This window comes from Camellia sinensis, chromosome 15 (assembly GCF_055761805.1).
Source record: "Camellia sinensis isolate YWXY chromosome 15, ASM5576180v1, whole genome shotgun sequence".
NCBI lineage: Eukaryota > Viridiplantae > Streptophyta > Magnoliopsida > Ericales > Theaceae > Camellia > Camellia sinensis.
In genome coordinates this window covers 118510791-118582879 of record NC_138975.1, presented here as the reverse complement: position 1 = coordinate 118582879, position 72089 = coordinate 118510791, and the positions used below count along the sequence as shown (strand labels likewise).

At 34.1% G+C, this 72089-nt stretch overlaps 5 protein-coding genes across 7 annotated transcripts in view; 3 read left to right on the top strand and 2 right to left on the bottom strand.

Moving 5' to 3' along the window:
* LOC114269924 (two-component response regulator-like APRR1) overlaps positions 1–10104 on the top strand; it is a 21577-nt gene extending 11473 nt beyond the window's left edge. Inside the window, exons 2-7 of one of the 2 annotated variants that reach the window (XM_028211293.2) lie at positions 511–617; positions 4903–5064; positions 5164–5297; positions 5456–5650; positions 7215–7311; positions 8498–10098. In XM_028211293.2, coding sequence (XP_028067094.2) covers positions 4995–5064; positions 5164–5297; positions 5456–5650; positions 7215–7311; positions 8498–9480 — 1479 coding nt within the window. In that variant the 5' untranslated portion in view covers positions 511–617; positions 4903–4994 and the 3' untranslated portion in view covers positions 9481–10098. Of the gene's footprint in view, positions 1–510; positions 618–4902; positions 5065–5163; positions 5298–5455; positions 5651–7214; positions 7312–8497 lie in introns of both variants that reach the window. The other variant, XM_028211292.2, reaches the window with a different exon arrangement.
* A 10092-nt stretch (positions 10105–20196) lies between these two features.
* LOC114269923 (protein NEN1) lies at positions 20197–25570 on the bottom strand. The gene is made up of 6 exons (XM_028211291.2): positions 25051–25570; positions 24194–24351; positions 22668–22714; positions 22183–22246; positions 21197–21945; positions 20197–20612 (listed from the first exon to the last, which is right to left on the bottom strand). Exons 1-6 carry the CDS (start codon positions 25328–25330, stop codon positions 20381–20383), a joined length of 1530 nt encoding a protein of 509 aa, XP_028067092.2. The 5' UTR covers positions 25331–25570; the 3' UTR covers positions 20197–20380.
* Positions 25571–47927: 22357 nt separating this feature from the next.
* On the top strand, positions 47928–49615 carry LOC114298003 (Tetratricopeptide repeat (TPR)-like superfamily protein). The gene has a single exon (XM_082908935.1). The coding sequence runs from the start codon at positions 48082–48084 to the stop codon at positions 49510–49512; it is 1431 nt and encodes a 476-aa protein (XP_082765061.1). The 5' UTR covers positions 47928–48081; the 3' UTR covers positions 49513–49615.
* Positions 49616–53545: 3930 nt separating this feature from the next.
* On the top strand, positions 53546–59497 carry LOC114269922 (RING/U-box superfamily protein). Of its 2 annotated transcripts, XM_082910110.1 has the most exons (6): positions 53976–54082; positions 56961–57124; positions 57200–57378; positions 57564–57647; positions 58750–58908; positions 59021–59497. In XM_082910110.1, the coding sequence occupies exons 2-6, from the start codon at positions 57037–57039 to the stop codon at positions 59141–59143; spliced, it is 633 nt and encodes a 210-aa protein (XP_082766236.1). In that variant the 5' UTR covers positions 53976–54082; positions 56961–57036; the 3' UTR covers positions 59144–59497. The 2 variants fall into 2 exon arrangements, with proteins under 2 accessions (XP_028067091.1, XP_082766236.1); XM_028211290.2 differs by lacking the exon at positions 56961–57124 and having other exon boundaries at positions 53546–54082.
* A 2354-nt stretch (positions 59498–61851) lies between these two features.
* LOC114273550 (ribulose-phosphate 3-epimerase, chloroplastic-like) lies at positions 61852–70054 on the bottom strand. Its single transcript, XM_082910109.1, has 10 exons — positions 69632–70054; positions 65810–65924; positions 65280–65420; positions 65075–65188; positions 64695–64773; positions 64199–64308; positions 64062–64118; positions 63060–63129; positions 62841–62952; positions 61852–62096 (listed from the first exon to the last, which is right to left on the bottom strand). The coding sequence occupies exons 1-9, from the start codon at positions 69739–69741 to the stop codon at positions 62903–62905; spliced, it is 846 nt and encodes a 281-aa protein (XP_082766235.1). The 5' UTR covers positions 69742–70054; the 3' UTR covers positions 61852–62096; positions 62841–62902.
* Positions 70055–72089: the final 2035 nt, after the last annotated feature.

Sequence of the window (72089 nt, the reverse complement as noted above, 5' to 3'; positions counted from 1 at the left end):
GTCTTGCTCCACGTGGTTCTGGCTCTGCTCCCACTGCTGCGTTGGTGGACGTTACTCCTGCTTCTGAGCCTCCTAATGTCCCTAATCTACAGCAGTTACAGACTCAGATTGGTCAGCTTCAGGCTCAACTTGGGTCCCTCACTATTGGTTCTCTTGGTCTATCATCCTCTACTGTCACCCTTTCTACAGGTTCTTCTATTGCTTTCCATGTTTGATCTGCTAGTCCTTTATAGATTTTGGATTCTGGATTTTGGGGCTAATGATCATATGACTAGTGAGTTTTCTTTTCTTTCCTCTCCTGAACCCACCACTGCTGCCCAATTTGTGTGTCTTGCTGATGGTTCTTGCTTTTCTGTCCAACATAAGGGTGTTGTGTCTTTATCTCATGATATCACTTTATTTTTTATGTTGCATGTTCCCAAGTTTGCTTATAATCTCTTATCTATTAGTCGTCTTGCCAAAACCTTTAACTGTGCTGTCATTTTCTTACCTTCTGCGTGTCTTTTACAGGACCTGAGTTCGAAGAGAATTTTTGGCAGGGGATATGAGTGCGACGGGCTATACTACTTTGGGAATCCACCGGACCAGCCTTCCTTGACTTTAGCTAGTTTTCAGGTGTCTGTTTTGCCTCCTTCTATATCTTGTGTTTTTTATATTCAAACTTTAGAGTTATGGCACACCCGTATGGGTCATGTTAACTTTTAATATTTATGTCAACTTTACCTTTTATTAAATAAAGCTTACAAGGATTCTAAATTTCATTGTGTTATTTGTGAGTTGTCTAAACATATCCGTATTAGTTATATACCACATATGACAGGGGCCCCTAGTGCTTTTGACCTTATTCATTTTGATGTTTGGAGTCCCTCTCCTATTCCTGCTTTTTCGGGTTATCGTTATTATGTGACTTTTATTGATGATCACACTAGATGCATTTAGGTCTATTTACTTCATTGCAAGTCTGATGTGTTTCCCATCTTCGTTCAGTTTTTGCAAATGGTTAAGACACAATTTTGTACAATTGTTAAGAACATCCGCTCTGATAATGGTGGGGAATACATCTCTAACGAGTTTCATTCCCACCTTAATCGAATGTGTATTCTTCAACAACTTACATGTTCTTGGACCCCTGAACAAAATGGTGTCACTAAACGTAAAAATCATCATATTATGTCTGTTGTATATTGTCTTCTTCGTGGTATGCATGTGCTCAAGTCTTATTAGCACATGGTTGTTCTTACTACTGTCTATCTCATTAATAGGGCTCCTAGTCGTGTGTTACATGGCCTTACCCCATTCCATATTCTTATGTCTAACATTATCCTTTTTCCTCTTTTACCTTGTGGTTTTGAGTGTACATGTTTTGTTCAAGACCGGCATCCCACTCGTAGTAAGTTAGATTACAAGTCTATTCGTTGTGTCTTTTTGGGGTATTCTTCCATGTCTAAAGGATATATATGTTTTGATCCTGTGTCTCGTCACTTTCACCACACACTGGATGTTACTTTTTGTGAGGATCTTCCTTTCTTTAGTCCCAACCCCCTGTTGCAGGTTTCCCCTTCAGATACTCCGAGTGTTCGCTCGATTCCCATTTTGGACGAGGTTGCCCCCCCTCTCTTATCCTTCATCTTTGCCTCCTCCCCCCCCATTGCAGGTATACTCTCGCCGCTCTCGTGCTCAGCCCCCTCCTGCCACCTCTCTGAATCTTGGGTTAGGTAATTCTTGCCCTTTGGATACATCTCCTTCCTTTTCTCGTCGTAATCCTCCTCGGGATCGACATCCCCCTGTACTGATCATCCCATTTCCCAGTATCTCTCATATGACAGGGTTTCAGAAATCATTCTTTCCTTGGCAAGCTTGAGTCCGAATCTATTCCTCGGTCTGTGTCAGAGGCCCTTCAGAATCCAAAATGGGTGGCGGCCATGCAGACTGAAATGACAGCTTTAGAATAGAATCATACTTGAAATTTGATTCCTTTACCTTCTAGCGAGAGTACCGTGGGTTGCAAATGGGTCTTTGCTATTAAGTACCTACCTGATGGCTCCAAGGACTTCACTCAAGTTCCTGGCAAGGATTTTGGTGTTACCTTTGCCCCAGTTGCCAAGCTTACATCTGTTTGTCTACTCATCTCCCTTGCAGCATCTCATTCTTGGCCTTTTTATCAGCTTGATATCAAGGATCCCTTTCTACATGGAGATCTTCTTGAGATGATTTATATGGCCCTTCCTCCTGGTTTTTGAGTTGAAGGGAAGTATTCGGGGAAACTATGTCAACTGCGCAAGCCTTTGTATGGCTTGAAGCAGTCTCCACGAGCTTAATTTGGTCGTTTTAGCTCAGTCATAATCTCCATGGGCTTTGTTCAGTGCTATTCAGACCATACGTGCTTCATCTGTTGTAATTCTGTAGGTCAGTGTATAGTTTTGTTGGTTTATGTGGATGATATCATTCTCACCGGTGATGACTCTATAAGCATTGATCAAGTAAAACGGGATTTGGGACACACCTTTGATATTAAGGATTTGGGAAATCTCAAGCATTTTCTAGGGATTGAGATGGCTTGCTCATGGTAGGGGATTTCCTTATCTCAAAGGAAGTACACTCTTGACTAACTTAAGGATACTGGTATGTTGGGGTGTAAACCTGCTTTTACTTTTATGGATCCCAATGTCAAGTTCACATTAGAGTCTGGCGAATTACTAGAGAACCCAGGTATGTATCAGCATCTTGTTGGGCGTCTCTTCTATCTGACCAATACTAGACCTGACTTGACATTTACTGTTAGTGTGGTTAGCCAATTCATGCATGCACCTCGTACAAAACATTTTGATGCGGTTCATCACATCTTGAGATATTTGAAGACCTCTCCTGGCTTGGGATTGTTCTTCATAGCTGATCCTCAATCTAGACTCTCCTGTTTACTGATGCTGACTATGCAGAATCTAGAATGGATAGGCGTTCTACTTCTGGCTTATGTACTTTTTGTGGTGATCATCTTATATCATGAAAAAGTAAGAAACAAGTAGTTGTTTCTAGGTCTTCTGCAGAAGCTGAGTATAGGGCTATGGCACAAGGCACTTGTGAGATTCTATGGCTACGTTCTATTTTGGCAAAGTTGGGATTTGAGGAGACTGCTTCTGCGTCTTTGTTTTGTGACAACAAGTTTACTATTATGTTGTCTTCTGATTTTGTCCTAAGTGAGCGTACTAAGTATATAGAGGTTGATATACATTTCATTCATAGGTTATGAAGCATGGACACTCCAAAATCAGTGCTGTGTCGGTGTCCGACACGGGGACATGCCAGAGACACGTACGAGACACGCCAGATGGTGTGTCCCTTTAATTTAATAATTTTTTTGTAGGGGACACGACGGGGACACGCATGTCCATATGGGGACACGGCATGGGACACGGTGGGGCTAATTTTTTCTTTTTCTTTTTCTTTTTTTCTTTTGCCTCTCTTAGTTAGTGCTTTTGTGAAGAATATTTGTTGGATGTTGAATGTTTTTCCCTTCTCGTCTTAGTTTTTGTTATCGTATATTATAACTTTTTTGTGAATGGATGATTTATTAATTTGTTTAAATGTAGTGGTTATATTTATTGAATTAATGTTACTATGTTAGTGTTTGTTAATTTTGATTTAGGATGAATGTAATATGAATCTACGTAACACATAAAAATATATATATATAAATAAAACAAAATTCACCATGTCCCCCGCTGTGTCCGCGTCCCCATTTTTTGGAAATTGCTGTGTCCCTTGTCCGTATCCGTGTCCGTCTCCGTGTCTGTGATTCATAGTTCATAGGTAAGCCAAAGCAATTCTTTTCATCCTTTTCACTTGACACACTAAACATAATTGTTTGAACGGACTATCTTAATTCTGCTTGTTTTCTGTTCCTCCTTTCCAAATCCACTCTATATAACAAATATACCTACCTTTGTTTTGCAAAGTAATCTATACTATTATTAAAAGTGAACAACTCACTTGGTGTCCATGAACTTCCTTCTCTCCTTTTGCCAAGTGGCTTTCTCTTCTTGTGCCAAGTGTCAATTTCTCCATCCAAAAGGAAAAAAAATAGTAGTTACAAGAGGGCATAGGACTTGAACCTAGACCACTTTCACCACTTAAACAACATAGAAGATGTGTTTTCAATTCAAAATTAAAATTTATATTTTAAGCACACCCATCAGGTGGGCTCACACCCCTAGTTCTTTTAAAAAGCAGAAAGTAGAGTTACTAATCTGTGTTCATTGGTACTGGACAACGGCAGTGGAACAATTTTGATGTTGTTTCTTAATAATTCCTCCCTTGGGGTTACTATTACAAACATGAATTTTTCTGTTTTTCTTCTTAGAAGCAAGCCTATTTGGCATTAGATAGTCGTGAAATCAGCTTCTTATACAGGCTAGGCTATGAACTAGAACATCATTGTTTTGCCAAGAAACGACTTTTTTTTGGCCCCTGTAACGAAGAGAGCATTAGGGGCGTAGTTTCATTCTGGGGATCTTTTGTTTTCTTTGTATGAAACCACATATTGTAAAGAGTGCCTGCAAGTCTAGAGAAATGAGAAAATACTCAAAGAACTAATGGCTTTGATTTAATAAGCAAACTTTGATAGCTATCTTAATTTTGAATCATTAATGTGGGCAGACTATTAGCGGTCAACCTTTCCTTCAATATTTTTACTTGGTGGGAATTCATCTTGAACTTAAAGCTTTTCATTGTGCGTGTGCATGTTTTTTTATTTATTTATCTGTAGTTTTCCTTTTCTTCAATTAGTTTGATAATTTTAATTCGCGCATATAGAGAACTCCTTTAACTAGTCCACTTATGTGATGTACCTTCATATCCAGTTAATCTACATTTTTATACTGACAATGAGCAATTTTTTCTTTGCAGTAACTTCAGTGAGGTCAGCCAGACAAGTGATTGATGCACTGAATGCTGAGGGCCCTGACATAGATATTATTTTGTCTGAAGTTGACCTTCCTATGGCCAAAGGCTTGAAAATGTTGAAATACATTACGAGGGATGAAGAGTTGCGACGCATTCCTGTGATCAGTAAGTTTAGTTATTAGTATTTTATCTAAAAAGATTAAAATGTTTGTTTTCTTCTGTTGGGTAGATTATAAACTGATATTTTGTTTTTTGTTTGCTAAGTGATGTCGGCACAAGATGAAGTATCTATTGTTGTCAAGTGTTTGAGACTTGGAGCAGCTGACTATCTTGTGAAGCCATTACGCACAAATGAACTGTTAAATTTATGGACTCATATGTGGAGGAGAAGGCGAATGGTATACTAATGTTTTGCTTTTTTCTTTTGTTGTTTGAAAGCACCCCTCTTTGATCCTTGTGGAAATCTTGAATGAGATCTAAGTTATTCTTTGAAAACTAATTTGAAGACGGTATGTAGAAAATGTAAAAAAATTCTTATTTGTTCTTTTGTGGGCAGCTTGGATTGGCAGAGAAAAACATAATGAACTATGACTTTGATCTGGTGGCATCAGACCCTAGTGATGGTAATACGAACAGCACTAATCTGTTTTCGGATGACACAGATGAGAAGTCCTGGAAGAGTGCAAATCCTGAGATGTGCACATCAAGTCATCAGGAAGATGAGGTCAATGCTATACAGAGGCAAATCTTGGTAATTAAAATATCACTAAGAAAACCCTTCATATTGGTGATGCTAGATTGTGCTGAAAGACATGGTTACTACATGTACTCCTGAATAGTTTTATGAAAAGTTGCCCCTTTTGATATCTGAAACATGATTGTGAACTTTGTGTGTCACTTTGACTAGCATTATCCAACTTTTTACATGTTGCTGATGAAGGTGATAAAAAATGCAAGAAAGGCTGCAATTAAGAGTTCACTTCTATTGTGTATAAAATTAGGGTGTTTTATGTGGCACTGAGGGATGAATCTTTAAAGGTACATTAGTGCATGAGAAGTTTAAAAATCTTCTTTCATTGGCGACTTGAAAGTTTAAATTAATAGATTTATTGGAAATAGATTATACATATTGATAAATGTGGTTTTTTATATGATTTGTAATTTAGAATTTTAAATGTCTACCCTAACAAAAATTCCTGGAGCCGCCAGTGTATGAAGGCATATGAACTGATATTCAAGGTGCAAATTTAGAGGCTTTGAATTGTAACTTAAAACTGGAGGCCTACAATATGAACTGATATTCAAGGTGCAAATTTAGAGGCTTTGAATTGTAACTTAAAACTGGAGGCCTACAAGATATGCATGTAATGCATTATGATTAACATTTACAGAATATAAGGTTATTTTAGGTGATCCACAGTTTCTTTGTGTCATTGTATCTGTTTTATTTTATTTTTGTTTGGATAGTGTTTTTTGGGAGGGAGGGAGGGAAGGTTTTAAGTTCTGTGATTCTGAAATTTTGGCTAGACTACATCCAGTTCATGGCACATTGGTTGTTGTATATCTTACTTCCAAGCTCCAACTGTTAGATTCTTTTGTATATACTTACTAAAAACAAATGGCCAATTAGTACACATTAATGGGTTTTTGAGAGGATAAAGATTGGATACATACCTAACCTTTGGCATAAATGCACAAATTGGCTGTCCTTAGGTTTTAAAAAGTTGTGTATTTCAATATACACTATTTTTCTTGCCATGAAACTCTGAAACATGATTTCAAAACCACCGCAATAACTCGTGGTCTGGATAAACTAGGTGACTATGGAAGGCAAGTAACTGTTAGGTTAAGATTAACTAGGATTCTTAATTGTTTAATAAAAGGACTCAAATTGTGTCGATAAAAAAACAAAAAATATATATGCAAAATACGACTTGAATTGTGATTCTCTTTAATACTTTATACGATGACTATTGCTGCAGCTCATATTAATTTGTTCACAATTAGTCTGTCAATTTGTACACTCAACTTTGTTTAGTTTTTCTTTGTTGTCCCCTGGGCAACAGCTTTTAATCATTGTTATCTGCTGCATACTATACATAACCACCATTAAAGGATTCACTCAAAAAGTTTAACTAATATGTTAAATATTTAACTAATCCATTAGATGCTATGATGCTTCCATTGGTGAAATGATTTAAGGCTAGTGGTTATTCTGTCAAAGTTGCATTTAATCAATTAATGCTTTGCTTTGTGATAAGCACTGTCCAACTCCAAACTAACATTTGTTGTTCATGTGCATTTGTTCTTTTCAGTCTAATGTTTACACTGCTACTGCTCCTGTAGAACCTCCACTTGTGGATTCTCCGGATCATCAGCCTGATGTGCCTGGAATTAGTGACCGTCGAACAGGTGAGCATTTCTTATGGTTTTTTATTAGCTGCTTTACATGTGATATGTTGGATATCAAATGGAAATGAAGTTTTGTTGAACTTTTTGGCGAATTTGGTTTTTTTGATATCTTTTTGCGTAGTTTAACTTGGTTGACTGCATATTTGAATTGGTTTCTGTCACAGTTTTGTAAGTTACATGTTAATACATTTTGTGTCAGAGGCTCCATTTTCTGTAGTTACTCCGCTAGTGGAGATGGATTTGGGCCTTAAGATGCAAAGGAAGCAAAATGAAGTGGTTTTTCATTTTCATATTTTAAATAGGAAGCACATTTTTTTGGGAATGTAACGGTTCAAATTTCCTCGTGGAAAAGGAATATTGAATTCTTTTATTTATTTTTATGAGCACCTACACTAGGTATTTTTGGGCTCTCAATCCTTCAATTGGCATATTGAGGGGCTAATCCTCATCCAAATCCTTGATTCCATATGGTTTAGGTGTGAAGATCTGAGGAACTCCAATGACTATCTTGTCTATTCAGCTCCATGTTTTTAGAAAATTTGTAGAATGTAATGATACTGGTAGTTGAACTTTATCAGGTTATTAGTGGATAAGGAAAATCTTTCTCCTCATTAGTATTTGGTGGGTTTTATACTTGATCCTCTACTTACACGTTGACAAAGATTCAAGCCTTGCAATATGTTGATGAAGGTGCAATATCTTCACATATATGCTCTTGAACACACACATATGTATGCTCGAAGATGTATACATAGAAACTGTGCACACCTTAATGCAATTTAAAGTAGACAATATTTTTGCCTGTGGTCATTCTTATGTTCTTGTTTTTCTTTGGTTCTAGGAGGAGCCTTTAGAGTCTTGTGCTATGTTATATATTTTCCATCAATAATAATGGTGTTTCTTGTTGCTTCATCAAACTTAGTGGTACTGTATTTTATGTTGGTTCTGAATGATTCTGAAGTCGTGGATTGTCAAATTTGCAGAGTGTTCAGCGTCTTTACATTCTTTGCACGTTCTATATGTTCTTTTTATAGAAAGCTGATGATGCCCTGCAACTCACCCCTCTTATTATATGATGTTCTAGCCATCTGCTGCTACTTAACACATTTGATGTCACATTATATTTGGTAGCCTTTTCACCCTTCTCACTTGCAGCCCAATTAAAAAAACTATTGCAATGTTTCAGGACAATGTTCATCATTTCCGAAGAAGAGTGAACTAAGGATAGGCGAGTCTTCAGCATTCTTCACTTATGTCAAATCAAGCATACCCAAAAGCAATCTCCAAGAATTTGCTTCTGTTGATGAGAATGCTCCTCTAGACTTGACGATCGAAAACAAACTTAATGCATGGGGTGGAAAAGTGACCGTTGATACCCAAAATCATGACAACGACATCCAAATTCACGAAAACAGAGAGGCACAGGAAAATTACTTGCAAGGAGATGACTTTCCAAGCAGTAGCAGTATCCGTGAGTCTCTTTCTATGGAGAGGACTTCTACTCCCTCTGTACTAACAGAATTTTCACAAGAAAGGAACTCAAATATAGAAGAGTTCTCTCAAATGCATATGAATCCAAGAAATGAGTCTCTCCCTGATGTCTCCAGTTTTCATGCACGTACTGCTTATCCGTATTATATTTCCGGAGTAATGAATCAAATTATGATGCCATCGACACAAATGTATCAAACGAATGTGCACGATTTGCCCAACCATGCTACTTCAGCTATATTGCCTCAGTATGGACATATTCCACAGTGTCATCACGTTCCAGGTATGCCATCATTTCCGTACTACCCAGTTAGCATTTGCGTACAACCAGGTCAAATGCCTACAGCACTGCCATGGACATCATATGGAAGTTCTTCAGTCACTGAAAGAAAATTAGGTAAAGTTGATAGAAGAGAGGCAGCTTTAATCAAGTTTAGGCAGAAGAGGAAAGAACGATGTTTTGACAAAAAGATTAGGTACGCCAACCGAAAACAGCTCGCTGAAAGGAGGCCTCGCGTTCGGGGACAGTTTGTGAGGAAGATGAATGGTATAGATGTGGTTTTCAATGGGCAGCCTACTTCGGTTGATTTTGATGAGGACTATGAAGAGGAGGACGAGGCAGACGACAATGCAGCTGGGGATTCTTCTGATGATGATGCTTCAATGTGCCAAGCATGAACTACTATTCAATGAGGAATGACACCCTTCATTTATTATTCCCCTGTGCATTAAAAATAATCCACATTCTGCTATCCTGCTCAGCAATTTGGGGTTTGGTAATTTTGATCGAAGGGCATTGATCATTTTGAGCTTTCAATCAACTAGTGTTACCCTGTTTCCAATAGGAGCTGGCCACTTGATGTGATTATGTGGGGTTTACTTCATTCAAATGATCAAGTTACAACCGACAAGGCACAATCCAGTGGAACTATTCAATCAAGATTCCAATCTGCAGGATGTGGATTCCAGGAGTGGGAATCTCTGTATTTTGAAATCTTTGAAAATCTAAGGAGTTTGATGGTTTTGACCATTTAATCCTTTGGAAATTTGTTGAACTCTGTCTAAGTTGTTCTCATAGAAGGAAGGCAATTGAATTTGCGGTTTCAAAATAAAAAATAAGGCAATGAAGCTGAAACTTGCATTTATGTTCGAAAAAATTTATGTACTTCTTCAGTCAGAAATCTGACCACATGCGATTTACTTATGGGTAAACTATGAATAAGTCTTAATATTTGTACTTAATTTCCATCAAGTTCTCTTGAAAACATGTCCTAATAAAATTGTCGCTAAAAATAATATTTTGTGATGATTTGTTGCATATATCGCTAAAAATTGATCATTAGTGACTTTTTTGTCATGATTTTTATAAATTGTCACTAAAACTTACAATTAGTGACGTTTTCCTGTGATGAATTTTTCAAATCGTCGCTGAAAGTTGAAAATTAAAGACTTTTTGTGATAATTTTTTTAAACTGACGTTAAAACTTATAATTAGTGACATTTTTTATTATAATTTTTAAATTGATGTTGAAAATTAACAATTAATGATTTTTTTTAATAGTGTTTGATTAAAAATGTCATTAATTCTCACAAAATCTATTAGACAATAAGTCTACTTATTAAAATCTATACGTTAGTCTCTCGTACTTATTTGCAACTATTTCTAGAAAATTGAATGAAATTGTGAGTCTATCCAAGTTCTTGGGAAAACTCTAATGAAAGTGTGAACAGCTAGCTGCTGGCAAGTATGCGTGTTTGCATTTGCTATGAGTGGGTGCCAAGTGGATTCGTAGTCTTTAGAGCATCTCCAACTGGTCTCCATTTTATGAAGACCTTTTTACTCTCTATTCAAGTATTACTCCGTAATGGATTTTTATTTTGGAGACTTCAATTTGAGTCTCCACATTTGGAGACCCACAAGAGTATCTAAAATTTTAGACTTTCTTACCTTCTATTCATGTTCGTTTTCATGATGACCCAGATTGCTGGTGAATTCGGTGAAGTCTCCTCTTCGTCTGCATTTGTCAATTTGATTTCCAGCCCCTAAAAGTTTGCCATCAACTATAATATCTACCAAGAATAACATCATCATCATCGTGCATTGTTTTCCTAAGTTGAGTACAAGATAACTAGCCAAGTTGTTAATGTCAAGTACTTTACGTTGTGTTTGGTTGAAAGATTTAAGAAGAGATTTGGAAAAGAAAAATAAAAAGATAGATAAAATGTAAATAAAATATACTTATATGTCATCTAGTTTTATATATCTTTTCTCATATTTTCAAATCTCCCAATCAAACATAGCGTTAATATTCTCATTCAAATGCATCTGGAGAGAGAAGACTAAAAGTTGGACGACACCTCAACATTACAAACATTTGGAAAAGCTTGTAAAAAGTCTAAGGTTTTTTAAATATGTCAAAGTTAAAATTTTTTAAATCCACAAGTCCAAATCCAAGAGTCAATATGAACACTTTTAAAAGTGAGTTGTATCCGTATTACATTTATATCAGATATCTATACTTATCGAATTTGATGTTAGTTTTCTGAAGTATTAACTATGTTTTGAATGCTCAAACCAAACTATTATAAAATTATAATTATAATCTCTATTTAGTTTTGAATTTTTAATAATAGTTTTTGAATTTTTTGCTTTTTATTTTATTTTTAGATGCACTTTAAAGTAAAATAATTGTGGAGAAATAAAAAATAAAAAATAAAAAAAATTAATAAATACAATAGAAATACGTCATGTATTGAGTTTTATTTTTATTTTTATTTTTTATTATTTTTTATACTTAGTGAATTTAACTAATTGGTTTGTTGTTTTTACTCTTCATAATTTTAACTTCATCATGCTCATGTAGATTTTAAATGATTCTCAGTACTTTTCTTCTTTACTTGGATACATCATCCATTCATTTAAATCTTGTTAAAATTGAGTCCATAAGCCTGTTCTATTTTAAGAAATAGATAAAAGTTAGTTTTTTAGTTTTTTTTTTTTTAAAATGTGCATAAAAGTAGAGAGGTGATGTCACTCAAAAAGTTAAATTTTTTTTTTTTTTTATTTAAAAAAACTGACTTTTAACAGTGTTGCCAAAATATATTTCAACAATGAATTTGATCTAAACTATGAACGCATCCCCATCCCCCATCCTAAGAAATTTTGACATGCCTTTTTTTGTTTTTGGTACTAGTTTTTACTGTTATTTATGCGAATGGATCAATTCTGACTAATAATGACAAACTCTTAAGCAGCAATTGAAGCTTTTAGATTGAGCTGGGAAGCGAAGAAAGAAAATAAAAACACAACAAAGAAGGTTCCGCCAATAGATCATGCCAGGGGAGATGCATGGTACAATGACTGTCGATTGATGAACGTATCGATGTTGTTTTTTGAACAGCTCGGGAATAACTATGATCTTACTATTGACTTGCTACATGCGACTTTCGAAAGGTTTATTTGGTTGAGGTTTATCCATTTTTGCTTCTAATCACATATGGATTATATATTTGTTCTTTTTTTATTTGATAAATATGTATTTGTTCATTTTTAATTACTGATATGATTATATGTTGAATTAAAGATAAGATATTATATCACCAGATTCACCCTTCATGCAACTGTTTTAACGAAGTGTCTCATTTGTTGCTGTAAACAAAGTATAACGCAGCGCAATAAAAATTATGGTCATACCTTACAAACAGAGTCTGAATTAAAGTATCTCGTGGGTAAATCACGTACTTTCTGAATCTGGTCTGAATTAAAGTATCTCGTGGGTAAATCACGTACTTTCTGAATCTGGTCAATCAACCTAGCAGTGGGGTGATATTACAATAGTGAATATCACCCACACAAACCACAGTGCAAATGACTTTGATCGTTATTTTTGGGAGAGAGTCAGTATATGGGAAAAACTCAAACATACGTTATCAGATATATAATCTATTTATCTCATTTAACCATATTTGTTATATGAGATAATATCTGATATCTATATCATCTATCCATATCAGGATATGATAAATATATATCTTGAGTGGCTATCCAAATAGGTTTGAATTCAAATTCAAAACCCATTTGGATAAGGTTCAAAAAGCTGAAAAGGGTCATGCCACATGGGCACCCAATTTATAACATCTCCCACTCGCACATGAGTTGGCATGACACTGCCACATCTCTATCTCAATCTCCCCAAAAAAGAACAATCTCATACTAGCCAATGCACCGTGCGACTGCTGAGAACACCTGCATGTGGGAGCTCTATACTAGAAATTCAAAATGAGCCAGCATAGAGACATCAACCCAAAAAGAACAGAAATAGTGTCTCATATACCCCAGACCCATTTAATTACACCGGTCCAAAAAACATCTCTAATCCCTCAAAAGAGCATGTTTGGCCCTCTCAATTCTTGCAATATATTCACACTCAATTCGCCTTTCATACAGAGCGATGTGAGTTGCCGGCAGTGAATATACAACAGTGGTGTAATACTAGATGATCTTCCCTTTGCACTTATGCCATTTAGTTTAGGATTGACCGCTTTCCCAGTGATGTCCCTTAAGGCCGAATCATGCATGACCGCAGGCAACATACCAAAGTATCAAAACATCAATTCCTTACCTTATGACATAGTCAAAAGTCACAAAATGGTACATAAATGAAAGTCATATCAATAATGACACGTAAGACTCACACGGTGAGGAAACAGGGATCTATTCTCTCACCTCATTACTCGGTCGCCAAGCACATATAGTATGAATACATGCTACGGTGGAGTAACTCTTCCATAAAGAGTGACGTCATACTCGATACACCGTACAGATATTAGTCTAGTCGCTTTTTAGCGCCTAACCCGAATTCTCTATTTGCTCGCCTTCCAGGTGCCAAATGGGATCTCGTATCTAGCTAATCATAACAGGCACAACATGGAAAGTGAGTACTAACATCCATGTTTGGTCCTTAACATGACCTCATCTTGGTTATAACCAAGGCGACATATAAAGTGGATGGTTTAAGCCTCTCTTGGCTCCAAATAAAAATAAACCACTAGTCTCATCCTTGCTCGCTCCCAAGCGCCAAGGGCGATTGCTCGTGTGAGTGAGCTAATCTTGCTTGCTGACATCATCATCTGCTAATCATTATGACACTAACCATAATAGTGTCAACATCCTATCATCTCATAACAAATAAGTGATCAATTTCTTAAGAAAACAACCATAGTCTGTGCAATTCTAGATTTCAAGCATAACCCTTATCAGCACCTCTTGCGATAAGCATATACAACAAAATCTACAATTTGCGCCTCATATGAAGTGGTTCAAGATCACTACCTCTTGCGCAATTACCTCTCTAAAGATATTTTGGTGACTAATTTGCGTTCATTTTGGATGCACCCAACTAGCGCATATGCGCCCAACTAGCACATTGAATCTTACAAGAAGCAAATTAATATACTACTAGTAAAGCATTTTATCCACAATCTAATGAGCATGGTCAATATCTAAATAACTCAGTTGACCATTTACCAAAGATAACACTTATCATGCCAAATATGCCCACATAGCGTACTTCAGGCTCCCACAACAAAAAAGATCAAGGAATATAGGTCAACTGTTTCTCCCAAAGACAATCCGAGGATTCACTCAATAGCTAAGGCTCTGGCTTTTACCGATAGGTAAGTCAATGGATTTGCAATTTTGCATCTAGAATCATTCAAGGATATTCTCTATGTAAGTCATCGAAGACAAACCGAGAATTTTCCTAAAAACAATCCCTAAGGATCGTACATCCGAGCATATAAATTACATCACCTATGTCTATCATATTTAAAATAGAGAACTGCTTGCCTTAGGTGACGACAACCTTATAAATTCCTGGCTCATAATGACTAAGTAAGGAAAAACTTCTTTTTGGACCATTGATCATGCCTCAGTGGTCTTCATCGATCATCGTTGGCCTATCATGGCTTTGACGAAATCTAAGAACCACTATTTGGATAACTGTTTTGGGCTGTAAACGATTTATTGGAACTAGCAACCTTTTTGCACTTCTAACTTTTCACCATAAAAGTAGAAGGTAAATCCTTACAGATCTACTTATCCAATTCTCTAACGAGAAAGTTGGGTCACAATGTCCACAAATCAATGTTCCGAACTTATGTCAATCATAGCCTAAGTCAAAATAACCTCACTCCCCAAGAGGAAGTCTTCTCATGGTCTACACTTTCCTCAATGGTGCGACTTTTCGGTATCTAGCGAGCCTTATGCCTCAACAATGACTATCCAAATTACGCATAACTTTAGAACAATTTCGCGTCATAATGGAAAGTCAGCCAAACTATAGAAATGTTTAATTCTTAAAGACTTTGTCTTAAACTGCGCAACATTAATCCACTTTCAAAAAAACAGGAGACTAGAGCCTTTGGCATTATCCTAGGCTCTTTATCATCTTGCGGAGCAATCATGAATGTTTCCCTCTCAATCACCCAGTGATGACATGGAAAATTTTCACATTCGCTACCACGCAACTTAAGAATGTAGAGTATTCTTCTCTAATGGAGTAATCCATTAGTAGGCACATCGCTCCCACTGACCTAAGATATTGGAAATTTCTTTCCATTCTCAACTAGGCTACATAAAGTGCTATGCTTAGAATTCTCTATCTTATAGAGTTCCAAAACGCTATTTACGTCACCTTTACTAAGAAAACTTTATGTGACTTAGTTACACTACCACAAAGCTACTTACCTATATGCATATGACCCGGAGAGTTTGCATGACCTCATACAATAATGCGCCACACGACCCTTTGTGTTTATAAGACAGCACACAATAATGCGCTATAGAACCCTAGGTCTTAACTTCGCAATCTTATGAGAAGTAGAATAAAGATAAGCTGTTTAACGGTTACAGATCGCCCATTGATGGCTCTCTGCTAACCTATTACTCAAAATGAAGTGTAAAATCTGACATAGAGGGCACTTAGTTAGGGATATAGGCAACAAACTAGCGCAATTCCCAATTGGGAAACATCTTGCGCCATTATCCTCTTAACATTAACAATACTTAATTCCTTATCTCTACTACACCATTGTGTTATTAAGTATTAGGAATAATCAAATTTTCTAAGCATCCATCTCTCTTCACAGAGCTTTCTAAAAATAACTCAAATAGATACTCGCCACCTTGGTCAAAACTAAAAGCACAAAAGCTCTTATCTAATTGATCTCGACCTCATATGTGCAATGTCAAAAAAAACTCAAAACTTTTGACTTATGGGAGATCAAATAGTCTTGACTCAGATGCGTATCGTAATCTATAAATGTGTCAAGATTGAGGCTTAGCTATCATACCCTCATACATTCTAGTTACAAATATCATAGTGGACTAAATGCGCCAATACAAATGACCTTCTATGGCTTTCCTACTTACTTGTGCGCAACCATTGTGAACAAAGTTACACATTCACATGAGAGCAGGATGTCATAAGCGAGTGGGCCAGAGAAGGCCTACTCAAATCATCGTGTCATCATCTCATTTAATGTGATTAAGTATAATTAAGCCACCGGTTTATGACCAATGTCATAAACTAATTCCAATCATCTTAATGTGTGAGTTCTCAAAGACAAGTTTAAAAGGTTTAGGCCCAACTAGGTAATGACTCACGACTAATTCATATTCACTAGATCATAAAAGGATGTCATGGAGATATCAAGTGCGCCTAAGTCGCAAATTTAACTAGTAAGTGTTAATCCCCTGCACCTTCAAGTCAATTTTATTCTCCATACACTTTACTGCATCTAGTTGAAAGATGACGATACTCTTCTTGCCATCTCTATTTCTCACTTCATAGTTACTTGCAATTAATTCTACTATCCACTGGAAGGAGAGAATAAGTTATCAATCTATGATAGCTCCTGAAATAACTTAAGCGCGAATTAGGCTAAAGAGTCTAATTCAACACAATGCTCTCACAAGCGATTCGTCAAGTTTTTAGAGTCATAACAACCTTGTCGGCCTTGACCTTTTCATTATTATGCTGCAACGTTTGCGCTTAGTGGTAAACGTTATTAAAAAACGTTAGCCTAGCTAAGGAATCATACAAAGAAGCCCCTCCCTATGTCTCACACTCAAGTGTGGAAACAGTAAGTGTCCAGACTTAGACAAGTTGGCAATGCTAATAGATTTTGCAGCCACTTGGCGCTAATCTTTTCACATAGTGTTAATAGATTTTGCTGCTACTAAGCGCTAATCTTTTAACTTCAAGTGATACTTCAACGCACACTATTATAGTGTATGAAATTTTGCTCCATCCACTCCCAATAATTGGGTAGAGAGCAAAACACTACTCATACTGGCTACTCGTCTTACACTTAATGACTAATTTATTTAAGCTCGCATTTCTTAGATGACGTGACTCTTGAATGTTACTTTATCCAATGATGTAACATTATTTACAAGTCAAATTACAAAGTCAATCCGCGCAGCTCAATAGTCAAGAACATATACAGATCTATTGAGGGCTTACTAATTTCATAACTCCAAAACTCGCCAACCAAAACTACGTAGCGTGCCGCTAACCATAGTGCACACATTAGTTCTTATTATGCCAAACAAGGCAACAAAACCACGGCGACTTTGAGTCATATTTCCTTACTTTGGCTCAATTAAGGCTTGACCTAAAGTCTCCAAGACTTTTGCTCATCTAAAGAATAGGATTACATTGTTCACATTTGAACATCTCTACCAAGTCTAGGTCAACCAAATAACTTTCATAAGCTAAGTCAATTTAGAGAGAAATTCGTATTGGGATTAATTTTGATTAGCATAATATAATTTTGCCGCAAAAATCTAAATTAAATAGTGACAATATTACACAAGTCACAAGATCGAAAATCCGCTATGCTCGTAATCATCTCTTGCGCCACAGGTGACAATTATCCAAAATTTAATTTAATTTATGCGCAAAATATTGGTTTACGGGAGTAAATCTACACATATTTCTCTCAACCGAACAACCTCCCACTGACTATGGTATGTCAAAGTATGATAAATTCCATACAATAGCATCTTAATGTAAATTTACAAATAACTCATGCTATATTTATTTAATAATGGAATTCAAATAAATAAATAATCATGCTTCTTTAATTGCAAAATATTACAAACCCAAAAAATATGCTGTATTAAATATTCAGATTATGCCATAATTAAAGTGTACATCATTTTGAAATTTTCTGAAATTTTCTGAAATTTTAAATAACTAATAAACACACATAAAATTAGAAATAAAAAGTCCAGAAACTGATAAACAGAAACAATATTCAGATTATGCCATAATTAAAATGTACATCATTTTGAAATTTCTGGAATTTTTCTGAAATATTCTGGAATTTTAAATAACTAATAAATACACATAAAATTAGAAATAAAAAATCCAGAAACTGATAAACTGAGACAATATTGCCAGTAAATAGTAAAACCTTTCAGAAGTCCACAATAAAAATTTCAACCCCAGAAAATAATTTATGCAATACTAGAATCATTTTAAAGCATAAATAATGAATTATAATCATAGGAAAAATACTTTTTATTTTTATAAAATATTCAAAATTTTACAGAATGTAGAAAAATTAATTCTGAGTCTAACAGTACAAACCATGCATAAAACAAATCTATAATGAATTAATTATGACCATTTAACGCGATTTAGAATTAAAAACAAAACAAACAGCGCCTAACACATCAGCAGCCAAGCCAGCCGAGCCAGCGGAGGAAAACGGCGCGGCTCAGCGAGCCCGGCTCAGCACGCGGCTCGACGCGTGCACAGATCGCGGCTCGGCGCGTGGCTCAGCCCGCGGCTTAGAGAGCGGCTCAGGGCACGGCGCGCGTGCGTGGAGCGGAAGGCGCGCGCGTGGACAGCGCTGTTGACGCGCGCGTGAGGACGCGTGCAGGCGTGTCGGCAGGGCATCTGGCGCGTGGTTGCGCGTGGGAGCAACTTACGGCGTCAGATGGCGCGTGCAGACCACGCGCAGCCTTCCAGGGTGTTTTCTGGTCCGATTTTTTTACTGCCGGACTTCTTTTTTCAAAATAAAACCATTTATGGTATTAAAAAAGACATTAATGAACATAAAAAAAATATTTATGCTCTTAATCTAATAAAAGTAGATTTTTTTTCTCCTTTACAAACATTGATGTATATAATGTATATATATACATATAAAAATATACACATGATTAAAGGAAACATGAAAATATCCATTAACGCTCTGATACCAATGTAAACAAAGTATAATGCAGCGGAATAAAAATTGTAGTCATACCTTACAAACAGAGTCTGAATTGAAGGATCTCGTGGGTAAATCACGTGCTTCCTGAATCTGGTCAATCAACCCAGCAATGGGGTGATATTACAATAGTGAATATCACCCACACAAACCACAGTATTACAATAGTGAATATCACCCACACAAATCATAGTGTAAATGGCTTTGATCGTTATTTTTGGGAGAGAGTCAGTATATGGGAAAAACTCAAACATACGTTATTTTTCACTTAATCACCCATATCCCATATATCAGATATATAATCTATTTATCTCATTTATCCATATTTGTTATATGAGATAATATCTTATATCTATATCATCTATCCATATCAGGATATGATAAATATATATCCTGAGTGGCTATCCAAATAGGTTTGAATTCAAATTCAAAATCCATTTGGATAAGGTTCAAAAAGCTGAAAAGGATCATGCCACATGAACATCCAATTTCTAACAGTTGCACATATTGAGAGAACTGTAATGTCACCAAATTCCAGTATCAAATTTCAAATTCTATCTGATATATCAATATATTGTTTTGTTATCTCTAATTTTTTGAAATTATTTTCTTTTTTTTAGTGAATTTTTTACACAAATGTTTTATTTTTTAGATACACTTAAAAAGTACAATATTTGTGAGAAAAAAAAACTTTAAAAAATTCACCAAATATAAATATACATATATATATATATATTCAATACATTTTCGTTTTTTTTTTCTATGTTTTTTTAAAAAAATTTTGTATAAATTTTGTACCTTAAAGTAAATAAAGATAAGTGAATCTAAAAAAATAAAAAAATTAATTAAAATACTTTTAAAAATCACTAAAAATATAAAAATATGAATTGAAAACTCAAAAAATTATTTTTAAAAACTTCAAACCAAACAATGTCAAGAAATGTAGATGGCTTGTGGAGATGATTTTTATATATTTCCGTTTAATTTAATTTCCTAAACAAAAAAAGAAGGCAAATGAAAGGAACCCACCTTCCACTTTTTCTTGACGGCCTCATAATCAAGCCTCTCTAATTCAAATCATTCAAAATGTATATCGAAAAATAAATATCACTTGAATCACCAGTGTTATTTCAACATGATTGTAATGCTTACAAAGAAACCAATGTATAGAAACCAGTTTGTTCATCTCAAATTAAATTCTAAATTCTAAATTTATCAGATAACAAACACAAATGATCAATTTCCTAAATGGTTAATTTAGTACAAATTTATTTGGTGGATGACCAATCAGTTAAGAATGTAGAATCAACTTTTTTGCAACTAATCGAATACCAGCATTCTGTTGATAGTCATATGCGTCCAAGGAGAAGTACGCATCCACAGAAGTTCCTGGAGTGAACAAAGCATTGAGTTCTGCAACATCAAATCTACTAAACACAAGCCTCTGTGGGGTGGTGGAAGACTCTTTCTCGTATATCTCTGTGACCCATCTCACAATGTTCCCATCTGCTATGGTAGGTATGCTGGAGAAATTGCAGAGGAAAAGGTGAGATTGTGAAATTTCAGTAACAGCAAGTATAAGAGTCATGTAATCAGCCACTAATGTTTCATTTGTTTGTAAACACAATAGCTAAAGGGAACGAAGACTTGAATCGTAACTCCTTTTCCAACTTGAAGTTGCCAGAAGATTCCAAAATTTCTTCACATTTTTCCCATCTCAACTTGATAAAAGCATGAAACAGATTCAAACATATACTGGCAAAAAATAGGGGGAAAAGCATTCCATTTTTAAAAACATAGACAATTTTTTTTCCTTACTAAAAAAATGAATAAACACGGAGATAATGCATCAGCAGTGTGTCAGAAACATGTCAACCTCCTTCGGACAACTGTCCTATATTTCTATTCAATTTTTTAATACATATACTACCATATTCTATAGAGAAAATGCATACCACATTTGTTAAAATTGAGATGCAAAAAAACAAATATGTTGCTTGAACATTTCAGATGCAATGAAATAAAACTGTGCTTAACATGTTATGGTATTCTGAATTTTGAGCCGTTTATTCTGCATATAAATAGAGCAAAAGAAAGAAAAACTTACTGCAATCGCACTGTAGGTGAGTTTGAGAAGCCACCCTTTCTGCTCACTACAGGCCTCCACTCAGAACTGCTACCAGAATCCATGGACAATCTGTGTGCAAGTCCATCACATGCATCCAAAACCTGACAAAGGCTTGGAGTTGCACCTACAACAAAACTCAACCGTGGCCGGCCAGAAGAATCAACAAATTTTGTGCTTATCCCAAAGCGCACTTTCAAGTGAGTACAGCAAAGCTGCAGTGTGTTATCTTTGTGCAACATTTGTATTCTGTGAGTTCCATGATAAAATGGGGCAAGAGATACATTGATAGAAGGTATAGAAACTTTATCAGGCTCTAGGAAGTCAGCATAGCCACTGGAGAAATCAGGTTTAGTTGCGGTAGAAGACTCGGGCGGCCCTGAACCAGATTCTTCGTCCATGGCCTCAACTGATTGAAGATCTTTTCTCTCCACTTCATCACTCAGTGGGCCCATGTCAAAAGGATCTGAATGAGCTGTACTGGATTCAGCATGATCAGGAAGCTTGTGCCTTGTGTTGGGAGTTGTCAGGGATTGTATTGGATGATTTCCCTCTATTGTTTGATTTGTAGGAGACAATCTCTGGTGATTTTCAATTTGGGCACTTGCTGAGGATGTATTCATGTTCATGACCATTCCATCAGGAGAAGCTTTCTCATTACTATGACTTCTTGTAGTAGTGTTTGGATAAACCCAACTGTTTTCCGCAAGTATGTCTGGAAGGCTCGACTCCTACACGTATAGCCAGGAAGTAAATACAAAGAAAGTGACCAATTGTCTAAGTTATACCGTCCAACAAACATAGCAAGCAATTGTACAATGAGCTAGGGCACAAAACATGATATTTCACAAGGTTTCACAACATTGTCTAGCACTGTCACAAGACATGTCAAATTGACTCTGGGCTAAACATGATGATGCTTGCTTCAGTAAAAAGGAAGCTTTAAACTTGACCAAGTAAATGTTTACCAAGAATAAGACTGTTGCACAGTACTTGAGAACTTCAAGATTCATCCGAACATCATCTAAACTCCTGAAAATCAATATATAGAAGATTCATCAAACCTTAGTGTTAAGTTTTATTAAAAGCCTACATTTTTCAGAGGCTCACAATTCCTTATAACAAAAACATCGTTCAGACCATTATTGCATGTTTATTCTATATCTCCAAATCCACTCACTCCAAATCAGTTATATCTATCTAGACAACTCTAGAGCATACGAGGAATCACACAGATGAAACAAATTTGAGATTTGGAAATTCTGATTGCATGGTTCCCAAGTGAACAACCTTGGAGACTTTAAAAAAAAAAAAGGCGTAGAGAAGAAAAGAAAAGAGAAAAAACTCAAGCTTACAAAGAAATTATAACATCAACAAATACTACTATTAACTATAGTTGAAGTTTAAGTCGAAGTTGAGGAGAAAATGGCAAGGGGATGGGAAGGAAAAATACCTGTGTGTTTGCTGTCCAAGCCCAAAGTAATTCGCAAGTGTGGCCATCTGTATAAAAGTATAACATATGGTTGTATTAGCATTCAAAAGTTTACACCAACCAAATGCCTAAAATGTAAAGCTAGTCTCATAAACCATTGTATCTGCAACATTATCACATAACAAACTCATGGATTAGCTTTGGAAACAAATATTCAGAAATAAAAAGAACAATGGAAACATGTGATCAGAACTCATCTTAACAGAGCATTGGACCCAATACGGGCGTCAGGTATGGGTAATTACCAAACTACAACCCACCTCTATATTTACAATTACCTCAATTGACATTTTCACAATTCCTAATTCATACTTAACCCAATTACCAAACTACAACCCACCTCTATATTTATTATCTCATATGGGTCATGTTAAAGGAGTGCCCTAAGAACATCTCCAATCCTTTATCAATTTTTTTCATCAAATTTAAATTTAATAATAAAAAAAATGACTAGAAATGTGCTCCAACCATTTCATCAAATCAAGGAAGATGCAATTTTTTCACAAAATCAAATGAAGAACTAAATACTCAAATTAATGAAATTTTAAAAAAAGTAAGCATTGAAGATGGTTTTCTTTCATCAAAAGTGGATAAAACATATTTTTATGATAAGTTTAGAATTTTTCAAAAAGATTCGTGGAAAAATGAGAGTAAGGACGGGAGTCTTCCTATCAAATCAAACTTTTAACGATTTTTTTCACTCAAATTTGATTTACAAAATAAAATCAATAAAAAGAAAGAAATAAAAAGTAAAGGATTGAAAATGCTTTAAGGATGTTAGTCAACAATGCTTTAAATCTTTGTACGTTATTTAATGTAAGACATTCAAAAATAATGTATAACTATTTCAAGCTCCTTAATAACAACAACTTGTTAACAAAATCCTTTATATATACTGCTTTTTGTTTGTTGCAAATTATAATCCTTTCTTATATATATATTTTTTTGGAGAGAGTTTGTTAAAGAATGTTTGGTGCAACTTATTGTAGAAGCCAAAAGCATCTTTCCTTAGATTCCAAATACATAACAACTTATTTAAGCTATTTCTAGCTACTAAGCCTCCGTTTGGAAAGTGAGTTAGCTTTTTGGGTTTTTTGGCTATTTTAGCCTGGGCTAAAATGCTTGGTTTGGGAAGGGTTTTTTGATTTTTTGGCTTTTTTGGCTGTTTTTGTGAGAGAAGAGTGTAATAATTATGAGTTGGATGTGATGTTTTGTTTGTTATGACTAAAATAGCTTATTTTGTCTTTTGTGGCTAAAATAGCCCGAAACTAACTTGCCAAACGGACCTTAAATTACAAACAGAAGTTGCACCAAATACTCTCAAAATTTGGAACGGAAAAAAAAAATTATAAACAGTAAGATATACCAAATAACTTCAATATTTGAACCTTCTAATTATTCTAGAGAAAAGCTGCACCCAAATGGTCTAATTGTTTTCATGGTCTAAAAAGGCACAATAATTTTTGTCAATTTAGAAAGAGATATACCTTCATGTCACCAGCTCTCCTACCAAACCTCTGAGTCAACACAGCCAATGAATCAATGGTGCCCTTGGGCTCCGGCGGCAGACGATTAATCTCCGCAAACGCCTCCCGAATCCGGGGACAATCGAACCTCAGTATATTATGGCCCGCCCATATCCTCCCTATAAACACCAACGAAAACACCCAATCAAATCTCAAAATTCTAAAAACCCACAAAAATCAATTATTCATGTCCACTATTGAACAGAATTTTTGTTTGAACAATTCCAAAACAAAAATGTTTAACACGCTCTTTTTTTTCTCACCCCTTTGACCTCCCCCTCTCTCTCTCTCATTGGTTAGATTTTTTTTTTTTTTGTTTCCCTTGTCCTCCAATCACCACCTGCCACATGTGGGGGGGGGGGCGGTGGAGTGGTGATTAGAAGGGTCTCCATCACTCCTCATTCCGAAAACATCAATCAAATCTCAAAATTCCAAAAACCCACAAAAATCAACTATTCATATCCACTTTTGAACAGAATTTTTGTTTGAGCAATTCCAAAAAAATCAATCATCAAATCTCAAAATTCAAAAAACCCATAAAAATCAATTATTCATATCAACTACAATTTTTGTTCGAACAATTCAAAAAAAAAGAGAAAGAAAAAAAAAAAAGCATCAATCAAATCTCAAAATTCAAAAAACTCACAAAAATTCAAAACGCAAAAATCAATTATCAATTATTCATATCCACTATTGAACACAATTTGTGTTCGAACAATTCCCAACAAAAAAAAAAAAAAAAAAATCAATCAAATCTCAAAATTCCAAAAACCCACAAGAATTCAAAACAATATATATAGAGAGATAGAGACAAAGACCGTGAAGAAGGTCGTAGACCCTATCGGCGATTTGGGCGAAATTGGGTGCCGAAACGACGGCGTCCTTGGTAATGCCGTTACATCGAACCGACAAGGGGGTGATGAGAGAGAGGTCGGCGGGTCGGACCAGGGCGGAGTAGTTGTCGAGCTCCACGAGCTTCCTGGGGCAAACCAGTATGGCTCCGAATTCGAGTAAGGCGTATCCTTGGCCGGCTCGGGTCGGAATTGTGGTCTCTACGTCGAAAAATACTATCTCCGACCGGTCAACAGCTGAAACCATGGCTCACGGCGAGTCTGAAGAGAGAGAAAGTTGGGTAGAGAGAGAGAGAGAGAGAGAGAGAGAGAGAGAGGTGATGCAAAATCGATATGTATGTATGTATGTTTGTGCGTGTGTATGTATATATGTATGTATCGTGTGTAGAGGTTTTGGGGGAGTTGGCTTGGAAATAGAGGCTTTGGTATTTGGAGAAGAGTGATACAGACGGAAGAAGATAAGATACGTGCGAAATGATGCACACGTAAGAAGAAAGCGTGTTGTATGTTATTTTTGTGCCCCCATTTTGATAATGAAAGTGATAAGCAATTTAAATTTGAATTTATCCGAATTGTTTAAATTTGAATGATTGTTTAAATGATCGGTGTTACATTTGTCTATCATAATTGTTATTCTTATAGATTGTGACTGTCACTTGGTCTATTGTAATTGCTATTTTTATAGATCACGGCTGTCACTTAGTCTATTGTAATTGTTATTTTTATAGATCGCGACTGTCACTTTGTTATCAGATGATCGATCGAACAATTAACAAACTAAAATTCAAACGATTTGGACAAATCCTACTTCGAGCTATCAATTATCTCTCTTTTGATAATCATGTGTATTTATTTTCTTTTAAATCAATAAGAATGAAAAAGAAAATAAAAATTGGCATGCTTTTTTTTCAAAATTAATGATCCAATCTTAATCAAAATTATGCATAAGTTCAGGTTCTATCCATGAGATTTTGGGTGTGTTTGGTTTAGCTTTTAGAGAGGAGTTTTGGAAAAAATAATTCCAAAAAATTGTTTGGCTTGAGATTTTTTATAAAAAAACTTCTAAACTCCCTCCCTAAAACTTTTTTTGAAAATCACTCTCTCAAAAGCAAACCAAACACACCCTTAAACTTTTAAAAGTGTAATCCACTTTTTATATTGTTGTTTATTTTTGAAAAAAATCACTAATTCAGATTCATGGTACCAGAATTTACCCAGAATTAATTTGTGTAATGGAGATCAAATTATTAAAGTGTAAAGTTTATGAGTGAAATAAATTTAAAAAGTTTATTATTTCTGGATAAATTTTGAATAAAAATTTATGAGTTTATAATCCCTCTTTATTCTTTTAGCTTTAGAATTAGCGCAATTGATCAAAAGATAAACTTGAGTGAGGATTCAAATCCTCGTAATTGAATCATTGACTAACTGCTATGCGACTATAAGACTGGCTAGTGTAACAACTACTATGGATGACTACCCTTTAGTTAGAGATTTTTTTGTTAATACTTTTTACTTAATTTATCCTTATGCAATCAGAAATGTGACCACACATCATGTATGTCCCTCACAAGAGGTTTTTCATCCCTTCTAAGAACGCCTACAATGATTCTCTCTAAAATCATCTTATTAAGAATATCAACAGCGATTTTCTCTAAGATCATCTCTTATGAACATAGAATGTCAATCAGGTAGATCTAGTTAACTATGAATCAAATCATTAATACTTAAAGTAGTTGCATATCATATGTTTAGGTACATGCTAAGACTACACCTTGTAGATTTAACTGTGATATTCCACTTGCTTAGTTGGGAAGCAACTGACTTTCCAAACTTGGCTATCTTGAGACCCCCTTTGGGGTAACCCTTGACCGATTGGTCATTTTTTTTTTTTTCTCATCCAATCCCCAACCTCCATGTGTATGAGGGGGGTTGTGGGAGTGGGTGTTTTAAGGGGTCTAAATCAATGCCCTTTCATCTTTTATCTCTTTATTTTGTTATGTTGCAAGGGAGATTCCAAATTATTATCTTCAAATACAAATGACACATTCTTCATTTTGGACCCCTAATTTTAGATCCCCAATGACATAGTGAATATTGATTGAATAATTTTTATATTTTAATAAGATTTTTAAATGATGTAACTTATGATATATCACTTAGCGTTGATTTGGGAGTTTAAAATTAAGGACAAATTACACTAACAGTCCCCATAGTTTGGGTCTTGTGTCACTTTAGTTCATGACTTTTCAATTGTGACACATTTGACCCTAAATTTTGAATTTTGTTCCAAATACGGACAATTGAAAATACCATTGTTTAATTTCAAGGGCAAAATCGTCATTTTAATGAAATATAAACTAATTTGACAAAAATAAATTTCAAAAAAATATTTTTAATTTTTTAAAAATTATTTCTATGCACTAAAGATAAAATTATGTAAAATTAATAAAAATTACATGATTAATTTTTAAAAATTAATTTTACATAATCATCATCCAAACACATAATAAAAATTAATTTGATAAAAAAAATAAATAAATGTCTAAAACATTTATCAAATTTACATATTTTTATCTTTAGTGGGTAGAAATAATTTTTAAAAATTCAAAAATATTTTTTTGACATTTATTTTTGTCAAATTAGTTTATATTTTATTAAATTGACAATTTTACCCTTGAAAAATCTAATGATAATGTCACAATTGAAAAGTTAAGGACTAAAGTGGCACAAATCTCAAACTATCAAGACTATTAGTGTAATTCACAAATTAAAGTTCTATAACATATTTCATTTCAAAATTTCAAACTAGTAAGACATGCTTTAAATTTTTGTGGTTCTTATGACGGAATTCCACTTTCTTAAAAGTGTTGTATGTTTGTGGGGTCTTTTGTTGATATTTGTCCGACAACTATAGGTTTGGCGCAAGTGTTTGATTTCTCTTTCGTATTGTAATGAGTCTTCTATTAGAAAATAGAGAAATTTCACTGTTTCAAAATGGTAAATTCATATATTTTAGAGTAGGGGGTTAATTTTGTAATTTTGGAGCATTTAATTTGAAATTTTTAGGTATCTAAATTTTGCAATCACCGCAAGTAACATTTTACAATCTATGGTGTTTTTCAGCCCTCATATATGTTATTTTTAGCTCCAAAATTTGAAATTAATAACTTTTTTTTTTTTTGCAATTAGGCAACAATTTTGCATTTTTTACCTTGAATTGAAAATATTAAAATTTCACCGTCTTTCGATGACAATGAAACTTCATTGTTTAATAACAATAGAGATAGTGAAAACTTGTGATTTTTCTTATAACTTCATACTCATTAATTGATAAATCTTGATAAGAAGATTTTAAAAATAAAAATTTTATATAATAAAAAAGAAACCCAAAAATGTATTTAAAAAGTTATGAGTTTTTAAGTTTTGAAATCATTTTAAAAGTAAAGACCGTAACTACTAAACGCTTAGCTGGGGGTCTTTGAAATATTGCAAGATTGGAGCTAAGAAACATTTTTTGTGTCCTTAATACTAATATAATCTTATAATGAGGGAGGTATGGCCAAAGCATCTTTTTTTGGTTGAGAAAATCTTCAAAAAAATATATATTTCCAAGGACCTCAATGCCATGCAAATTATTAAAATTTTCGTAATTCTCCTACAGCAAAGTTTAGGTTTAGGTTTAGGTTTAGGTTTAGGTTTAGGTTTCTTTCGTAAATTTATAAGTGCAATCAAAGCCTTTTTTTCTTTGCATTTTTTTACTTTTAAGTTGGATTTAAATTATAACAATAAGATTGTAACGGTGATATCACGTTATCATATATACGTATCACTAATCAATAACATGTTACCACCTATTTATAGTGGCAGAGTCAAGAAATTAAATCATATGAGACACTTATTAATTATAACGTTAACATTGAAAATTTTTATAAAAATATTTCACATAATTTTTTTCGATTGACTAGTATATCATGGACAATATAAATTTTTACGATTAACTAGTATATCATGAACAATAAAAAAAAAAAAGTCATGGATATAAGTTTTAAAATAAATTATATAATGATAAGGTAATTTTTTATACAAAATTTCAGTAAAAATTCAATATAATAGTAATACTACGTCATCATTGACATATGATAATGGTGGTGTCTATCATTATTGACATACAATTATAATTAATCTCAATGAATGAAATTTACTGAATTGTTAGTTACATTTGACATATGATATCACCAAGCAATAGTAAAGAAATATATAGAGGATGAACCTTACATGTCAAATGTAACTAACAATTCAATAAATTTCATTCATTGAGATTAATTATAATTGTATGTCAATAATGATAGACACCACCATTGTATTAAAATTTTCATAGACATCGTAATATCTTTATTTTCAATATAAAAAAAATAGCCATTATTATTCTCATAATTTTAAAAATGTCATTAATATTTCACTATAAATAATATTTTATAATTTTTTTATTTAAAATATTTTCTTTATGTTTACAAAAAAAAAAAAAAATTATTCCAAAACACAGGGGGGCATGTGACTCCCCTAGAACCCTCTGTGGCTCCGCCACTCTCTACTTACTATGTATAGATCCTAATATGATGACACAAAAATTATAACAATGACATTGGTGTGCGGTTACAATTAATAAGTGGAGTTCACTCAATCACGTGTTAGGTTGTAATTTGTTGGTAATACCATGCGTACATAATAACGTGTATCACCATAATTCTAAAATTTTACTTACTACACCATATTGTCTTATTTAAACTATACATGTCATTTGGTCACAACTTGAAAATCATTCCATTTAAGTCAGACTTCTAATTTTTTTTATTTTTTATTTTTCCCATTCAAAATGTCAACTTAACCGCTTGTATTTTAAAACATTGATTTGAAATTATGTGGACATCAAAGTTTAAAGACAGATTTGTTTATAAATCTCATTTAGCGGACTCATAGCCTAATTGATTTTGAACAGTAATGAAGTCAAAGATTAGAAGTGTAAGGATTTGTATATTTTAGAGATCAAAGTGAAAAGATTTGTATTGATTGTATATTTCGGATGCTAAATTAATAACCAAGTGTCATAAGTTTTAAAGATTTTTAGTGTAACTAACCCAACTAATGATAATAATAATAATTATGAGCATCTCCAAGGGGACAGTTAAACAAGACTTGTATTTTAGCCAATGTAAGTCTAATTTTGAGCTCCAATGGACTAGCTACTTTACCATCTTATTTTTTTGGTGGCTACAATTAAACAATTATGTATGTATATATTTTAGATTTTTGTATATTTATGTTTTGGATTTGGGATTTTATATTATATACATATATATATATATATATATATATATGTGTGTGTGTGTGTATGTAGCAATTTTATATGTTCTTTCGATTATGTTTGATGAATTACGGAATAACTTATTTTGTATTTTGTATTTTTTTTTTCCTCATTCTACAGATTTTGTATGTTTGTATGGGCAAATTTATTATTATTGTAAATTTATATTAGTAAAATATCAACAATTAGTATTTTTTTTAAAAAAAAATTAATTAAGTTAGTTTAAATGATTAGCTAAAATAAAATAGTGTGGTTGGAGAACACAGTAACTAAAGTAATTAGGTAAAATAAAGAGTGAATTTTTTTGTACTTTAACTAGTGAAAAATAGAGAGTGTGGTTGGAGTTAACAACATGAAGTTTAATCAAATACTTATACCTTTCACCAAGAATATTCGTTGCATAACTGTTTTCCAAACCAAGAAATGAAATCCAATTCAAAACCCAAGGCAAGAACTCAATTGGAATAACGTACACACCAGGGTTTAGTATTCATTCGTTGCCTTGTTCAAATTGGGTAAAGCTTCAACCGTAACTGTTAAGGAATTCTTGTCTTGATTTTCAAGTCTTCTTTTCTTGTTTTTTTTGTTTTGTTTGGACAAACATATCAGCATTTGGGTTTCCAGCTAGGCAGCTTGTCATGGCAACAACTTAGCTTAGCCTCAAGCTCAAGCATTTGCTTTCTTTATATACAAAAGATGTGAGGTTGTAAACTCATTCCAGACATCATTAAACCCGATTAACAAAATGTCCTACATGTCTAATTTGTACTATATACTAGGTTCTTTATTAGATTTAGGTCTCGTTTGTCAATTATACATCTTAGTTAAAAAATCATTATAAGTTGTCACATCACTCTCTTTACCTTTTTATACATCTTTTCGTAAATAGTTATAAAATTACTAAAATTGTTTGTTTTCAAATAAGGCCTTAGTTAAGAAAAGGGCAGGGGCTTTTTTTTTTTCTTTTTGTCAGTTACATGAACTATATTGCACACCGCTGCTTCATTTTTGAAAAGTATGGTATACATGATTTTATTTCAAAAAACACTTAGGTAGTGTTTGGTAGAGTTTTAGAATTATGATTTGAGAATAGAGTTGTATTTTGAATTTGTGAGTTTTGAAATTATGATTTGAGTGTGAAAAATTTGTTTGGTTGTGAGTTTTGAAAAGAGTTTTAAATTGAGTTTAAATTGAGTGATGTGACATATGATATTTGATACAAAAACTTACAACTCATAACCAAACATACAATCCAAAATTATATTCAAAGCTCTTAAAAAAAATTTTAAAAAAAAAATCACAATTTTTTTTTTTTTTTGTAATATAAATATAACAGGTGCAAAAAAAAAAAAAAAAAAAAAAGGAACACTGTTCCAGTCAATTGGCTGGACGTCCGGTGGGACGACCGGTTAGCCCAAATTTCTCCGCATATGTAGAATTAATTTTTGAAAACGCTAAATAAGCATTACACTCAAAAGTGAGTGTGAAACTATATTTTGAAAGCTCCATCAAACGGAGCCTTAGAATTTTTATGTAGAATTCATCACAAAAATGATGTCATAGTAACATTTTTATAATTAAATATCAATTTAATAGGCATTCTGTTTAAAAATAATAACCTTATGGTCATCGGTCATGACCAATTGTAATATTTGTTATAATTTAGTTATGACTCATTATCGTATTAATTATAACTTATTATATTCATTAATTTGATTGTGATCGAAGAGATTTTTGGTTCTATCTATGTTTGGTTGTAACTCATTTTGGTATTAGTTAGAGAAGTATTTGGGTGTGCAAGGTACATACCATATGTATTTACTTAAATTCTCACAAATATATATAAGTCACGTAAGTTTTTATAAATATTTGTAAGTTGTGATTTCTCAAATTTTTGTGGGTTAACTTATATATATTTGTGAAAATTTACATAATTTTGTGAGATAACTTACGCATATTTGTGAGAACTTACGCAAGTGCATATGGTATACACTTGCACACTGAAGAATTATCCTATTAGTTATAGTGTTATAGCGTGACAAGTCCAACTTACAAGAATTAATCATTTTTTTTTTCTTACAAAAATGTAGCATGTCATGAACTTTATGCTAAAATTTATCTAGCAAATGAGGTATATGGTGTAGTGATGGTCATTTTCTCCTGCCTTGCTTTGTTCAGGTTTCCCTGCTTAAGAAGAGGGGCGGGAGCGGGTTTTACCTCCCCGCCCTGATTATATTTGTGTATATAATATAATTTAATTTTTTTTCACTACAATAAAATTAAAACACTAAAATATTATTCTTAATATTAATTTTTACTCATTTAATTTTTATTTTATATCTTATAATTCTCATTAAGTATAAATTATTATCCATAATATATTATATTTTTTATAATTCTTTTTTATTTTTATTTTCATTCTTTTGACTTACAAAATTAACCAATTCCCATCTCGCCGTCCTAATATATGATACGGGATGGATTATTACAAACAAGACTCAACCCCAACCCATGACCATCATAATATGGTATAAATTTGAAATTGGTAAGATATTAGTCACACCCACAATAAATATAATATTTTGAATTATTTTTTGGATTTGGTTATAACTTGTAAGGCCTGTGATACATGCATGTGTTTTGAGCCATTTACAACCTCTGAGAAACTGAAATTGCATTCAACAAGAAAATTGTTATTTTGAAATGACAGACCATGTTCTCTCCATTGTGACAAGGTGATGAGATACTCATTCTTGAAAAACTTCCATTTAGTCCAAAGAAAGTTGGCTAAGCCATTTGCAATTATTGAAACCCCCAAAGTCCACTACCATACTCTCTCCAAACCACCAAGACCCAACCAAGTCCTTAGAAAGTATCTAAACTCCAATTCAAACACCAAGGCTCTGTTACTCTTTAGAGACTTATTGAGAAAAAACACTTCTTCAATTGATAGCTTCTCTCTATTGTTTGTCATTAAAGCTTGCACCCAAAAGTCCTTACCCATTGGAGGGAAACAAATCCATGCCCTTGTCATAAACCTTGGCTTTGAACCCATCATTCATCTCCAAACCTCACTCATTGACTAGTATTCTGGTGTGGGAGATATTGGCAATGCACACCACGTGTTTGATGAAATACCCATTAAAAATGTTGTCTGTTGGACCGCTTTGATTTCTGGGTATGTTGATAACCAGAAACCCAACAAAGCTCTTCAACTGTTTAGGAAAATGCAGATGGGTAATGTAGAGCCGGATCGAGTAACATTGACTGTTGCTCTCTCTGCTTGTGTCGATGTTGGAGCTTTGGATATGGGAGAATGGATTCACGCTTATGTTCGTAGAAAAAAAGAACTCGATATTGACTTGTGCCTAAACAATGCTCTCATAAACATGTATGCGAAATGCAGGGACATTGACATTGCTAGGAGGTTGTTGATAGCGCGAGGAAAAAAGATGTCACGACTCGGACATCCATGATTGTGGGGCATGCATTGCACGGGGAAGCTGAGGAAGCACTGAAACTTTTTGCATCCATGAAAAAGGAAAACAGAAGTGGGAAAAAGAAGAATTGTGATCCCAGGAATGGTTTAATCCTCCCAAACAGGGACGGAACCGAGATTTCATTACCAGAGGGGCCAAAAAAAAAAAAAAAAAAAATTCACCATATACACAAAATATACATGTATGTATAATATGATATATATAAAAAATATATACATAAAAAAATTTAAATACCATAGAAGCAATTTCTAATAAGATCAAAAAGTTTTTTTTGTGTAAAATAGAAAGAGAATTCAAGATGGAAGAAGAATGACATTTTTTTTTTTTATACTGGAGGGCCATTTTATGTATAAAATGATATATATATATATATATATATATTTTTTCAAAATTCAATGGCAAACAATAATTTTCAGAGAAACAGGGGGGTCATGGCCCCCCATAGTCTTCTCATAGTTCCGTCCCTGCTCCCAAACGACGTTACTTTCATTGGAGTTCTAATGGCTTGTAGCCACGGAGGGATGGTGGAAGAAGGGAAGAGGCATTTCCAAAGCATGATTGAGGATTATGGTTTAAAACCTAGGCTTTCTCACTTTGGTTGTATGGTAGATCTTTTATGCAGAGCTGGGCAATTATAAGAACCTTATGAGTTTATTCTAGGTATGCCTGTCAAGCCAAATGCAGTGGTGTGGCGGACTTTGCTAGGTGCTTGTGGTGTTCGGAGCAACATTGATTTGGCTGCAAAGGCTCGTGCATGACTACTTGAATTGGAGGCTAGTCATATTGGTGACAATGTCATTATGTCTAATATCTATGCTGCCAAAGGTATGTGGGATGAGAAGATAATTGTTAGAGCTGTGATGATGCAATGTAGGGCTCCCGGTTGCAGTTCGATAGAAGTTGGAGGTGAAATTAATGAGTTTGTCACTGCTGATGATGAGCATTATATGAAAACAGAAATTTACGAGGTTCTTGAATACTTGATTAAAACAATAAGTGATCATGGTTATGCTCCTGGTCTGTCGAGCCTAGCAGAGTACTGATGTATGGAAGAGTATTGGTGAATATTGAAAGTCAATGCCAGTTGGTTGGTTCTATATCTCTATCAAATTTATCATTGAATAATCAATTCAAATTGTTCTTTATGATCCCCTGAATTTTCAGGTACACATTTTTATAATTTAGTAAGATTTTTAAGTGATATAACTTATGACATATTGACGATGATTTGGAAGTTTAAAATTAAAGCTCTAAAACATTTTCCATTTCAAAATTTCAAACTAGTAAGACATGCTTTAAATTTTTATGATTCTTATGATGGAATACCACTTTCTTAAAAGTGTTGTATGTTTGTGGGGTCTTTTGTTGATATTTATCCGACAACTATAGGTTTGGCGCAAGTGTTGATTTCTCTTTGAATATTTCCTTCGAATTGTAATGAGTCTTCTATTAGAAAATAGAGAAATTTCACTGTTCGAAAATAGTAAATTTATATATTTTAGAGTAGGGTGTTAATTTTGTAATTTTGGAGCATTTAATTTGAAAATTTTAGGTATCTAAATTTTGCAATCACCGCAAGTGAAATTTTACAATGTATGGTGTTTTTCAGCCCTCAAATATGCTATTTTTAGCTCCTAAATTTGAAATTAATAACCTATTTTTTTTGCAATTAGGCAACAATCTTGCATTTTTTACCTTGAATTGAAAATATTGAAATTTCACCGTCTTTCGATAACAATGAAATTTCATTGTTTAATAACAATAGAGATAGTGAAACTTGTGATTTTTCTTAAAACTTCATACTCATTAATTGATAAATCTTGATAAGAAGATTTTAAAAATAAAAATTTTATATAATAAAAAAAAACCAAAAATGTATTTAAAAAGGTATGAGTTTTTAAGTTTTGAAATCATTTTAAAAGTAAAGACACTAACTACTAAACGCTTAGTTGGGGACATTTTGATCATAAAATGGTCTTTGAAATATTGCAAGATTGGAGCTAAGAAACATTTTTTGTGTCCTTATACTAATATAATCTTATAATTAGGGAGGTATGGCCAAAGCATCTTTTTTTGGTTGAGAAAATCTTCAAAAAAAAATATATTTCCAAGGACCTCAATGCCATGCAAATTATTAAAATTTTCGTAATTCTTCCTATAGCAAAGTTTAGGTTTAGGTTTCTTTGTAAATTTATAAGTGCAATCAAAGCCTTTTTTTTCTTTGCATTTTTTAACTTTTCAGTTGGATTTAAAATTATAATGATAAGATTGTAACGGTGATATCACGTTATTATGTATACGTATCACCAACCAATAGCATGTTACCATCCACCTACAGTGACGAGGCTAAGAAATTAAATCAGAGGAAGCACTTATTGATTATAACATTGAAAATTTTTACAAAAATATTTCACATAAATTTTTACGATTGACTAGTATATCATGGATAATATAAATTTTTATGATTAACTAGTATATCATAGACAATATAAAAAAAAATTAAATCATGGATATAAGTTTTAAAATAAATTATATAATGAAAAAATAATTTTTTATACAAAATTTCAGTAAAAATTCAATATAATAGTAATATTACGTCATTATTGACATATGATATCACCAGCCAATAGTAAAGAAATATATAAAGGATGAATCTCACATGTCAAATGTAACTAAAAATTCAATAAATTCCATTCATTGAGATTAATTATAATTGTATGTTAATAATGATAGACATCACCATTGTATTGAAATTTTCATAGATAATAATATGACTTATCGTAATATCTTTATTTTCAATAAAAAAAAACAATCGTTATTATTCTCATAGTTTTAAAAATGTCATTAATATTTCACTCTAAATAATATTTTAAATTTTTTTTATTTAAAATATTTTCTTTATCTTTGCCCCAAAAAAAAAATTATTCCAAAACCCAGGAGGGGCATGTGACTCCTTGGGACCCTCTGTGGCTCCGCCACTGCCTACCTACTATGTATAGATCCTAATATGATGACATGAAAATTATAACAATGACATAGGTGTGAATTTGGGGTAGCTGTTGTGCATCCCGCACAGCAGTCACTATTGTACACTTAACTAGGTTCATTTCGGGGTCTATTTCGATAATCTGAATCATTCAAATTTTAAAATATATCAAGTAAAACATACTTGCAAAAAATCAAGTTAATCAGATATCGTTTACCTTTTCATCCACTCACATTTGTATCTACAAAAATAAATAACAATTTGATTTAAAGTATTAAAATGAATACAAATGTGAGTGGATGAAAGAGTAAACGATATCCGATTAACTTAATTTTTTGCAAGTATATTTTATTTAATGTATTCTAAAATGTGAACGGTTCGGATTATTGAAATAGGCACCGAAATAGATCTATTTAGGTGTACAAGAGTGGCTGTTGTGCGGGGTGCACAGCAACCACCCCAAATCCGGTGGGTGTGCGGTTACAATTAGTAAGTGGAGTTCACTCAATCACGTGTTAGATTGTAATTTGTTAGTAATACCACGCGTACATAATAATATGTATCACCATAATTCTAAAATTTTACTTACTACACCATATTGTCTTATTTAAACTAAACATGTCATTTGGTCACAACTTGAAAATCATTCCATTTAAGTCAGACTTCTAATTTTTTATTTTTATCTTTCTATTCAAAATGTCAACTTAACCGCTCATATTTTAAAATATTGATTTGAAATTATGTCGACATCAAAGTTTAAAGAGAGATTTATTTATAAATCTTATTTAGCGAACTTATAGTCTAATTGATTTTGAACTGAAGTCAAAGATTAGAAGTGTAAGGAATCGTATATTTCGGAGATCAAAGTGAAAAAATTAAAAGATTTATATTGATCCTGTATATTTCGGATACTAATTAATAACTAAGTGTCATTTGTTTGAAAGATTTTTAGTGTAACTAACCCAACTAATGATAATAATAATTATAATAACATGAAGTTTAATCAAGTACTTATGCCTTTCACCAAGAATATTCGTTGCACAACTGTTTTCCAAACCATGAAATCAAATTCAAAACCCAAGCCAGGAACTCAATTGGAATAACGTACACACTAGAGTTTAGTATTCATTCGTTGCCTTGTTCAAATTGGATAAAGCTTCAACTTGTTAAGGACTTCTTGTCTTGATTTTCAAGTTTTCTTTTCTTGTTTTTTTCGTTTTGTTTGGACACAAACATATCGGCATTTGGGTTTCCAGCTAGGTAGCTTGTCATGGCAACAGCTTAGCTTAGCCTCAAGCTCAAGCAATTGCTTTCTTTATATACAAAAGATATGAGATTGTAAACTCATTCCAGACATCATTAAACCAGATTAACAAAATGTCCTACATGTCTAATTAGTACTATATACTATGTTCTTTACTAGATTTTGATAAGAAAAGGGTAGGGGGCTTCTTTCTTTTTTTTTCTTTTTTTTCTTCTTTTTTTTTTTTTTTTTTCTTTCAGTTACATGAACTATATTGCACACCACCGCTTCATTTTCGAAAAGTATGTTAAACATAATTTTATTTAAAAAAATACTCAGAATTTTTATGTAGAATTTATCACAAAAATGACGTCATAGTGACATTTTTATAATTAAATATCAATTTAATAGGCATTTTGTTTAAAAATAATAATAACTTTTATGGTCATTGGTTATGGCCCATTGTAATTGTGGGGACATAATTTTTGAATGACAACACTTTTGAATGACAACACGTGGCCAAGGTGACACTAAAGTGTCAGCCGAGGTGTCACGTGTCTTGGTCATGACGCCGAGATGATCTCGGCTAGGCCGAGGTTATTTGCAAAGAAACCGGAATTCGGGATAAGCGGATAAGGGACAAGAGTCCTAGAATGGGAGAGGACTTCTGTAGCTCGGCTTTCCGCGCTCCCTTTCGGAAGAATGAAATAGCCCCTACAGTTCGGACTCCACTTGTGTTGGTTCTGAATCTGATTTGACAAGTGCAATGTGAAATAGTTAAAACACAAAAGAGTCCAAATTCGACAATTGCTTTTAAAAAATCGATGTTTTGAATCACATGCCAAAAATGGACTGTTTGCCAGATATCAGAGTCGCCACCTAAATATTTATTTTGGGAAATTTAGAAAACCCGTGACTCATGCCAAAGGCCATCAGTCCTTCATCACCAAAGTGACTTGGTTCGGGAACTTAGGTATGAGAGGGGAAGGTCAATAATGAGCACCCCACTCACCCAATCAAAAATCGGCCTCTACTAATTATGATGTGATTCTTATGTACAGTATATGTTCTTATTTTATTTTTAACATACAAATATAGACTAATTTCACTAGAAGTTGGAACGTTTGATTTCATGTTTGTTTTGAAAAAGTGTTTTGAATATGTACCACTTGAAAAAGTGATCTTATATATATACATTTAATCAAAGTATCCCAATTTTAGTGAATAGCCTTCATTCACAGGCATTCAAGCAGTTTAACAATTAAGCATTTAGCCTCATGGTAGTATGTTTGATATGACAGCAATCATACTTATGTAATATGCTAAAGCATAAAAACTTACCTCGTATTCTAAGCCAAAAAAGGAACTAGTTAGAAAAATGCATGATCCAACTATGTAATATGGCTAATGCAACACATACAATATGCAATTAATAAGCTCGGCTACTAGAATAGCATGCGAGTCAATTCAAGGCATGTGATAGCGCACGTATTCAAGTAAAGAGTTTAAATTTGACATTTGAATAATATGATGAGCCGAACTTTTATGCATGCAATACAAATGGATGCAAACATGAGTATGCTAAATTAAAGATGATGTCCTTAAACTAACCATCATAAGCTGGTAAATAAAAGGGAGAAAGACGTGGGGTTGGAAGACATACACATTATTACATATTTGTCCTCGCAAAAGAGGGTCCGAATGTCCAAGTGTCCGAATAAATAAATATTACAAATCCGAATGAATAATAATGAAAAGGGGCTGTCTAATTTATTACAACAAATAATATGTAATGATCGTGCGATGCTCCTCAGAAATTACTCTGTCTGCCTTTTTGAGATTTGTTCTGTTTCACCTTATCATTGCTTTCGACCAAAAGTGTATATTTATTGGAGCCTTGCCGACTCAAAACAAGACTTAGTCGAGCCCCAAATAAATCCAAGCATACCTTGATTTCTTTGCAGAAATTTGTTTTTTTTTTTGTGCCTGAGGTGAAACAGTGCAAACATGCAGACAGGGTATTCCTGGTCATATTTGTCTCTTCTACTCTTCTCTATCATGGAAAATACTCAAGAGAGGAGCGAACTCGGTTCCCAACCATCTATGGTTGCAAGTTGGTTTGCAAGATGATTTTGGACACGATAGGACAAATATCAATAAATGTAATGCATAATGACCACCCCTCCCTCTTACATTTCCTTTTCTTTAATCCATTAAGTCCACGGTGATATTTACATCCACTAAGTCCGAAATGCAATAAAAGAAAATAAGTGTCGACTTAACCCGAGGAAATAAACCTTATTTTATTCAGGAAAATTACAAAGGAAGAGTCAAACTCATTTACAAGCGATAAGGGGTTTCAAGTCAAACTCAAGATGCACAACAAAGACTAGCCAAACTCAAAAGAGTGATAATGACTTAGAAAAACCCACCGTGAGTGATAATGACTTGAAATCCAAGCCTGATAATAAGTGATAATGACACTTTCCTTGGTGATTTCCAAGGGTCAATTAATCCCTTAAAAGTAAACACACTGATGATAAATTCTTTGGGAAAAATTACAAAAGAAGAGTCAAACTCATTTACAAGCGATAAGGGATTTCAAGTCAAACTCACGATGCGCAACAAGGACTAGTCAAACTAAAAAGAGTAATAATGACTTAGAAAAACCCACAGTGAGTGATAATGACTTGAAATCCAAACTTTATAATAATTGATAATGACACTTTCCTTAGTGATTTCCAAAGGTCAATTAATCCCTTAAAAGTAAACACACTGATGATAAAGAGAACTGAAAAATAAATGATTGTGCTTTAGTATAAGAAAGTTTTTATGCTTTTGATAGTGAACCTCTGAAGAGATTAAACCATTAAGCATGAGAAAATTTTCTTTCTTGTACTTGAACCACAATCTTAATTTTTCACAACTCTTTAATCAAAATAATCAAAGAATGAAGGGAGGTTGCAGAGATGATTATGCAGAATTGATTAATTGGTTAATATAACACAACATAATATTTAAAACAAAATTATTGAAATAAATTAAACAACCCCCCTAAATAGCATAAAATAGTGCTGAAATTAAGCTAACAAAAGTGAACAACTATGAATAGATTAAACCTAGTGAACAAGTTTAAGGAAGGGTGGTTAGCCCCTCCACTTTTGAGATTTCTAAACCATATTTTAGCCTCTGAAAATAGTCCAAAAACAGTTCCAAAACGGTGTATAAAACAAGAAAAAGAGAGGACAAGAGTAAGAGAAAATTGTACCTTTGAAAGAGAGGTAAACTCTTAATTAACAAACTTGATTCCAACACCCTCAAGCTTCTTCGAAGGAAATGTTGAACTCCTTAGTTTACAAACTCAATCTTGATCACCCTCAAGTGTAGGAAGTGTGTTCTCAAATCCTCAGTAGCTATGGAAGTTTGGAAGTATTTTGGCTCAAAATTAAAATGTAAACAAAATTAATCTCCTTTCTCTCTAACTCACTTGAATCCTCTCTTATCATCCCAAAAAAAAAAACCTCTCTTATAATCAAAAAATCTCTCCCTAGTGATTACCACCTTCCCCTCTTTATATAGCCAAAAATATAGAATATAATAATATATAATAGAATATAATAATATATGCTTAATATATAATACTATTATAATATATAATAATATATCTTATATAATATATATATAATAACATATATAATCCTGAGGTTTGATGTCGGCAGCCGAGGGCTGACCGACATCAAACAATTTTTTTATTATTTTATTTTATAATATATATAATATAATATATATAAAAACATCAAAAAAAAATATGAACAAACACATAAAATTATGCAAAATTTCAAAATACTAAACTAAAGAAATATTTAGTAGTTTAAAACAATTTGGCCATAATGGTAAAGGTTGGGATTCAAGTTCAAATTTTATCTTTCTTACTGAGAATTTTGTGAGAAACACATTCTAATTGTCATCATTGGGTAATAAAAAAAAAGCGCCCAAGTCTTAGGGCCGGTCAAAATGGGGTGTCTACAGTTGCCCATCTTTGACAGAACTTGGAGTCATAAAATGACGTGAGTGAATGTCAAAGCCCGAAGACGACCCATTTGACGAGGTCGTAAGACTTGGGCAAACAAACAAATGTGCAAACACTTGGTTGAACTCGAGGGTTACCTACGTATCATTTTACAAGGAATCAAACATGCGCAGTTCAGGGGCAGAATGCAAGTGATATGCACTTGAAAGTTAGACACACACGCTTCGCAAAGCCGGCTATTTGAAAACTTATGATCCTACAATGAAGATGCAAAGTAATAACTAACTTGAGAGATAACTGACTTGATCGTCGGAGTGCTCCTAGGTGGACGAACCACTGCCGGAATATCTTCTTTTTGTGACAAGTCGTTCGGGCTTAATCTATTCTGCCAGTGTTCTCCAGCTGAGTGCTTGATTGGCAGTGTGGTCGGAAATTGACACACACAATTTGGCGCCGTCTATGGGAAAAAAAGGAGAATAGATGGCCAACGACGGATAGAAAGAGAAGGTTGGGGACGACATCCCTACTGAGAGTGGAAAACATATTGACTTTGACGTCGAAGAAGACAACTGCAACGAACAGACTCGTGATAAGAATCATGGAGGAAAGGACGTCGGCCAGAAGGGCAGCGCACCGAAAAAATCGGACCGGAGTGGGTATTATAACGAGGACAACCTCCAGGTATGGAAAGATAGATGCCTGCGGAGGGACGACAAGACAAAAAGAATGGCGGACAAATTGGCGAACCTGCAAACGGTCGTCAATTTCATAATGCAGAACAACGTCATGCAGCCATCGTTCCCGCTACAAGATACGCCGATTCCAGCGGCCAAGAAAGGCGCCTAGAAAGAGGAGCAGAAAACGGTTCTTGCAGTCCCTCAGTGTGGCGAGACCAAGGGACATTCTCACCGGCCTTCACGAGAGATCGGGCATGGAAAATCCCAGAAGACACGTCGAACAAAAGAAACCTGCACCAAAGAACATCGGGATGTTCAGGAGAAAGAACTTTGTTTCGACACGACCAATGGAGGGAGGTCTAAAAGGACTCACAATAACACTGGAAGTAGTGCACTAAAAAGGCTGAAATCTGGAGATAGCTGAGCTCCTGGACGAACCAAGGAGGATCTGAGGGATTACCTCCAGAGAAAACGACAAGATGCCGAGGTGACCTCTCCTGTCAAGCCGAGGACACCGTTCTCGGTAGAGTTGGACAAATTTGAGGCCCTAAAAAGGTTCCACATGTCGAGATTCTAGATATACGACGATAAGTCGGACCCGAACTTTCACGTCGGCTTGTACCTAAACTCGATGGCATTATACACCGAGAACGAGCCGTTGCTTCGCAAGGTGTTCCCCTCGTCCTTTAGGGAAATTACATTAGACTGGTTTCACAAGTTGCCGAAAGGAATTGTGAAAACCTGGGAAAGCCTGGCCCAGATGTTCGTGGCCAGGTTTGTGACAAACAAACTACAGCCATTAAGGGTGGACTCCTTGATGGCCCTGAGAATCAGTGAGGATGAAAGCCTTAGGGCTTATGCCAAGAGGTATTACGAGGTGTTCAACTGAATACCAGGATGCAACCAAGAGGTGGCAGTCGTGTTCTTTAAGAACGACCTGAAAGATGACTGTCTGCTACGAAAATCACTGGCAAAGACACTGCCAAAGAGTATGGAGAAACTCGTGGCTAGAATAGAGAAGTATGCAAGGGCCGAGGAAGACGCTCCGGGGACAAAGGCGTTAACACAAGAAAAGAGAAATGGCTCGCCGAAGCGAGGCCGGGGTAACACTAGATGCAGTAAGCAAGAGACAAGATTAAGGGCTACACAGGCAGTCACAACTGATCCCTTCAGCCTGAGTGAGTAAATCCAAGATTCCAGAAGACAAGATCTCAGCCTAGATGATTAAGTCCGAGAAAAGAAAAGCTCAGCCTAAGTTAAAAACTTTTCATATAAGGTCCACAAAGGAGTAGGTGGAAGCCATGCAGCGGGTAGATCCCTTGCCCATAGGGCAATATCGCAGGGATTCTTTGGCCTTACATGCAAAAGGAAGCTAAAGCCTATGTAAAAAAGTGTGAAAATGTTGTTTAAATCCACCTGCAACGTGCGAGAGAACATCAATTCGACTGGAGGCATACCAGCAACAACTTGCTAGGGCTTACAACAAGAAGGTTAGCCCAAGAGAGTTCAAGGTTAGGGACCTCATCCTGAGAAAGGTTGTTGGCAAGAAGAAGATAATAGGGAGGCCAAAATTAGCCCAAATAGAATCATCTCGGTTGCTGGCAATTGGGCATATCGGTTGAAGTAATAATAAAGTGCTAGTTTGATTTTTATGAATTTGAAATCTGTGTGATAGGACCGACCAGTCCTATGACGATGTTTCTGATTGAAATATGACGAATAACTTAGACTTATTATATGGTAGAGTTCCTACTTGCATATAATAGAGTTGAATTAAGTTGGCGATGTTTTTGATTGAAACATGATGAATAACTTAGACTTATTATATGGCAGAGTTCCTACTTGCATATAATAGAGTTACACTAAGTTGGCGATGTTTCTGATTGAAACATGACGAATAACGTAGACTTATTATATGACAGAGTTCCTACTTGTATATAATAGAGTTACACTAAGTTGGCGATGTTTCTGATTGAAACATGACGAATAACGTAGACTTATTATATGACAGAGTTCCTACTTGCATATAATAGAGTTAAACGAAGTTGGCGATATTTCTGGTTGAAACATGACGAATAACTTAGACCTATTATATGGAAGAGTTTCTACTTGTATATAATAGAGTTGAATTAAGTTGAATTAACCTGGACTTGCCATATCGGCAGAGTCAAACACAGATTGAAACTAAGTGCACTTGGGTAAGATTAACAGAAGAACCAAGATTGAGAACATCGGCTAGTCTCTGTTTAAATATAGACTTCAGCAACGAGGTCAGAGCCACATGCTTAATGAGAACTCAAGTGGAACTTAAGTTCACATTAGGGGGCGGAGGGCTGGAGAATGATGCTTGGGAGTTGGAATTTTCAAGCCAAGATCGGTTTAACACTTGTTGAAATTTTAAAGAAAAATTTACAAGTTGAAATTAAACTGAGGTCATGTTTAACACTTGCTGAAATTTTATGAAAAATTTACAAGTTGAAGTGAATCCGAGGTTATGTTAAAGGAAGATTGGTTTAAACACTTGTTGAAATTTTAAGAAAAATTTACAAGTTAAACCAAGGTTGTATTGAAAAGAAGTACCTATGTACTTACCGAAATAAACCGATAGTGGTTTAACCGAGGTATTCCACCCCGAGGAGGTTGCACAGTTAAGGTGTACATTAAAGGCATGCAAATTATTCTAAGTATAAAATCATGCAAGAGTAAAAAGAAGACAAACATTCAAAGCACTTGAAAAAGAAAAAAGTTGTATATGCATTCAGATAAGGAAAGAAGGCACTTCGGCCTGACATTGAAGAATGATTGTTTAGATTACAAAAATGGCACGTCGGCCAAATTAAAGCTTACATTGTTTCAAAAAGTAAGAAAAAAGTACAAGGTACAAAGAAAAACACAGACTGATAAAGGAGGAAATAGTGACTCACCGAAAAAAAATGAAGCCAGTGTTGAGTACGCCAGAGTCAAATGATGGCAGCAAACAGAAAGGATCAGCAAAAACCTCGCCGGAGGAGGTGAACGACGGTGATAACAGAAAGCTTTAGAGCTTGAAGCAATAGGAGGATTAGAGAAAGTTAGAGAGAGAAAGCTTGCACGAAGACGAAGATGCAAAAGTGAAAAGACGGAGAGAAAGAAGTGATTTTGATCAAACACACGAAATGGCGGCAAAAACGCATTTAGTGTGCCTAGGACGACGTGTTTGTCAGACGGCGCACGCAAGTGCGATGCGACTTAATGGCGCGTGTTGGGCACGACTTAGTAGGGGAAAGACGCGTGGCAAAAACAGTTGAGTTGCTGTGCGTGACAGCTCATACACATGATGAAACTCTTGGAGTTCTTAATTTAATGGAGCAGGACCTCGGCTAGGAGGACGATTTCGGTTGTGAAACTTGAACAAAACTTGGTTTTTTGGTTCTAAGGCATTGATGAAAACAGACTAAGTCTTGGTCATATTTGAGCCGACGAATGATGACCTCGGTAATGAAGGATAAAGTGAACTTAGCCGGTGTGCTAAATGAAAGGAATGATATAGGTTCCATCACCTCAAGATGCCGAGGTGATAGAACCTAGGGGGCAGTTGTAGGGACATAATTTTTAAATGACAACACGTGGCCGAGGTGACACCGAAGTGTTAGTCGAGGTGTTACGTGTCTTGGTCATGACACCGAGATGATCTCGGCTAGGCCGAGGTTATTTGCGAAGAAATCGGAATCCGGAATAAGCGGATAAGGGACAAGAGTCCTAGAATGGGAGAGGACTTCAGTTTGGATAAAGATAAGACTCTTAGAGAGTTTATCCCAATCTTACTAGGAGTTCAAGATTAACAGTAATCCTAAGTCCATTGAAGCTAGGCTTCTATTGGGATTAGGTAAGTGTTGGCTATAAAAGAAAGGCACCCCATGGGTCTAAGATATGCTTTTTATGCATTGAATAGTGAGTTAAGCACTTTTGCTATCTTTGAGAGATAACTGACTTGATCGTCGGAGTGCCTCCGGGTGGACGAACCACCGCCGGAATTTCTTCTTTTTGTGACAGGTCATTCGGGCTTAATCTATTCTGTCAGTTTTCTCCAGTTGAATGCTTGATTGGCAGTGTGGTCGGAAATTGACACACACAGTAATATTTGTTATAATTTAGTTATGACTCATTATCATGTTAGTTGTATTATAGTTGTTAGTTTGATTATGATCGAAGAGATTTTTGGTTCTACCTGTGTTTCATTATGACTCATTATGGTATTAGTTAGAGAAGTATTTGGGTATGCAATGTGCATACCATATGCACTTGTTTAAGTTCTCACAAATATATATAAGTTAGCTTACAAAATCACGTAAGTTCTCACAAATATTTGTAAGTTATGATTTCTCAAATTTTTATAAGTTAATTTACATATATTTGTAAAAACTTATACAATTTTGTGAAGTAACTCACATATATTTATGAAAACTTATACAAGTGCATACACACTTGCACACTAAAGAATTGTCTTGTTAGTTATAGTGTTATATGCTTGGAATGTGACAAGTCCAACTTACAAGAATCAATCGTTTTTTTTTCTTACAAAAATGTAACATGTCATGAACTTTATGCTAAGATTTATCCAGCAAATGAGGTATGGTGTAGAGATGATCATTTTCTCCCGCCTTGCCCTATTTAGGTTTTCCCTGTTGAGGAAGAGGGGCGGGAGCGGGTTTTGCCTCCCTGATTATATATATATATATATATAATTTAATTTAAATTTTTTTTCACTCTAATAAAATTAAAACACTAAAATATTATTCTTAATATTAATTTTTACTCATTTATTTTATATTTTATAATTCTCATGAAGTATAAATTATTATCCATAATATACTATATTTTCTATAATTCTTTTTTATTAATATTTTCATTCTTTAACTTACAAAATTAACCAATTCCTATCTCGCCACCCTTAATATATGATACGGGACAGATTATTACAAACCCGACCCATGATCATCCCTAATATGGTATAAATTTAAAATTGATAAGATATGAGTCACATCCGCAATAAATATAATATTTTGAATTATATTTTGGATTAGGTTATAACTTATAAGGCCTGTGATATATGCATGTGTTTTGAGCCATTACAACCTCTGAGAAACTGAAATTGCATTCAACAAGAAAATTGTTATTTTGAAATGACAAACCATGGTCTCTGCATTGTGACAAGGTGATGAGATTATCATTCTTGAAAAACTTCCATTTAGTCCAAAGAAAGTTGGCTAAGCCAGTTGCAATTATTGAACCCCCCAAAGTCCACTACCATACTCTCTCCAAACCACCAAGACCCAACCAAGTCCTTAGAAAGTATCTAAACTCCAATTCAACCACCAAGGCTCTGTTACTCTTTAGAGACTTATTGAGAAAAAACACTTCGTCAATTGATAGCTTCTCTCTATTGTTTGTCATTAAAGCATGCACCCAAAAGTCCTTACTCATTGAAGGGAAACAAATCCATGCCCTTGTCATAAACCTTGGCTTTGAACCCATCATTCATCTCCAAACCTCACTCATTGACTTGTATTCTGGTGTTGGAGATATTGGCAATGCACACCACGTGTTTGATGAAATACCCATTAAAAATGTTGTCTGTTGGACTGCTTTGATTTCTGGGTATGTTGATAACCAGAAACCCAACAAAGCTCTTCAACTGTTTAGGAAAATGCAGATGGGTAATGTAGAGCCTGATCGAGTTACGTTGACTGTTGCTCTCTCTGCTTGTGTCGATGTTGGAGCTTTGGATATGGGAGAATGGATTCACTCTTACGTTTGTAGAAAAAGAGAACTCGACATTGACTTGAGCCTAAACAATGCTCTCATAAACATGTATGCAAAATGCGGGGACATTGAAATTGCTAGGAGGTTGTTTGATAGCGCGAGGAAAAAAGATGTCACAACTTGGACATCCATGATTGTGGGGCATGCATTGCAGGGGGAAGCTGAGGAAGCACTAAGACTTTTTGCATCCATGGAAAAGGAAAACAAAAGTGGGAAAAAGAAGAATTGTAATCCCGGGAATGGTTTAATCCTCCCAAACGATGTTACTTTCATTGGAGTTCTAATGGCTTGCAGCCATGGAGGGATGGTGGAAGAAGGGAAGAGGCATTTCCAAAGCATGATTGAGGATTATGGTTTAAAACCTAGGCTTTCTCACTTTGGTTGTATGGTAGATCTTTTATGCAGAGCTGGGCAATTAAAAGAAGCTTATGAGTTTATTCTAGGTATGCCTGTCAAGCCAAATGCAGTGGTGTGGCGGACTTTGCTAGGTGCTTGTGGTGTTTGGGGCAACATTGATTTGGCTGCAAAGGCTCGTGCACGACTACTTGAATTGGAGGCTAGTCATATCGGTGACAATGTCATTATGTCTAATATCTATGCTGCCAAAGGTATGTGGGATGAGAAGATAATTGTTAGAGCTATGATGATGCAACGTAGGGCTCCCGGTTGCAGTTCAATAGAAGTTGGAGGTGAAATTAATGAGTTTGTCACTGCTGATGATGAGCACCATATGAAAACAGAAATTTACGAGGTTCTTGAATACTTGATTAAAACAATGAGAGATCATGGTTATGCTCCTGGGCTGTCAAGCCTAGCAGAGTACTGATGTATGGAAGAGTATTGGTGACAATTGAAAGTCAATGCCAGTTGGTTGGTTCTATATCTCTATCAAATTCATCATTAAATAATCAATTGAAAATTTTCTTTTATGATCCCCTGAATTTTCAGGTACACATTTTTCTTAAATAAAATGAAATGATGCTTGAAATATTTTGTTGGGATGTATATCCTAGAAATGGTAATGAAATATGCTTTCTTCCTACAAGGATTGCAGCACAATTGTTTAGGTACTGATCAACCATTTTTAGACTGTAATAACTTCTCCTTTTCTTCCGATTGAGATGCAAAAGCGTGCTTGGATCATGGGTTTGTGGAGAAGAAAAAGAGAATCATTTTCTTTTCCTTCTACAAACCCTCCACAAATCCACCATCCAAATACAACATACTTAAGGTTTTTTAACGTATCATTTTCAATTGATATTATAACTATCACCTAATCTTTTTTGAAATGAGGTTAATCTTTGATAAAATTTTATGGATTTTAATTTTAAGAACTTTTTCTTTTTCTTTTTGCAAAAATTACTAAAATAAACAAAAATATAGGGCGTCTTCCTATGCGAGGACCTTAGACAGCAGTCTCATTTGCCTAATGATCAAACCACTATTAAAGCACTAGGAATTGGCATCCTAAATGTTGTGGACAATTTTGAGAAATGGAGTGGGAGATTGGCCTTGTTTGGTTCAGATTATTACAAGCTAAAAATGATCATCTATATCCGTATTTGAAATGGACTTAGTCGGATTGAAATTTAGGGATTGTCTACATCTTTTGCAAACTATTAAGAAGCAGAATTGTGATTGGTGGAGTAGTATAATTGTCGTATAAGACTTGTTTTGGTTAATACAGCAGTTTCTTTTAGTTCGCCTTTGCAAGGTTCTTCGCGGCTTGGTGCAACCGGCATATGTACTAGCAAAATCAACCGTGGATGCTGGGTAGTCTTGTAGTGTTTGTTCTGTATTTTGAGTTGCTCTGTTCTTATCTAGTTGTTAGTCTATGTTCGTGTGGTATGGTGTATGTACTAAGATTGTAAGTTGCTATGTTGTTTATTAATGCAATATAATCCTTTTCCAAAAAAAAAAAAAAAAAAAAAATCATTCCCCAACTTTTCTATACTTAATTTTTGAAACTTATTTAAGTCATTTTGCTCATAAGTGAACAACACAATATTTTACAAATTCAAAAAATTATAAGAAAAAAAATGAAAAGAAAAGAGAGGGATCATAATAAACTGCACTACACAGAACCTCCAACCAACTTGATTTCAACTCATGCATGCAAGTACAAGAAATATGCTGCCAATAATATGCATGTAAATACAAATTTCAATACGATAAACTTGCAGTTGTAGACATTCCGGTCCAAAGAACATAGAAGAAAACCATGTCATGTGACTTCATGGTTTGAGTCCTCTTTAATTACACACTGGCAGCCTCAGGTTTGTGGCAATCAAATCTTCATTTTATTTCTTTCTTATTATTATTATTTTTTTAGGTAAATTATACTAATCTTTTTTGAGGTATGAGAAAAATATAGTTAGGATTATAAATTTGGCATAATTACACTGACCTCTTTTTTAGAAAAGTTATAATGATTAAAATTAATGTAAATAATAGTAGAGAATGAAATAATTTTACATTTAAGTAGAAAAGAAATAACATCATCTTTTCATCTATACGACTCACAAATTATTGAGAAATGAGAATTTAAGTCATATGTAGATTAAAACTTAGAGGGAGGCTGGTGTAATTATGTCACAAGTTTGAAGTTAATTATATTTTTTTCAAACCTTAACAAAGGTTAGTGTAATTTATTTTTAATTTTTTTTTTTTGGGTTTCGTTTTGTTCTTCCTCCCTTCACTTTATTGACTAAAAAAGTGTTAGCTCATTTGGAAACTCATTTTCTTAAAGAATTCACTCCAATCATTGTAAAAAGTCATTAGAAATGTTAAAAATGTTAGAAATAAATCAAACAGCCCCTTCTTTTTTCTTTTGGTTGGGTTTCTCTCCGGTCAAAAAGAGTGTTGTTTGGGTCTACGGGGGCACCATTAGTCTCATTTTTATAATTTGAACATTTCATTTTTTAGAAAATCTTTCTTGTATATGATTTATATAAAAAATTAAATTGATACAAAAATAAATGATTTATTTTTAAAAATACAATTATTTAATTTTTTTTTGACACAAACCTACCATCTTTGGATTTAAACTAGAAATGACGAGACTATTTTGGCCAAACTTTATACAAAAAAAGTTCAATATAGTGCAAAAAATATCTCAATAATTGCTCGTGTAATTGCACTCCTATATATTATTAACAAAAAGAAAAATAAAAGATAAAAAACAACACCCAAATGGAAAATAAGAAAATAATTATTAAAAATAAAATGAAAAATAAAAAAATAATTGTAAATTAGCGAAATGTAAGAAAAAAAAATATCATTTTTATATAGTTCTCAAATGTACTATTTACAAATATTTATATCATTTTTCGTAATGTATATATCAATAAGGATGAATGAAGTTTTTTTCATACTCACGTCTTAATTCAATAATTATAAACTTTATACTTTATTACATTAATCTCTAAAAAATGAACAACAAATATATATTTAAAATTGACTATTCATTTTCTTTAGAAATAAACACAATAAAATAAAAATATTACAATTATTGAATTGAACTATTTTTTTTTATAAATAATATATATTGAAAGTTTTATAAAATAAATTATTTAAATTATAAAAACAAAAGTTGTGATAGACCTTCTCTTACATTAAAATATCAATATGAGTAAAACTAGGGGTGAGCAGCGGATATACCGATCCGCCAAAACCGACCGAACCGAACCGATCCGCCGCATTTTGGACGGATGAGTGATGACGAGCGGATGGTTGCGGATTGATTTTCTCCAATCCGCCAATTTGACGGACGGATGGCGGATTTGAGATTCATTTGGCCGCAACCGAACCGCCAAACCGCGAACACCCCTAGTAATTTATAAGATTTTGTGTTTTTAATTTGTTTAAATATTATGTTTGTGTTTTCAATTGAAAAATAGTTTAAATATTCTGTTGAAAAAAAGTTTTCAACTTGAATATATTTTTTGAATTGAAAAAAATAAACGTAATATTTATCTATATTTTTTGGTTTTTAAATCTAAATCTAAAAATAATAAATAGAAAATATGATATATGCTGGTTGGTTTTTGTTTTCAAAAACATATAAAGATGTAACAATACAGAGACATACAATTTTCTGTTCATGGTTTTAGTGATTTGAATTGTTATTATATTTTAAGAACCACAAATTGTAATACTTTATGTGGATGAATCATGCTGTGATTATAATATGTGGATGAGGCATGCAGTGATCATGATATTTTAAAGTTTTAAACTTTCTTTCTTTAAATAAGGCATACAGTGATTGTAATATTTTTTGAAGTAACTGTAATACTTTCTTTCTCTTTTTTTTTTTTTTTTGAGAAAGTGCACAAGTTGAATTATGTTGAAAATTTATAAAATTTTAAACCGCCAAACCGATTCGCATCCATCCGCCAAACCGCCAATCCGCTCAATTCACATCCGCCGGATTGGCGGACGGATGCGGATTGATTTTCTCCAATCCGCCAATCTGGCGGACGGATAGCGGATTGGACATTCCGTGGCCGCAACCGACCCGCGCCCACCCCTAAGTAAAACCCAACTTTATAAATAATTACTTTAATACAAAAATCCAAACTAAATATATAAAAAAAAATTTAATAAACTTTTTATTAAAAAAATATATTAAAAAAATATGAGTAATGATATCACAAAAAAAATAAATTAAAAATTGACACCAAAATAAAGATTAAAAAATGCTTGGGAGCACTAATTAGTGCTCCCACTAATTAGGTGGCAGTGGGTCTCGCCATTAATGATGTGATATTTTGGTCTTGGAGCTATATTTTTTTTTTATTTTTTTAATATATTAGTGCTATTAATAGTGATGTTTTTAGTGGGATGAATCATTGTAGATTAATGATTGATCACACACAATTTGTTTGTGACTGTAAACGAAAGAAACCTCGGCCTCCTCTCGTCGTTCCAAAGCCGTCGCCTTCTTGTATGACTTGTACGTTGCCGCTCTCTTTCTCTCTCCATTTTCATACCACACCCTCTCTCTTTCTCTCTCTCTCTCTCTCTCTCTCATCCAAATCACCCAAAATCTAGCTCTTCTCCCCCTAATCTCTAGGGCATATCAGCCTCTTCCCTCTGCTCTGCTACACCAACCTCAACAACAGGATCACAATTAATTCAAATATCTTCACAATTTGATCAAATTGAAATTTAGGGTTTCGATTTTGTTACAGTGTTCATGTAGCGGTACTCAACCCCTGTGGACCTTTGCATTTTGTGGGCTTCGGGTTTGGCCCCTTTCGTTTTGTCGAATTTAGTGGCAATGGAAGATGGTAGTGATGGAGGGTTTGAAGGGAGACAGATTAAAGTTTATCATTACATACCCAAATTGATTGCCGGCGCACTCTCTGGAGCTCTGACCGGAATCTTCGCTCTCGGTAATTTTTGTGTTCCATTTATGTTGTTTCAATTGTTAGATTGGATTTGAAACAATTCTGGGTTCTGGGTTTCTATAATTTTTTTGTCTAAAATCATTCATTTATGTGATTTGTTGTATTGTATTTTGTGAATTGATTGCATGAGTGGGTATTGGGATAATTTAGTGTGGTTAAAATGAGCTTGCACTGTGTGTTTCCATGGTTGGTCGGTTATGTAAATTGTAACCATTTAATAGTGTGATGTTTAGTTAGGGTTTCACTTTGGGCGTTCTGACATGGAATAAAACTTGTCCTGTACTGACCTTTTAGTTTAAGAATTTGGAAGGTAACTATTAGGAACCGCTCTCACTATGGAACTCAACTTTTGTGCTATTAATGAAGATTTTGGGATTTATTAAGAAATCAGTTTCCATTGTTTGGGCCTTTGTGGAATAGTTGACAATTCTTAAAAGTTCAGTGTCCTTTTGTTTTGATGATGAGTTAATTGCAAGCTTGAGAAAAGTAAAAATGTGAACACTACGTCACAAAGACGCATCAAATTCCTTTTTGCTCAATTGAGTTGTCACCAGACGACAACAAAAATTCTGAGAAACTTTAAATGAGTGACCATGATTGAAAATTTGAAAATATTGATGTTCACAAGCTATTAGATCTTTTTGATTTTTTGACTAAAATTGAAAGTTGTCAAATGAGACTTAAATTTGTAAAGTACCCATGTTGGACACTTGACACCTGAGTTGGGATATGGGTCTAATATATTTAGTTGGACATGCACCCAACAAATATGTTTAAGCAATATGGTTTATTATGAAACTATGCCTAAGATTCATAAAAGCTCTATTTTAATTTGTAATATGAATTTAAGAAATACAAAATTTAGCGAATTGTTATTGGGCATGGAAATTAGTTGAATCAGGCAATTATACACATATCCACACCCAACAACCATATCTAAGTCCATAAAACATAGGAAATGTGTTGTCTTGCTGTTTTGTAAAGATCTGCACGACTGGGAGGTGGTACGTTGGATAGTCATTATAGCATGAAGTTGGGTCACATATTTGGTGATTGTATAAAACGGGCTTATATATTTGCTATGTTTATCTTGAAAAGCAAAAGCTTTATTTCTATCATCAACAGTTCATTATCTTGAAAAGTATAGGTTTTAATTTCAATTACAGTTTTGTGGGGAGTATCTCTGTTGCCTTCTCTAAAGAGGCTTCTTTATGCAGTTACTGGCAGTGGATAAAACAGTTTTACTGCTAGGAAGTGGTCAATACTTAATGATTCCTATGTCTATCAGATAGCTTATGAATGCGGATTCAGTAGGCAATAAAGGTTTGCATCAAGGGATTTCCTTCTTGCTCTAGAATAGTCTATCAGGAAAAAATGAATTAGAAAATTAACTGTGGATGTGGAGTTAGAGACAGATGTTGCAGAAGGTCATATTATCAATTTTGGACATTAAGATGCCGTTGCATTCTGTGATATCTAAGGTTCTGTCTCTCTGATCTTGGCATCGCCGGGTGTTTGATAAACATCACTATGTAGACCTACACAGCATACTCATTAAAAAGACTGACATATTTGCATCCTTGTTCTTTGTATACTGAACACCATAAGGTGAAATTAACAGCTGGCTAAGAGCACACATATTGGGGCATTGAATGCTTTACTTTATGTTGCCAAGTAGCAGGAATACTTCTGGAGAGGGTTCATGACCATGTTCGATTATTATAATTATTTGATTAGCAGCAAGAAAATTTTATTAAAAAGTGAAGTGCTGAAATACAACTGAGGGAGGACAAGAAGTCCACCGGAAAGAGAAAACAAGAAAAAACTAATAAAACATCCTTAACTTTATACAATTAGCTCTCCAATCCGTAGAAATAAGAAATAGCGGAATCCTTTTAAAGGAGGGGAGCCACCGAAGCACAAAAAGAGGCAAGATAAACCAATTTCTCTCAAATACCCTCCAAATCAGCTTATTTCTCCTCAAAGACTCTAAAATTCTCTCAAGCCATGTTCGATTATTATGTCAGATACTAGGACTTCTTCAACATGCTCAAAAAACTGTTCTGGTACCTCGTTTACTTGTTCATAATTTAGAAATAAAATTTATAATTCAGCTACTTGATCAAGATTTTTCGGATGCTATCCAACACATGGACTGCGTAGGATGCTACGCTTTTTAATATAACATGTGCCCAAGACTCTTAAATATAGGGATGAACTCATCCTGGTGTGTCTTGCCTTTTTATTAAAAGAAAATCTGGCATCATATGCATGGCTCGCAAATGGAGCATGCCATGCAAGCAAATGAACACTTTGTATATAGGAAACAAAAGCTGCGAAGAAGAAAATTATAACAAGTGCTTCATAGCAGTACAGATTGTACACTTATTTCAAGAAAACAAAAACAGTATACATTGTATAATTATGTAATTAGCTGCATTTTTCTCATTATGCAATTGTTAATATGGGATTAGAAAATCCACTTTTTTTTTTTTTTTTGGGTCATGTAATAAATAGACTGTGAAAATCATAAATTTATGCTTTTTTGTGCTTTTTTTTTTGTGTCCTACATATGTACGACTTATAATGTCATTTGACTTGTGTGGTGTCCTTCTGTGTCTATTTTTTGTCCTTGGTCTGTATCGATTCCCACTGAAGCTACTTCATGATATTCCATATGCTTGTACTTCCCTCATGCTTTTTCAGCATTATTGCCTTCTTAATACCAGCAAATCCATTGGTAAATGATGAATTTCAGTGCATCTTAAGAAATAATGCTTCTGAGTTCAGTGTGCTTATTTTGAATTTGTGTTGGCATATCCTTGGTTACTAATGTAATGCTTGATGGATACTTGCCAAAAAGTTCACTAGATCAATGACGAAGTTGCTGACCACATTTGGAAAGGTCTGTGCTAGATAGGAAATATTGATTTCAAAATATGGTGTCATTTATTAAGCCGCAGGGAATTTTGCTTTACCAACAAATAGTTGATACCAGGAGTTTTCAGAAAATTAACTGTTTTACAGGTGGATATGATTTTCATCTTTGTAAAGTAATTGTGTTCTGTTCTTCTGAAATATGCTTATGTGCTTCACTTGCAGCTGGGGCTTTCACAGGATCTATCACTGGTGCTTTAGCAGGTAGGGCTTCTGATAGTGGTGTCCTCCGGGGAGCTGGACTAGGTGCCATTGCTGGGGCTGTTCTCTCTGTAGAAGTTTTGGAGGCGTCGCGTGCTTACTGGTGTTCTGAACGCTCAGGCATGCGGAGTTCATCATCCATGGTTAGAATAGTTTGGTTCAGTTATATTCTTTACTGCTACTGTGGTTATTTCTTTCTGCTTGGTACTTTGTAGGAAGTATTCTGGCCGCTATAGCTTTTTCCAACCTTAACATCACATCTTTGTGGAAGATTCAGTTACTTTTCTCATAAAAGGTGATAGACTAATTGTCAACGTTCTCTTTCCAGGCAGATTTCATAGAGGAGCTTCTCCGTGGTAGATTCGTAGAGGAACAATTTCCACCAGCAATTTTAACAGCTTACCATTGGCAGGTTTGTCTTTTTCTCCATGCGTGCTTAATTTTAAATTGCCAGTGAACTAACTCTTCTAAAGACTAAAAGAAACCCAACTCAGCCAATTGTATTTCCACCCTTCATGTTTATCCTGTTCTGGAATTTTAGTATGAATGTCTCAAGTTTTTCAACTCCATGTATGTGGGCTTCCTTCGCTGCACAAAATATATTTTTAAACTTCTTTGAGATGTCTATTTCGTAGCCTTCCGTACTTGAGAGATTTGGGCTTGAACTTGTTGAAAAGCTTTAACTTTTGGAGGTATGCTTGTGAAAGAGAAGTTTTGGAGGAAGGTGATGGCTTCTAAATATGGTGTGTTTGGGGAAATTGAGCTACAGAGGAGGTTGGTAAGATTTATGGGCTGACCTCATGGAAAGGCATTTCAAAAGGGTTTGAGGAGTTTGCTAAGCATATTTCATTTATTATGTGGGTATTAGATAAGGTGAGATTGTGGGATGATGTTTGGCGTAATAAATCCATGTTGAGGAGACTTCTCAATCTCTCTATGGGATTCTATGGGATTACGTGGATAGTAATGATTTATTGGCAGATTGTTTTAGAACAGAATTTTGGTTGTCAATTTTTGAAGGCTGTTTTTTTTTTTTGGGGTACAAATGGGCTGCTCGTTTTATTTAATCCTGTACTCTCTTTCATTTGGCACTATGTCACGTCTTAGGTATTGTACTTATCTAATTGAATCTATACAAAATAGTGGCTTTTCATCATTGCTAAATACGATCGGCTATCTTCTACCTGTCTTTATGATTTCATTTCAGTTTTCCTCAACCATTTCAGTGGTGTCATCATTATGTGAGGTTATTTGTTGACATATTGCTCACACTTCATTTTTTTTTTTTGAGCTCCTTCATTTAGCAATGTCCTTTATGATTACAACTAGATAGATATGTTGATGAGTTGTTGCCATTATTTCTTGCTTTTGTGTTCCTCACAAGTGTGACGATAAACTTCTCCTTTTCTCCTTCTTTTCTTTTCTTTTTTAATTTTCCCTTTTTCCTTTAATGAAATTTCATCCAATTCTGCTTATTTTGAGTTCTAACCTTTGAAATACCTTGGGATGAGTAGGTGAGTATTGCCGACATAGGCTATGATGAGTTATATGATGCCACTGGTGAAGTCCCATGCAGGGGGTTGTCTGGAGAATCATTGAAAAAATTACCATGCCATATTATCTTGGATGAAGTGGCAGCAGCACAAAGCATATGCTGCACAATATGTTTGCAGGTCCTAATTTGCTTGCGACTGATTTGGTTTATTATCTGTCATATATGGATTTACTAAATGTATATCATTTTAATTTTGAAATTAACAATCTTGTGTTATTGCCTTTTGGCAGGATATTGAAGGTGGGGAGATTGCAAGGAGCTTGCCCCGATGCCAGCACACATTCCACTTGAGTTGTGTGGACAAGTGGCTCATCCGACATGGCTCATGCCCTGTATGCAGACAAGACGTGTAAATTACGTGTAAGCTATAGTTGTACAGAAAGAGAGGGGGAAAAAAAAAAAAAGGCCGTTGAGATTAAGACCCTTTGCCCTTGTATATATAATTTATATGTATTTTGTTGTAGCATCTAGTGTTTCCAAAGCAAATTATCATGGTGGAGATCTATGCCTTGAAAGGCAATCATCAATAAGAACAAATTTATCAACCAACAGGGCATGACAGCTTCTGAGCACCCGCTGTGTGAGGCAATTGGGGAACTTTGTTGTATCATAATGTATTATAAAATAATCTTTTGAAATATATCTTTTCTTGCACAGTCCAATATGTAGCTTATGATTTGAATAATGGTAATGGATGCTTATATTTAGTTTTGGCTTGTTTTGGTTGTTTTCCCATTATGTTTGGAGACCTGGGTTGGAACTTATGCATTTCAAGGTATGTTAAATGAAAAAAATAAAAATAAAAAATGAAGTTTTAACAGGTTGAGTAGTTCACAAGAGTGTGAACTGGAATTAATTAATTTTTGGATTGTGAAATATAATGCTTGTTCTATTCTACCTATTTATGGCAGCAAGTAATATGCTCTCTTTGTTTTCTTCTTATGATGAGTGAGCTAATTCAAGCAATGACAAAACATTACTACTTTTTAAGAATATTTTTACTTTGGGATTTGATTATCAAAAGTTAAAAATCAAAAAGAAGCAAAGAATGTAAAATAATTAATTGGAGAAATTAAAAAAAGAGAACTCTAGGATTTGACATTTGTAACAAAAGAAATTCTTAATTTTATTAATTTAAATCATAATATTTTGATTTGTTTTTAATCTAAACTATTCACTTATTTTTATAAGTAAAATAGTAGGAAATATGATATTTTAGATGTTTGGGGTTAGGTTTTTTTAGCCTAAAAATTAAAAAGTCACTACAAGTTATTATATAACTCTTTACTTTTCTGCAAGTCAAATTAAAATAGTCAATTCTCAAACCTAGCTGAAATGTTCAGAGAAGCAAAATCAAAGTGAGAGGAAGTGAAAAATGTATGACCATGTCCAAATAATACCAAATTTTATCAAATAAATAAATAAATAAAGAACAGAATAAAGTCCAAATAATACCAAATCATAATAATAATAATAATAAACACTAAGCAAGGGTCGGATATCATCTCTGCTGATTTTTAACATGTCAACAAGAGGCTCGAGGGAAGTTATCCGATACCATTGTTTTAACAATAAGCAATGACAGTGTTGATTATTTACGGGGAGAGCATCAAAGTAAAATAAAAAGAGCAATTACACTGGAAAATGATTTAGAAAAATGATGCAGATCACTAATTAGTAGTTGTACTAGGGATGTGGTAGTGGATCCTACCCACTGCCACATGTGTTTTGTGTCATAATTTTTGTTTTTGTTTTTTTTTTTAACTTGTCACATCATTAGTGGTGGTGTTAGTGGTAGAAATTTAGTGATATGTAGCATTGTTGAATGATTTATTGACGGGGATTTTATTTTAAGGTCCCTGGTATTAAGATTTTATAGCATAAAGAACACTAAATATTTTTACAATGTCTAAGGTCCCTCAACATTGATCCAGAAAAAATTCAATCCAGAAAATTTCTCTCCAGAGAAATTCTGGATATTTCTCTGGACTTCGAAATTTCTTTCTCTCCAGAGAAATTCTAGATTCTCTGTGTTTTAACTAAATTTCTCTGGACTTCGGAATTTCTCTCCAGAGAAATTCTGAATTTTTCTAGATTCTCTGTGTTTTAACCAAATTTCTCTGGACTTCGGAATTTCTCTCCAGAGAAATTCTGTGAGCACACCTTGATGAAGGCGATGATGGTAGGATAAGGTGTGTAGTGTACACGTATCTGGTCGAGTCAACTCAGTCCAAATCCAAACACACTCGCTGCTGCTAGCCAAAAGAGGTCGTGGTCCGTGGATTTCTTTGGCGGGAGTTTTTCTGGTTCGATTCTCAATCTCCTCTAAGCCCAAATTAGGGCAAATGTTCTGATCACGAAGATACTACTAGTTCTCTCTCTGTCTCTCTCTGTGATATTGAGGGCATATTATCAATACTAGGTCATGGAGGACACACCTAGAGCTTCAGAACCATCAATTCGTTCCTCTGTTAGTGTCAAATGTCTTACAACCATCCTCTGATTGATTTCTATATCTACCTATCACACACTTCTAATCTTCTATTTTTTTTTGTGTTTGCTTAAAACAGAAAAGAACAAGGGCTCAGACTGTTAGGACTGGCGCTGGCGGAGATAATAACCCCGATGAGACCAGCGATCGGAGTGATCACGACGACTCTTTCGATCATTTTGCTGAGCCTCCTCCCAAGTCTAAGTGTAAGCGGACTTCGGAGGGGGCTTCAGCTGCGGCCGCACAGAATTCTAATCAAAGCTTGATTGGTTAGTTCACATTTACTTAGATTTTTAGTAAAAACTTCATTTGATATAGAGTACTCCAATGGCTAATCTCAATATTAAGTATAAATTTGAGTAAAAGCTTGGTGAATTGGTATTGGAATGAAGGGAAATTGTTTCGAATTTGGAGAGGGAGAAGTTTAGAGTGAGAGATAGAAAAAAAAATGAGGTTTGATTCCAGAGTGTCAAATTTCTCTGTGATATATGGGTTTGGAAGTTGAGGGACCTTAGACATTATAAAATAAAATTGTGGATCTTTTCTATTACTAAATATGGAAGAGAGACCTTAGACTAATTTTCCCTTTATTAAACTGGACACAGATGGATAATAATATCGTTACAGGGCTTAGTGGTGAAGATAAGTCGAAACATTGTATTCCTATACAAGCTATGTTACATAAATCAAGCATCACAACAGCACTCAGAATTCAATGTTTCTTATTGATTTCATCTATGACAGCAGACAAACCGTGTATCTGACAACAACAGGAAGCCAACAATTTGCCGCTATGTCTGGTTGCACCTCTTTATCTGTGAATACGAAGATAATCATGCTGAGATATTTAAAAAAATTAAAAAAGCGGGAAAAAAAAAAAAAAGAAGAAGAAAAAAAAAGAGGCAAAAGCAGCTCAAATGTGCTTCAATTCGTCGATTGCAGAAAATTATCAACTGCAAAAGTAAAACAACATTTCTACCGAGTCTAATTTTCTACTTTCACTGATTTATCACTGAGCAACTTTCAGGAGTTTCTCTATTTACACATCATCATTCATATAAGTATACACCATTTCCTAAATCCACATCACACCAGCGTGGGTGGAGAATAGTTTTTTTTTTTTTTTTTTCCTTCTAAACAAGTGAAACTAACTTTTTTGTGGTCACAAGAATGCAGTAAATTTTGAAAACTGTTTTCAAGTTTTTATAAACAAAAATTGACAACAAACGAGTTTTTGTTTAGAATAATTTTAGTTTTTTTTTTTTTTTTGTATACATAAATTATAAATATACATGTTACCAAACAGGTGCTTAATAATTTGATTTTTCTTGAAGCAATTGGAGGGAATCCATGCTGTATAATCTATCCATTCATATTAAGGATTTTGCTTTTATTATTATTTTTTTAGAAAGAAACTCTAATTAAATTTTTCCTCATCATTTTCTTGCATTGCCTTCAAATTTTGACAATGATTTTCCGTTTCAATCACAAAGAGCTGACCACACTGAAGGGAAAGATAAATAAATACTGTAATTTGTAGAAAGTGAGAAATACCATACATGAGAATGAAGGGCAAGTGAACTGAAGATTGAGTTGAACAAGAGCTTCTGGACTTCAAATTTCATACTGCAACAGCTTCGGGTCTTTTGCTGCTTTTTATTCCTTTTATAGCTGTACCACATTCATACAGCGCATAAAAAAGTTAAAATGCATTTATGTCATAAATAATTAAATTTATCTTTTGTAGGACTTATCATAGAAGTTGTGTGAGTCCATGCCTTCAGCATAATCTTTAGCTCCAAAGACAGCAGAACCAGCAACCAAAGCATTGGCTCCAGCCTCAATCACCTGCCAAAGTGCCAACATCACAAGTATTCAAAATGGCTATATAGATCACATCATCAATTTGTCACTTGTACAGATAAATAATGAAAGAGATTTTGGAAAAAAAATTTTACACATTATCGTAAGATTATTTGTTCTATTCCAATAAGCCACGACGGGATTTATTTTATTGTAGTGTGGTTTAAATTCTCAAGTCTCAGTACACGTCTTTTCTCAGTGCCTACAACTATAAATTCAAATATTTTGCTTTTGCTCAATACACATATTTATCTCAAAAATACCATTATCTTCAATCTTAGAAATCCTAACCCTAACCTTAACTACCTCTGGTCAGGCAGCACTGCCACCACCGACCTCGTCCCCCGACCACCCTAACCACTCCCCCACCCTTGCCTGCGACTATCACCCCCTCAACCACCTTTCCCCGAAAACCCTAACCCCTCCTTCCCACTGTCCACGACCACCCTAGCCCCACTTTCCCCCAACTACTCTAGCCTCTCCCCTACTGTCCACGACCACCCCACCCCCTTCTCCGCGCTCACGCATGCGCGTGAGAGAGAGAGTAGATCGTGTGTGCGAGAGAGTGATCTACTAGGGGGGTTTCGTGGGGGAGGGGTTTACGGTGGTGGCAGTGCTGGTGGTTGGTGGTGTAGTAAGAAATTGTATTTTAGGGTTTTGTCTAAAAGGGTAATTTCAGTAAGGGGTAAAATCATGATTAAAAAATGCACTAAGTGCATCAACTGAGCATTTTTGGCATGTGGAAATAGAAGCTGCCACATACTATTGGAGCATCAAGAATTCAAGAACAGCACTGAGGCGGACAAGAAGTTAATACTTGCTCAACTTGCTCACAGATATTCTTAGGCAAAAGATAACACTACTTAGGGCCATATCTCCGCATTAGAAAAAGGACAATATGATTTTGAACGACGGACCTTGAATGCATTTTTGGGACCAACTCCACCATCTACTTCAATCCATGGGTTCACCCCCTGCAAAACAAAAACAAAAAAAAAATGTCATTGTTTCCTTTCCTGGTAAAGTACTGCACTCGGAAATGAGAATGCAATACCTTCTCTGCACACATTCTTCTTAAATCTGAGATTTTCTTAACTTGGCTCTCAATAAAGCTCTGCCCACCAAATCCGGGGTTCACCGACATAATCAAGACCAGATCAACCACTGTTAACAAGCAAAGAAGATCATTTCGACAATTCCATTCCATGTGACCATATATTAACCTAGATGATAACATGAAGACTTTTAATAGGCAAATGTATGGCAGTTTGGCCAATATCAAATTTAGTATGCACAAAAGGTAAATAATCTTGCTAAATTAATTTACTAATATCATAATATGTTGTCTCTCAGTTATGTAAGAATTAAGTTCTTGTCTTGATGACCGAAGTGGCCATGATCACCTTTTCATTTTGTTTTTGGTCATGTGTATCCAAAAAGGAAAAAAACTATCAAGTGAAAAGGATACTCAGCAGAGAAAATCCTTCTCACAGAGTAGTCCTTCAAAAACTTCACTACAAGGACTACCTTCGTAAAGAAACAGATCTTACCATCAAGGACATATTCTATTGTAGTTAGTGGTGTAGCAGGATTTAGAACAACTCCAGCTTTGGCTCCCAAACTTTTAATCTGAGTTATAGAAAAATAGAGTTGTCAAAAGAGATAACTAGTGCAATGAAATAGAAAAAATAAACTTCAATTAGGATTAAAAGTAAAACAAATATATCAACACACGAACATAAAAGGAGGCTCTCTTAGATGTTCGAAGTACACATAACTCATCAATTTTTTTTTTCTTCTTTTTCCTGTTTTTTTTATATTTTTTTTAACTTTTAGGATTACATTAAGTTAAACCTAAACCTGATGAATGTTAATCAGATTAATCTATACTAAAACAGGATATGCATTCTCAAGTTCAGAGAAGCCATACTTGATTAACTGTACGATGCAAATGGATGGTGGAAGATTGCTCACAATGGACGCTAACTATGTCTGCTCCTGCCTTCACAAAATCAGGCACTCTCTGGTCGGGTTCGACAATCATCTGCAATGCATTTTTTCACATTAGCAATGCTATTCCCAATCAAAGAAGACTTGACAACAAATTACCTAGGGCATAAAAATTGAAGAATTACCAAATGTACATCCAATGGAAGGTCTGTTACGGGGCGCAATGCATCAACCACAAGAGGTCCAATTGTTATATTTGGAACAAAACGACCATCCATTACATCAACATGAATCCAGTCACAACCTGCCAGCTCCACTGCTTTTACCTATATATATATATATATGAGAGTCAAATTCTAGCACCCATGGAGAATCAACCTACATCTCAAATTATTAATGCTCGAGGAAATATGAATAAAGAAAATAAAAAATGATCCCAAAAACATGATTGAACAAAATCAAATGACAAGAAAATTCAGAGAGAAAGGCATCACAAGTAGAATTACCATCGTTAGGCATTGAAGTTGCTAAGGAGATTAACAAATTCCAAATGCCGATAGAAAAAGTAAAACACACATGCACGCACACAAGCTTATGCAGTAGAATACAACATAATCAACATGTTTTGTTAAAAATACGGATCACACTCCTGGCCTTAAGCCTTGAGTTAGCACATATAATATAACAGCACAAATCAAATATACAAAATAGAAACCTGCTCTCCCAGCTTCGCAAAATTAGCAGAGAGAATAGATGGAGAAACAATTATGTCGCTTTTTGAGAATTTATCCACCCGTGAGCTTGCCTTCACTATAGTTCGATTCTTTCCCCTGGATCCATACAAAAAAAATAAAGCAAAACATATAAGTAATGTAGTGCAAGATCAGGCACAAATCATGAGCAGTAACTAAAACCTACATATAAGAATACTTAGTATTCAAGGAATTTAATTGTTCATAATGATTAGATGGAATCATCTGCTTAAAGAATTGGAGAGATGTAACAAAAATTTCTTCTCCTTTAGTAGAAAGAATTAGAAACCCATCAATGCATATGAGATTAGATACAGAGCTAAACATTAAAATGCTATTTATACCTGTTACTCTCTCCACCTCTAGATTTTTCAATTATAAGTAAGAACTATAAAGCTTAAAACTTTGAAATTGTTGGTGAATAGAGTTTCTTTTTTTTTTTCTTTTTTTTTTTTAATAATAAAAATAGATATTAAGAGATTTTATTCACATGTTTTTTAAATATATAGAATGTGAAAAAAAATATCTTACTATTTTGATACAACAAAATATAAGAGTATTTGTAACAAAAAAAAATGAAGGTGTTATTATTTTTTACGTATATATACAAATCAAAAAAAAAAAAAAAAAATTTGGTGGCGTCCCTACCATGTAGTGTCTTGATTTTATGATAATCATGGTGTCAGTGTGTCGGTCCGTATCCTGTTGTATTGTATCTGTGTCTCATATTTGTATTTGTGCTTCTTAGAAGAAAGACCTTAACGAATGAAAGCAACAACTAGTTTCGAAATGTTAACAAGTCCTATGGTAGGAACCCTCCTTTAAAGTAATATTCGAACACGTAGCATTTAACTTGCTATTCTCTCTCCCTACCTTGTCCCCCACTCCCATTCCAAAGGATAAAAAAAAGGGGGGGAATATAAGAAGCAAATAAAAAATGGAATATCATTCAAATAATACCACTTAGTAAAGCTGTTGGGATTCTTAAAAGCATCCAAGTGCCCTCTGGGAAGAGAATGAAAGTATATGTTAACTCGAAGAAGAAAAGTTAATAAGAAGCAATCAATTATGTGGAGTGTGTACGCAGAAACTACATGGAGAATAAGAGTTTTCAACCAGAAGCAAGTACATTTGTGTCACAACGAGTATGGACTTTCCATTGCCTGGACACCAAAAATTGTGCAACATATGTTTGAAGATTATATTATATATCATGGGAAACATTGGAATAAGGGTAAAGCCAAATTTTGGTACCATTTGCACCCAGATAGAGGCACTACTACTAACTATACTGAAGAGGTAGCATAAAAGTCAATAAATTTGTCTGAGAATTGTGGAGATTACATTGATAAATAAGTGTAATTTTATGGGTTTTAGGAATTCATTACAATGGAACTATCGAACACCAACTGAAGTTGGGCAAATGTTCGTTGAAAGTTTTAAAAATATTGTTCTGCATCTCTTTCAACCACCAAAATAGTGGAAATATAAGGTATATATACAGGGGAGCAATATTAAAAAAATTTCTCCGTTTATTTCATCACGCAACTAAGAATTGGCTCTTTAACCATTTTATGTTTTTTCAAAACCTTATTTAAAAAACTAGGGATTTTTCGCACTTTATTCCCAAACCATTTGCACAAAGCCGGGGGGGTGGGGGAGCAGGTGGGAACGGGAGTGGGGGAGTGAGGGCCCTATAGAAGAGTTTAAAGTTGGGAGCAAGGACCCTATAGGAGTTTCCTGCTATTAAGCCCCAAATTACATGAAAGCACGGTTACTAAATTTCCTCATTTTGAAATTAGAGTTGGAGAAGAAGTCTGCTAATAATCGAAGTGCAGAGAAAGTGTGGTTGCTGGCCACACTTTTTTATTAGAAACGTGGTTAGTAATCATGTTTTCACCAGAGTTTGAATGTAAATTGGAACCTAAAACACATGGTTACTAAACATGCTTTCAAGAAAACATGTTTAACAACTACGTTTTCACGTAGGAAGTAAGTTCAATATACCCCTAATTTTTTAAATATGTTTAAAAAACACACAAAATGGTTAAAGAGCCCTAAGAATTTGTTGATGAAGTAAAATTCAATTAGAGTGGTTAATAATGCACAAAAGTATGATGGTATTGGGTTATGCAGCTCTTTTACAGGGATCAAGCCTTGTGGAAATGTTTGTCTAGATCTTGAAGAAAATCATGGCCCAACCAGCTATTACATTGAAGTACAGTTTACTATGGTATATTAACAAACATTTAATGGGCAAAACTCAAAAATACCACTCATCAATTTGAAACAAACATGTTAAACGAGTAAGAGGTTGACACACTCCACGAACTTGACTCTTTCAAGCACAAAGCTTTCCACTTGAAATTTCCTAAATTCAGTACATCAATTCTACTTTTTGGGTTTTGCCAAGTAAAAATGATAAGGGTTAAATTCTAATTATGGCTTTGGCTTAGGGCATTTTATTGACATTTAAATATATATGCAAAAGTGCCCTCACGTGATTTTGACTCATCTTGTACTTTACCTCCCTACGGTTATTAATTTTGTCCAAATTGACAGAAATTATGTCACATGAGCCTATTTTAAGAGTTGGCATGAAAAACAAACAGTCAAAAGTCAAATTTTAGTGTAAAAAGACAAATTTTCCATTTCATTTTCTTCTTCCCCATTTGAACCCCATTTGAAAACCCTAACCCTAACTCATCCACTCTCTTTCACCACCATCCCCGCCACCTCTCCCACCTCTTTGCTACCATCCCGCACCTCTCTACCATGCCGCCACCTCCCCTCTAGCACTACCCGGGTTTCACAAATAACTTTCAATTATTTACAACATTCATTGCAAAAATTGTATCAAATCACTACTTATAGAAACATACCTAAGCAAGTTCAAACAAAATGGAGGTGAGCCTGAACCAAAGAAGTATTTTCTTCTTCTTCTTTATTTTTTAGGAAAAAAATCAACAAAACAAAACAAAGTGTAGATCGCTGCACCTTAGTCATCGTCATCTTCATCTTCTTTTTTCAACTAATCTCTTCAGCCAATTTGGATTTCGAAGTAAACAATATACATATACACAACCCACACACACGCATATATATATATATATACAGATCACATATATACATAATTTCTTTGGGTTTGAATTTCAATATTAAAATGGAAATTTCAAATCAAAATCAAATGCGTATCATGTGATGTAGCGGGATTACTGCATCTTAAAACCATGATTCAGGCTGGTTGTTACAGTGGGTTGAAATTCAAACCCAAAATCAAATGTGTATATCATATGATGCAGTGGGATTGCTGGATCTTAATAAAACCTTGATTTTGGCTGGGAGTTAGTGTTATAGTAGTGAAAGAGTTATAGTCTTTTTGCAATTTCCAATAAAATAGTTATTTTAGTTCAATTTATGTAGGGGTAAAGTGTTCCAAGGTGAAACCACAAGGGGTAGAGTGGATTTTGCTCAATGATTAATTATAATTCATCAATCCCCAAAAATGCAGTGTACCATCATTGATTATTACCTAATACTATTACATACTGCAATTAATCAGCTGAATAGTCCAAGCAATTCAACGCAAGGTCAAAAGAACCCATTTGGTTTCTCTACTGGGTTTTGAAAATCCAGACATAATCAATATGGTGATTCAATCTTCAAAACTCCGTAGGACTAGTATCCATATGAATACACATATATATGTATATATATAAAAACTAGGAATCAAAATCCAAAGTAGCATCAAGATATCATCAAATGTGAAAAGCCCAATATAGTACCTTGTAAAGGTGAGAGAATTGGGATGAGAACGAGATTGCCTAAGACCTCCACCAAACCCACTAATCTGGGACGGGACAAGATTTGACGAACTGCACGCAGCTGTTGCCATTCTCTCTCTCTCTCTCTCTCTCTCTAAAAATCTTTCTTTCTCTCACAAGAATGGGTGGGTGAGGCTTCAACGGTTAGGTAGTGAGAGAGTCTTGTGCTTTTGTTTTCCGTCTCTCTAGTCTCTACCTGTAACCAAAATTTCGGCCCCTGAATAAATAATAATAATAATAATAATGAAATTATTTAGTGAGAAATTATTGTTTTGGAAAATATTTTTTCTATTTGTATCCTATTGCCGCTAGATCGTCTCGTCAGACTGCCGCCGTAATGTTATTGAGGCCACAATAGTTGGTGGTGGTAATTTGGACATATAAATAACTTAGATGGATAAATAGGTAAATTAGTTGAATAGATAAGTGACACATGAATAAATATGACGATAACATGTGAATAAATACGTGCACAAATAAATAATATTTGAATAAATAAGTGATCTGACCATAACATATAGATGGACAAGTAAGAATAATATGATCAAATTATTTCAAAAGTTCTAAAATTTAACTTATAAGCTGAGTTTCCTTCGATAAATTACAAATATGTCTCCAGAGATTTGTCAAAAATATAAATTCTCCCCTTATATTCTGGAAATTATAAATGCCTCATTTTGAGAATGTCCTTCAATTCACCTGAGCTAACATAAAAAAATAAAATTACTCAACAGAAAATATTTGTGATCCCTAAAAAAAATCCCTTAATTTAAGCCACAATGATATGGTATGATAAGTGTAAACTTTTAATTTGTTACATACTTAACTTTATTGCTACATTATTGTGGATAAATTATTGTGAGTCTTTAACATCTCTCATTACCCAAAGATCCTCTAGTAGCAAAATGAAAATTATGATAGTCTTCAACTCTCTTCGGGCGGCGCATCAAATATTTATAGACAATAATTGTAGTAGTGTTAATTGAGAGTGGAAGAGAATAGTGTTACTAATCTAAAAAAAATGAGGAATAATGATAGGTAGAGTAGGATAAATAAAAATAAAATAAAATTTTTAACTTTTTATAGACAATAATTGTAGTAGTGTTAATTGAGAGTGGGAGAGAATAGTGTTACTAATTTAAAAAAAAATGAGGAATAATGATAGGTAGAGTAGGATAAATAAAAATAAAATAAAATTTTTAACTTCATAAAAGTTAATATAAGTATTTAAAATAAAAAAAAAATTGTTGCTTATATCATAGATTCTGCTAGTTAAAGGTTGATTAACGAGCCATTTGGGGTGGTGCCCTAATGGAGAAGGCATCCCTCTTCACAGGCTTGACCCATGTTCGAATCCTGAAGGGGTGAAAAATGATTATTTTGCAGCTGGCCATGGATGCTGTGATGACACCTTAGAGTATCATTTTTTCATGTTAAAAAAATAAAAAAATAAATAAAATAAAGGTTGATTAACAAAAAATGTCATTTGTTATATAATTAAAAATCTCAAGAGATTGGATGTAATTTCCCGAATGTGATGGAATAATCTATATTTTTAATAAACAAAAGGTATATTTTTAATTTGCCAAATTTTTATTTTACTTTTTGTTATGCGGAAAAGGAACATTTTCATTTATTTAAATTTATATTAAACTTAAATTTAAATAATTTTTTTAAAAAAAAATATCCTTCACTCATGGACTCAATTTATGGAAAATAAAATTTTACTCAAATTTTTGCTTTAAATCAAAGAGACTCAAATGTTTAACTAAAATTTTCAAGACTCTTGTGTGACTCAAATTTATAAATTTGAATAAAATTTTGAGGAAAAGCTAAAGATTGCCTAATGTGAGCTTTTTTATAAACATCAAATGTTATCTCTCTATTTATTTATTAATGAATATATTAAAAAAAATTAGAATAAAGTAATAAAAAAATGTTTAAGACTCTTAAAAAGGTTTTTTAAATTTGATCTATAATGAAATGACGTGATAAGTGTCAACTTTTGATTTATCACATATTCAATTATATAATGCCTAACTTTCTTGTCATATCATTATAAGTGAGTTTGTGGAAAAATTATTAGTTGGTCTTGAGACGTCATGTTGTCATACCCCACACCAATCATAATTTACCATATCCTCATCCAGGTTCTCCAAGCACCCAACACAAATTCATAAGCTCCACTCCCTCCACCAATTACAACACCATTACGGCACCACGTGATGGTATTCCAAAACCAACCAATAATTTCTCGAGTTTGTGAGTCTAAATTATAGATATATATATTCCTCTAAAATAATTACATGACTCTATAATTGAATGGACACGCTTAAATTATGGACTCCATTGAAAATTTGTATTTGAGTAATGTATGGTGCTGTTTGATAATATTTATAATTTATTTTTTTTAGTTTAA

Bases quoted from the DNA above. Each gene is read 5' to 3' on its own strand.
- LOC114269923 (XM_028211291.2), bottom strand. From the start codon at position 25,330: ATGGTTTCAGCTGTTGACCGGTCGGAGATAGTATTTTTCGACGTAGAG. The intron at 22,247-22,667 runs GTATTTTTCCTT...ATTGATTTTCAG, and splicing joins CTTGGACAGCAAACACACAG to GAGTTTAGATGATGTTCGGA. The intron at 21,946-22,182 runs GTAAACATTTAC...CTATACGTGTAG, and splicing joins GTGCAACAGTCTTATTCTTG to GAGTCGAGCCTTCCAGACAT.
- LOC114298003 (XM_082908935.1), top strand. From the start codon at position 48,082: ATGAGATTATCATTCTTGAAAAACTTCCATTTAGTCCAAAGAAAGTTG.
- LOC114269922 (XM_028211290.2), top strand. From the start codon at position 53,968: ATGGAAGATGGTAGTGATGGAGGGTTTGAAGGGAGACAGATTAAAGTT. The intron at 54,083-57,199 runs GTAATTTTTGTG...CTTCACTTGCAG, and splicing joins GACCGGAATCTTCGCTCTCG to CTGGGGCTTTCACAGGATCT. The intron at 57,648-58,749 runs GTTTGTCTTTTT...TGGGATGAGTAG, and splicing joins TAACAGCTTACCATTGGCAG to GTGAGTATTGCCGACATAGG.
- LOC114273550 (XM_082910109.1), bottom strand. From the start codon at position 69,741: ATGGCAACAGCTGCGTGCAGTTCGTCAAATCTTGTCCCGTCCCAGATT. The intron at 64,774-65,074 runs GTATGGCTTCTC...TCTATAACTCAG, and splicing joins TGCATCGTACAGTTAATCAA to ATTAAAAGTTTGGGAGCCAA. The intron at 62,953-63,059 runs GCATGGACTCAC...AATGTGGTACAG, and splicing joins AGCTAAAGATTATGCTGAAG to CTATAAAAGGAATAAAAAGC.